The following is a 72,089-nucleotide window of genomic DNA, read 5'->3' as shown; positions in this document are numbered from 1 at the left end:
CAACCCTTTGAAAATGAAGCTATTGTTATTCCCACTCTGTGGAATACAAAACTGAGTAATGATGTTAAACTCACATAAGTGAGCACATTAAGCATGAAGTAGACCTGGGATCTGATTACGGGAACTCTGACAGGTTTCCCATCAAGACTGATATTTCTTCCTATTTATGGTAAAAGGGGATTTTTTTATTGCAAGTCTTTGATATTGGTGATATTAAAATATTTTGAGATGCAAAAAAGAGCCAAAGTGGTTAAGGGCTTAACCCATATCATCTATGAGATTCCACTTTAGTCTTTAACCTTCAGTATAGGGCAAGGCAGTAAATTGCAAAACAACTATTGAAGGAAGAATGGCTCAGATCCAGTTTCAAAACTACACCTCCATCCAATTATCATTAGTGCAACAAATGCAATCCTGGGTGGGGCCACATATGTTTGACTTCCTACTCTTTGAAAACAGAAAGTCATGGTAGCCTTGTTAAGTACCAGGCTAATGAATATATGATTAACCTTTCCATTAAGCAATTTCTACTTACCAGAATACAAGAACAGTATTTGTTTGACCTTCAGTATCAACCTTGTAGGAGGAATTAAGGAACAATTTAAGTTCAATTTCCAGGAAACCTACTCCCAATCCAGGAATGATGCCTCTCCCTTCCACTGGACTTATTCAAAGCCCAGGTCCCAAACCTGGCCACGCCTTTAATGCCAGAATTTGGGAGATAGAGGCAGGTGGATCTCTGTTAGTTTAAAGCCAGCCTGGTCTACAGAGACAGTTCCAGGGCAGGCTCCAAAGCTACACAGAGAAACCCTGTCTCCAAAAACAAAAACAAATCCCATGCCCCAAAGAGCTACAAGCAGCTGCCTGTTCTTATGCCTGCCTCTCTCCATGTCTCCGGCCTTCACTTTTCCTTTGTTTTAATAAGCCTCAACTCTTCTCAATAAACCCCTTGCATTTTTCTTCCAACAAGACCGGGACACTTTTCATAGAAGGAAATGAAGAGAGTCAGAAGTAGACGTGAGAAAATCTGTTCATTGCTTCCACAGTCACCTAAATACGTGGACAGAAAATCATGCATTTTTACTTCAATTTATTTTCACTTTAACTGCCCATCTCAAAATACTGTGTCAAATTCTTGAACACAAAGTTTCAGAGATCACAGACATCCTAAACATGTTCTTTAAACACACACACACACACACACACACACACACACACACACACACACACACACTTTATATTATGGAAGAATGTTATAAAGAAAAGTACTGTGACAAAGCTTGATTTTGGTTTGCACTGTTTTTCCTGTGAGTTCAGAGATCCCTGTTTTCTTCTCTGGATGACCTGAGTCTCTGGAAGAAGATGAGGTGCTCATACATGCTCCTGATTTCTGCAGAGTTGTCAGTGACACATGTGACATTTCCAAGATCCAGTTCCTATTTATACCAGATCTCTGAATTTTCTCTCTCTTTGGTACCTTTTCTCTTTTGCTTGTATATATATAAAAAAAATCCAACTTCCCAAATCCTTCTTTCTTTTGCTTCTGAAGATACTCTTGTGATGCTTTGAAGCTGCCTTTGATGTTCTGGTTTGGAAACAACACAGCAGAGACATGGCGCTTAGCCCTCCTGGCCCTCTCATATATAGGTAGCAAACTCTGGATGTGGGCAGTGCATTCCTGTGACTTAGAAGCTTTAAAGTAGAGTGCTAGCTTTTTATGTAGGCTCCAGGAAAAACCCGAACTTTTATTGCTCATTTTTTTGTTCATGTTTATTTTGGTGGGGGGGGGGGGTTAAGATATCTTTTCCTCCCAATTTTCAATTTTATATTTGTAGTTTCCTTCAACTTCAGCACTCAATATGATGATGTAATACTAAATAGAAAAATGTGGCAGAAAAGCAAAGCAAGACTGAGTAGGGTATACATAGAAATTGGTTTTTAAGTGGATTTGAATGGTAGAACTCACTGGAAAAGTGGTATGTGAGCATAAACCAAATAATGGTGCTAGGGTCCTATATGGGGATGAAGAGAGCACCCCTCCCACCTCGAAAGTCAAGGTAAGCTAGTCTGTTGTGATAAATTGACAGAATTATCTCTGTGTATGGGAACATCACAGGAAACAAGGTGAGCACTCCAACATCCAACAAGACAGCAAAGCCTGTATGCACTGTTTATGGAGAAGAAAGAAGTATGGTCCAAGAGAATTTTAAAGAAATAATTTTATAGAGATGAAGGGACCCAAAGAGCAGATAACAGCTTGGGACAGTTTGTTCTGGTTCTGGATGTCATCTCCTTTTTACTTCAAGTTTATCACCCTTGATGGCTTACAGAAATGGTTCATGATCATTGCCTTCCTTCTGGAGAAACTCTGATAAAGGAATCTCAGGTAAAGTACTTCCATGGGTTTTGGAAAAGGGAAATATGGAGACAGGGGCAAAGTGGGTGAGTAGATTAGAGAGACCCAGAAGATGCCCAACACTGACAACAAGGAGTACAATCGAGGGCATAGGAAAAGCAAGTGTCTTGACAGCGGTTCTACTGGGGAGGGAGTATCAGAGAGGGACACAGGAGTGACAGAAAGCCCATGCAGAAGCATTTCACAGTTACCTGCCTACTGCTGTGATACGACAGAAAAGCCCACCAACAGAATAGCCTCTGCTGTGATTAGAGAAGTGTTTATGTCCTACCATGACTAAACCATCTTACTGGTTCTATGCCAGCATCAGAATACTTTTTTTTTTTTCTCCTCCTCCTTATTTTATTCTTCTCTTATATACTGCAGCTCAATGGCAGTTTCCCCTCCCTCCACTACCCCCATTCTCGCCCACACCTCTCCATTCTTCTTCCATTTCTCTTTACAAAAAGAGTAGAACTATCAGGGATATCAACCAAACACTGCATAACAAGCTACAGTAAGACTAGATAAGAACCCTCATATCACTGCTGGACAAACCAACCAAATAGGATGAAGAGGGCCTCAAGAGCAGGCAAAAGAATCAGACACATACCCCCTCTCCCACTTTTGGGAACCTCACAATACACCAAGCTATACAACCATAACATACATATAGAGATGCATGCAGGCTCCATGATTGCTGTTATGGTCTTTGTGAGCTCCAGTGAGCCCTGATTGGTTGATTCTGTGGGCTGCATTTGATCCAAAGGCTTGGTGCAAACATTGAATAAAGATGTTGAAATACAAAGTTGTAAGTGATGATGTGACAGGACAAGGCTGTTGGAAACTGATTCACTTCCTAGTGTGAGGAGATTATAAATGAAATCGTTATCAAGTCCCTGTCTTTCCACCACTTAAGCATAAAGTTCAGTGACTATGTCATTAGTGTGGACCACCAGATATCAAATCTACCAGCATCTAGGACTCATATTTCTCAGCCTTCAGATATATAAGAAGTAAATCTATGGCATATTTTCATAGCAATCTGGGCAGATGTGTGAGTCTCAGGTTCCTTTTTCTGTGTTCATTGGTTTCCTGGGATGAGCTACACAGTGAATTTATATGTGATTTTCTACACAGTAAGAGATATCTCCTTCTGATTATATACAGAATGAGGATGGTGACAATGGGCTGATGGTATCCTTCACTGATCTAATTGTGCATTTTGAAAGAACAAGCTAATGTTCCTGAAAATGCTGTTAAGTACAAAATATTATGGCAATATTAATATGATTTTTCTCCTTGCCAGGAAGATGTCTAAAGATATGCAAATGCTGTTCAGAATTGCCAACACATGCAGGTAAACTATGGTTTATCAGGTTGTAGAGCTATTTATCATGCTGGGGCCTTAAGGTATATTACTCAAGCAATTTAGCTTCATTGAGGTACAGTGAGAAATTTATGTAAAATGCATGCTGTGTATGCTCAGAAAACATCATACTGGATGCTCTACCTTCTTGCTACTACTATAAGAAATTACTAAAAAGAAGGAGCCCCATAGAAACCCAAAGTTATTCCCTACCAGTCACACAAGCCAGAAATCCAAAATCAAAGGTTTTCCAGATCCCTTGTGTCTCTAATGCTCCAGTGGAAAAATCTCTCCTTTCTCTTCTGGTGCTGCCTGCTTAAGTAGTGCATGAAGGTTTCACAATGTTGGCCTCTGTCTTCTCTTGAGTGTTTCTTCTTTTCTGAAGACACATATTATTCAGAGCCCACCACGTTTCCTAACTTAATTATACCTGGAAAGGCCCTTTCCTAGGTAAAGTTATATTTGCAAGTTCTTGGAATGGGGAATATCAGTTTATCATCGGAGGGGCCGCCATTCAGTCCCTGTCGTGGCAGGCAGCTTGTGGACAAGAGCCACTCCCAACAGAAGAGCTATGAGGTGTAGCTGAAACAGAACTGAATAAGAAGGATGGAAGGCACAAATTTGTATTGGTACTGCCCATTCAAAACAGAAGAGCTTCATATCTCAGAGCCATATTTTTTTCTTGAAAACTTAAATTCTCACCCTTGCATATTTTCTGTTGCTTCCTTCCCTTCTGTGTCCTCTCATCCTCTGATTTAGGTCACCTTTTGTAACCAACTGTTTCTCTTCTCTAAATTCGATTGAACTTGTTAGTCACTGAAATGCCATTAATAGATATTGTCCTCTGGACCTCTAATGGCATTTGCATGCAGTAAAGAAGAGAGAGCCTGCTGTGTAGAGTTTACAGCTGTATGCATGTTTTCTTGCCCATAGGCCTTTCTCACACCATTCACCCTCTCCGCCCCATCTTTTAAGGGGGCACAGATGAGTTTACATTATCTGCCACTTACTACCTGCCCCTTCTTAGGGTGTTTCTTTCAGCTTCTTCTCAATTTCTTTTTGTCTTTAATACAGGTGATAGCATTATATAAAGGTTTTCATCAACTACCTTGTAAAAGTTTTCTGCATTCTCCAGAAATGTTACTTCTCTTTTCCTTTGCTCTCTGCTTTCAAGACTTGCAGTTTTGTATCCTCAATTCTATTATATACCTGCATCTGGCACACATACATAGACCTGGCCTGCGACTACTCATGCTTGAGTACACACACACACACACACACACACACACACACACACACACACACACACAGGATGTTATGTTTTGCTATTGATGAACATAAAGGAAAGCATATCTTAGCTTCATTGGCTTCAGGGAGAAGTGGATTTTGCCAGGAGTTTTTTAAGCAGAGTTCTAAGTGCTGTTTCCTCCTCAGCATTTAGGACTCTGTAGTAAATTCTTCTTCTGATAAGTTATCAGTGAGAGTGTGGACATTTCTATGTATGAGGAATGCAGTGAGAGAATGTTGAGACTATGACCCCTACTGCATTCTTTGAGCCACATTTAAAGAAAGGTTTAATTAAATACTAGCCAGGAAGATGGAATCTGGCCAGGTCCATTGCTAGATTACCAGAAAATGGTTATGAGTCACATTGTGAAGAGGCTTAAAAAGGTAAACCCACAAGGCCAGAGTATTTACCATTAGATCTAATCAGGAGAAAGCGTATTTCCTGATGTACTTCCCACCTACATAACTCTCATCTACACCCAATTGGGGCAAGCATACATCCTTGTCTATTTCTTGCCTCCATACCTTCCACCTACATGTGATCAAGTATATCTGGGTCAATCAAACTTGGTTAGGGGAATGAAAACATGAACAACAGCCTCTAGCATTTCAGCCTTGGGCAAGAGGCTTACAGGTTAGAGGCATTTTTGTTTCATGGATCTCTTAGGCACAGTAATTAAAACTTAAAGCACAACTTTAGTTTTCACAACAGGAAGGCCAGTGTTTCAGGTAGATCAAAATACACAAAACAGGGAAGCAGCTGTTAACATGACTCTATGACCTTAATTTCTTAATTGACAGACATATTAGGGTTTCTTGTTGTTGTTTTGTTTGTTTGTTTTATCAGCTTAACAAACCAGAGTCTCCTGGGAAGAGGGAATCTCAACTGCAGAATTGCCTCCATCAGATTGGTCTGTGTGCATGTGTGTGGGACACTGTATTGAGTGATGATATGAGAAGGTCCACCCACAGTGTTACACTATCCCTACGGCAGGTGGATCAGGGTTATATAAGAAATCAAGCTGAGCAAGTCAGAGAGAGGAAGCCAGTGCACTGTTCCTCTAGAACCTCTGCTTTGGTTCTACTTCCTGGTACTACTTTGGCTTCCCGTGATATGAACTGGAAAAGTGATATAATCGCTTTCCTTCTCAAATTGCTTTTGGTTATGGTGTTTAACACAGCAAGAGAAACCAAACCAGAGCAACAGCATTTGGAGTCGCTGAGGGTGACACTCTGGAGATGTCAATATTTTTCCAGAGGGGATTAACTGAAGAGGAAAGAGGCTTCCTGAATGTGGTCAACACTGTTCGGGCTGTGGTCCCAGACTGATTAAAATGGAAAAAAAGTAGAAAACCAATCATGTCCAAGCATTCCCCTGAACTCTATGAAGATGTGTGGGATCCCAGCTGCATGTTCCCACTGTGGATCCCACAGTGTCTTCTCAGCACAATGGACTGTACCCTCTTAAACTCTGAGCTAACATACAGTTTTATTCCTTCCTTCTCCTTCCATCAGTCACTTAGTAAGAGCAAGTATTAAAGCGAAGTATTAAAACTGCAACTTTAATGGGCAGTTAGGCGGAGCGATGAAGTTTGAGTTTAACCTGAAATCAGTGGGAAACTTTTGAGTGACAGGTCAGATTCACATTCTAGAAAAGATTCTCTGAGAGGACCTGAGGGTAAGATGAACAGAAGATGTTAGTCTCTCTCTCTGTCTCTGTCTCTGTCTCTGTGTCTCTTTCTCTCTCTCTCTCTCTCTCTGTGTGTGTGTGTGTGTGTCTGTCTTTCTCAGTTTTGTTGGGTTTTGTTTGTTTTTTATCTTGTTGGCAACTATATAATAGAAATAATGTAAAAATGAAAGAGATTTATTTGGCTTATGGTTCCTGAAGTTTCACTCCAATGTTGGGTGCACTTGCAGCTTGGGCCTGCGGGAAGGCAGACTATCATAGCAGCAGAAACACAGGCAGCTGGCTAACTTCCTGGTGGTCAGAAAGCAGAGAGGATAGAGAGAGGGGCATGGTGAGATACAGGTGAGTACAGGAGGGTCTCATGAACTACCCCCTCCATCCATCAGGGCCTTAGCTCCTAAAGTTACAGTTCTGCACCAAACAGTGCTACAAGCTGAGGACAAAGTCTTCAACCAAAGAACATGTGTACGTGTGTGAGAGGGTGCAGGGACATTCCATACTCAGATAAATGGAAAGATTGCTAATCTAATGTTTAATGTGGGTGACAAGTAAGATTATGTCAAACACCACCTTATTGATTGACTCCTACTGTTGTGTAGTTCTCATGAGAACCTTACAGGCTGGTCACACTACAGATGAGGAAAGTAGAAGAAATGGTCATGATACCTTTAAATACTGGTGGGCACAGGTAAAGGCAGGCGGATCAGTCAAGAGGATTGGATCTAGAATGTGGAACACATTTGGGAGATTTTAAAACCAACAGGGAATCAATGATGGGCCAAGTTTCAGAAATAGAAGAATCAGGGGTTATTCCTAGGGCTCTGTAGTAGATGATATGGGATTGGCTTCTATAGTCATCAATAGTCGTGAAGAACAGGTTGTAACCTAAGAAAATTAGTGCTTGTAGATTATACCAATATATGGCATTTTTCTATGAACAATAAATAACCAATTTTTAAATGTTTTTTTTTCTGGTTTTACATTATGATAATGGAGACATACCTCACCACTACCTGGCATGATATGAGGAGAGTTTTCAAGGAATTACTAGAAATAGATTTTCATTTATTAATCCTTACGAAAAGAATAGAAATTAATCTCCTTCTCTTTGTCCATTAGTCTTTCTCCCCCTTTCTTCTGTACCCGTTCCTTTACCTACATCTATATCAAATACCATGCAAACCATTAATAAGATAAACAATTGTGGCAGCAAACTTCCACCTATGTATTTAGAGACTGAAGATGAATAGGGTTCCTTAGGGTCTATGTGGCCTCAAGTAACTTAATCTATATGTAATTTGAAGAGGTCTATTTTTTAAAATGTTTTCTGTCAGGCCATTGTTATCATAGATGTTTATTGAGATTCTGGTATGTATCTCTGGGATATACTAATCTGTCTGACCCACTCTCAAACAGTAAGTTCTTTGTCAGCCAAACTCAGCAGGCTTTTAGAAGAATCAGACTAAAGTAATTAAAAACATGCAGCCAAGTGTGGCTACCTCCAGCTGCTCCCTTTGATCCTACAATTTGTTTCTATCTCAGTCCATCCCCAGCTTGTTGTCACCCAGTGACCTACTTACTTAAAAAAAAAAAAAAAAAAAAAAAAAAAAAAAGTGGACTAAGTGGAATTGGAAGAAAAGTCACCCATTCCGTTTTTCTCCCTAACCAATTAAAAGGACAATGTAGCTACAAATTTAATGAGAACCTATGAAGGGTTGGGTGTTCCTTGCATTTGGGTCATTGAGTAGAAAAATAAATGAATAGTTAGAAGTTAAAATCATGTTGGTCAGTTAAAATTACAGGTTGCCATGACTGCACATGACTGTAATCCCAGCACTTGGGAGGCAGAGGTAGGAGGGCAGCTTCAAAGTCAGTCTGGGCTAACTGACAAGACTCTAAGTCAAAGAATAACAATAATATATATACAGAAAGAAAGGAAGGAAAGAACGAAGAAAGGAAGGATGCAAGGAGGGGAGGAAACAAGAAAGGAAGAAAGAAAGATGAGGGGAAATCATGTGTCTCTTGACTCAACTTCTGCATATTCTGAGTTTAGGATACACATATATGACTGGCCACTTTTATCTCCACTAGGTTGGAGAGAGATGTCTCAGACTTAACAGCCTAAACAGACTTGCAATCATCCTGCTACCAACACTATTTCCTCTTCGTATGGGAAAAACAAACAAACAAACAAACAAAACACACTAACACCCACAATTACTCACAAGTAATTTTTGATTCTTCTCATTTCTTTACATACCAACCTGACAGTAACATGTAGACTAATGGGTGTGGCTACAGAAACTCTGTAGGTGTGATGGTTGATCTTGATTCCTATCTTTATTGGTTCTGAAATCAATTGAGAGTTATGCCTCAGGGAATTTCTCTAAGAGCATTTTTAGAAGGATTAATTTATATGCATCTCTCCCCCAGAAGAGGCAGTGCCCCTAGGAGGTGTCCCAAATGAAGGGGTCAGAGGGAAAAACAGTGCTTCCTGCATGCTTTTGCTTCTCCATGGTAAGGACAGCAGATTGGTGCCTCTTCTGATGACATTCCTCGCTGACATCCAAATCCATCTTCTTTGCGTTTCAATGTGAACTGAAAACCAACAGCTATCCAGGAGTCTTCCAGGCCTTTAGCACCAGACTGGCACTGCTGACCCATCCAGGTTCATGGACTGAATAACTATAGAGTTCTTGGCTTCTCCAGTGTGAAATGTCTATTGTACTACTCACCCCCTATTGATGTAAGCCATTCTAGCAAATTCTCTTTATAGTACATATTCATTCTATTGTCCTATTGAGTACTGCATTACTAAGCATAATAAGTATTTGCCATTTGCTTGTCTTCAACTATGAATTCAGTTTCCAGGATCCCTGTCCTGCTTCCTATCTAGTCTTTCTGTCTCCTTTCTTTCTCTTTTCCTTTCGGTCCTCTATCCTCCATCCTACATATGCTTGCCTTTCAATATAGCTTTCAGTAGGTCATGCTACCTATTTCAACCACTCAGTGATTTCCCATTGCAACTGGAATAAAAATGAGTTCCATTCTCATAGCCTACTAGGCTCCTTATGATGTAGCCTCTACACATCTGATCTCCTCTTATTCCTTTCACTTCCTATTTCACTGACTAGGATCCTCTTTTCATATCTTCTAGAACTTCATCCTTACCATCCATATCCTGAGGTGCAGGCCTCTTTGCATTTGCTACTCCTTCTAGTTGAGGTCCTAATCAAAGCGTTACCTCATCTGGCTGGCACTTACTGATCCACTGAGTTAGATGCTCAACCCAGTTACTTGTTACATTATCAGATTTTATCTTCTTTAAAGCACTGTAATGTATCTGACATTATTCATTATTACTATTTTTATTGTAGATATTGTCTCACAGTGCAGCCTAGGTATTCTGGAACCTTCTATTGTAGCCAAGGATGATCTCAAACTCATGATCCTTCTGCCCCTATCTTCCAAGAGCTAGGATTAGAGGAATGCTCTAACATGCCTGGTCTGACATTTTCTTTCATATCTATTTGTTAGTGAGTTTGACATCTCTTTTCAGCACAGAAATTAAAGTTTCTAGAAGGCAGGACCCTTCTTAACTCAGTCATAGTTATATACTCATATCTACAAGAAAAAATCAATAAATCAATATTAATGAGTGGCAGACCAAATAACAGATGGACTGACTATTCTTTAATCCTAGTAGATACTTAAATGAAGTAATTAGAATGATAAAACACATTTGGAGAGATGAAAGGAAACAATGCAAAACTCTGGCTCCATTGTTCAGGAGAGGCACCTTACAAATATGGGATAAGTAACAGAGATAAGTATTAGTCGGGGTTTTCTAGAGTCACAGAACATACATAATGCATATATATAGACTTTATTGGAATGACTCAAAGGCTGCAGTACAACAAATCCAACAATGGCAAGCTAAGAATGGGAAGTCCAAGAATCTAGTAGTTTCTCAGTCCCACAAGATTGGGTATCTCAGCTGGTCTTTTGTATATGCTAGAATACTGAAGAAGTAAACTCCAACGCCAGTGAAGGAATGGATGCTGTGGCAAGCAGGCAAAGAGCAAAACCTTACTTCTTCCATGTCCAGCAGAAATTGTGGCCCAGAGCAAAGAAAAGTTGTCTTCTTGCCTCAAGATCCAGTTCACAGATGTGCCCTTCATTTCTCGTTTGTAGTTCACTCCAGATATAGTCAAGATGACAAGCAAGAATAGCCATCCCAGGAACTAATGTTTAATTTTTATGTGCAAATCACATGTCTAGATAGATGACAGTTACTTAACAGCCAGCTTAGTGGGGAGGTTTTAAGAACTTTGGCTTGGGAGAGGCAATATTTGTGCTGAACTATGAATTTTACATTGAACTTCTGATGTCACTGATCATCAGTATTAATTCTGTTGAAACACCTTGAGCTTTCCTTTATAGTAACCCTCTCCTGCTTTATAATGTACCTATAGAAATAAAGCCTTAATCCCCTCAATGAGAAATATTTTTACAGAGGATGCTGAGAATTTTTTGTCACTGAACAAAAAAAATTTTTTTATGATAAAATATGAAGACAGTTACACTCTCCTAAGACACAGGCTAGGATCATGGGTGGTCTTAAAAGAAGCACTCTTGAAAGGGTCTTTAATTTATTTGTGAACTTCAGAAAAATTCTCCTATTCAGCCTCAAGTGATGCAGTTAAACTCAGAAGGCAGAGTATGAAGGTATGGGAGAAAATGAACAAGGCATTAAGAAATGAAGCCTTCTCTATTTTGGGTTTTCTACTGAGTCTCATGCTCAGGGCAGTATTTAATGGAGGGAATTGTGTTGATGTATTCAAGATGATATCAACCAGGAAAAATAGATACTAGTCTAAGTCCAGACTATGTATTACTAGGAGGAAGTTGTGATGGTGATGAGGAGCCCCCAAGAATCTATGACAGGAAGGAAGTATCTGCAAGCATCAGATTGGCAATGTGCCTTAAAGCAAATGGAATACTCCAGAAAGCACAAGGCCTACATTAGATCCTCTCTACTCTTGTGTCAGTTTATAGCTTCAAATTTCCTCTTCAAGCTGATAAGTATACAAATAGTTATCCTTGTCTTTAGTAGGGCCTCCTTCATGACTCATATGAGCAAGGCAAATAGAAATTTCAGAGCACCCAGTATGCAAATGATAAAGGACAGAAAATCATTAAACTTTGGAATACTTCTAAGCATGAGTAATATGTGACTCAAGCATTCCTGCTTCTTTTCTTAGTACTCTGAGCATTAAGAACACCAGTAACTCGAACTCACTCTTTTAGATATATTTTGAAGACTTCATGACGAGTTTCTTAAGAGTCCCTATTGTTTTGGTTCATTAAAATTGCACTTATATTTATCTTTACTTGTGTTATTTTACTGATAACTAAAAGCATATTTAGATAAATTTCAAGTACATGCTGAAATTACATATTAGTTGGTTCCACTAAATGCCCTAAGGTAGGAAACAAAAAAGCACAAAGATTCAGCTTATTACCCCTCCCCCCTTTCAACAAGCTGTGTTTCAGAAATAATCAACCAAGAAGTAAGATTTTCAAGTGACTTCTCTAGCATGCATCCCCTTCTAGGGCTCTGTTCCAGTCGTAGTTGTTGATGTGAAATGGTCTAGCATGATTATTGGTGGATGATTTGTAGAGGTATGGGGAATCTTAAAGGTAGTCTTAGTGGTCCAGTAGCATTTCTTCCCTGACAATATGCTGATGCTCTCTTTAAAACACTTCTTTTAGTGAACTTGAAACAGATCTCAGATTAGTGGCATAGAATGTTCCAGAGGATAAGAAAGATCCACAGCTAGGGCTATTGTTCTTTTCTACAGGTAAGCATATTGATGCACTCTATCTACTTAGCCCCATTTGAAATTTCTTGAGATAGGAACTTTAAAAATCTCATTCATAGATTTATGATTGATCAAAAAGACAGAGTGTCTGGCTGAAGGTATTTTTAGAAAGTCCCCTCAGACCTCCACCTACTGACAACTAGTGTTTGTGTGAGGCTTTTTGCTTGTGGCAAGACCACCTTACCCGAGTGTGAGAATGCTTCCTCCCTGTCTCTCTCCTCCTTGTGTGTGTTCCAATCTACCCCTGGGCATTAAGGCAACATGACATAAGAATATATTTTCTAAATTTGCATAAAATGAGAACTTCACAGATGGGCAGCACATGCTTCCCATAAGTCCAGTGTGAAAATGGCTCGATAGCACTTGTCGCTACACACATTCTTTCCACATTTCTGGCACACATACATCTTAAACAAACAGGAATTGCGACAAGCAAAACAGATGGGCAACAAAAAAAAAGTTTCCAAGGCACGCTTCCCAAAATTCTCCCTTGAACATGGGACTGTATCACTTGTCACAATAAATCAGAAAGTAGTTTGGGTATTAACAGACAGTCTTTGCTGAAGGGGAAAGCTTGAGATATTCATTTCCATAACTCAGGGGAAAATGTTGGGAACACCTTTGCCTCCCCTGATTATGGAGAAACAAGCTCCTGTCCTTTCACACATCGGTGGCTTGCTAATTATGTAGGAAGCTTTCTCTGGTATCCTTTTTTTTTTTTCCTCTTCACTATTACCAAAATAGGAGTGGTATAACTAGAGAGCAGGAGGGTGCTAAAACATATTTCCTATTCTCCACACTGTCAAGAGTGATTCTTGACTTGCTTATTTGAGAACTATTATGAATCAGGTAGCGCCTACCAAGTTTCCACACACCCATGTTGAAAAATAAGACATCATTATAGCTCTGACCCGGTTTCTAAAGTTTTAAAATTTCTTGGAATGAGATTAAAGGAACAGTGGATGGAAAAATTATGATGCAAAGATTCATATCAACTTTGCAAGTCCTTCAAGAACTCTGGACTTTCATCGCACCTACTTAATTGGTCCATCAATGGGTTCCATCACCACTGCTATTGCTGACAAGTATTAACTATAGACCCAAGTCTTCATGGAAACCAGCTGTCTCTGTAATCTCTACTGTTATTCTAGATCTGATTTCCCTAGGTTCCAGGCCATAGCCACATTGCCTCAGTGCCACACCTCACTGCTTATATTCTGCCAGTCACAGCTGCATCTATTCTTCAAGTCAATCCTCCAGCTATGGAAGCCTGCAGAGTTCTAAAGAAGGCAAGAAAACTATTGGGCACATCCTCCAGAGCAAGTACATTTTAACTTGTGTGGTACCGGAGTTATTATCTAAGTCTTCAACTTTTAGTAGCAATCATTTCTTCTGGTGTGAAACTCCATGTATCAATTACCTGAATTCACAAAACATATCAACAAAACCACAGCACAGCAGTGTTCTTCACAAAGCCTGTATTTGTTCAAGCAAGGTTTTACACATTTCTTCTTATATTGTGTTATTTTCTGGATGGTTAAAAACCTAGAAACCAATGTTAGTAATTTCTTAAATGTGTCACTCCTTTAAGAATTTCTTTTTAATGGAAATTACCTTACACTGGGCCACTTGTTACATATGTATGCTTACAACTTCAATAAATGAAATGACAGAGCCAGTGATACAATCCATGTTGTTCCAGGCCCTGTCCCATGAACTCTACCCTTTACATAGTCCACATAACAAATCCATTGTTATTGCCACCTCCATTTTACACAGCAAAGTATTCAAACAGAAGAAATAAGTCATTCCCTTCAGCGGCACAGAGAGAGGCAAAGGTTTGTCTGCGAAAATTAATAGTCTAGTGTTTTCTTTTGATTTTATTCTTATTCCTAGCATTTTCTGTTTTCCTACTTTATGTCATAAAGATGCTTTAACGGTGAAATGTGTTTTCATTTGTTCTAACTGTGCAACTCCTAACACATCATGGCAGCCAATGACGGAAACTGATGCCGACAGTGAACCCTCTGGATCTACCCATGTTGTTATCAAAGAAGAAAACACGCATCACTTTACTTCTAGGAATGGGAGATTCATTGGAATTGTTGTTGTGTGTGGTTATTATTATGGGTGCACATGCTTTGATTCCCATATGGAGTCAGAGGATAACTTGGTGAAGGCAATTCCCTCCTCCTACCATGTGATTTCTGGGGGTGGAACTTGGGCCACAGACTTGGTTGGCAGCAAGCTCCTTTACACTCTAAGATATCGTGCTGGCTCCATTTGGTATTTTGAGATAGGAGCTCATATAAGTCAAACTGGCCTCCAACTCATTACATAGACAAGGAGACAATAATCTTGAGTACCTGTGCCTTCTTCCTGTGCCACCACATCGGCCTAAAATGTATTGTTACTTAACTATTATTATTTTGTTTTGTTTTACACAAAGATTCTCTATGGAGCCCAGGCTAACTCAGAACTCTTGTCACTTCTCATGCTTCATCCCCAAAGCTGGGATTATAAACATCGCACACCCTTGAATTATATATGTGCATGCGTGTGTTTGAATGATCTGAAGTAATAACAAAGGTAAATAATGCCTTTAATTAACTCTTACATAAAATTTATTTTATATATATATATATATATATGTGTGTGTGTGTGTGTGTGTGTGTGATATTTTGGCCCAAACTCTCCCTTCTCAGAAGGCAGTTTGTTTTTATAGAGTTAAGCAAGTTTAATATGCTGGTTTAATATGCTGGGCCCTGATGTGTCTAGGAATAAAAAGTTTCAAGGGTGACAAAAGAAGCCAATCTGAGCAAAGCATTTGCCATGGGCGAAAGCTACCCAGTGACTGTAGGCAGTTAATCATGGAGATCATCACATACAGTCTGGGAAAGAAAAACCCACTTTCTCTCTTTTTTTTTTTTTTTTAAACAAGGCGGAGCTCATGGACCGCCCCCCCCCCCCCCAGAGTGATAGCTGGGAAACCAGCACTGGACTAACTCAGACCCCCTGAGAATGGGTCTCAGTTAGAAGGCCTGGGAAGTCTAAGGGACCTCTTACAGTGGAACTAGGATATATCCCTGGTGCACAAAAGACTTTGGGAACACATTCCCATGGAGGGATACTCCCTTAAGCTAGAGGTAGGAGGGAGGGCCTAGGCCCTACTTCAAATGACTTGACAGATTTGGTGATCCCTCCTGGAGGGCATCACCCTCCCAGTGCAGTTGTGGGGGATGGGAAGGGTGTCTGGGGGGGCATGGGAGAGAGGGAGAGGGAACTGTAAAATAAAAATTAATAAAATTTAAAAAAAGAAAAAGAAAAATCCACTTTCTAAAACAAGGATTTCTAAAGTCATGAAAATCCTAACATTCAGACTTGTGGTTCTTTCAATCTCAAGTCATTTTTTTCAGCCTTCCTGGTTAATTCTCTAAATTTGAATTTACCTTCAAAGTTACTTGTGATTAAGTATGAGTGTGAAATCATGGTAGGCCTTCAGAAGCAAATTCCAATAATTCAGAACTATGGTGGAATCTTTCCTTCCTGTTTGCAGGAAAAGGCAAGCTCAGGGAGCCAAGTCCCTCATCCAGATAATTAGCAACTCTCCAATCTGTTAATTGAGGACATGTGTGCCAAACTTTCTTGGCAACCACAGTCAGACAGTTGTAGGTGGTCAGTCCTTTAGTCACAGTTGCAGAGCCAGAGTGTGTTTGTCCCCACAGTAAAAACCCTGCATTAAAGACAGATCTGATGTGTTCTTTGACTTGAAAAAGCATTAATGTGCTATTTTTTTTTTGGGGGGACGGGGAGATTGGCTGTTCTCAATCCTAAATTTAGAGAGGCTAAGAAGAAAATTATTTTATTAACCCTATCTCTTTCCATGATCTTCCGTGGAAAAATGACTTCCTTTTCTATTTTCACTGTAATTGCAAGAGGAGAAAATTGCAAGAAGGAGGTACTGTTCCATGTAAATGCAGGTGACTAAGCAGAGAAGAGGCATCGATTCTAATGTGAAAAACATATCGTGGCAAGGGGCCATTCACAACTGGAGTTATTCAGAGAGTTCCTCACAGGTTCTAGTGTATTTTTATAGATCTAAATGTAGTTGCACAGTCTCTTCCCAGTGCTCATGCACAGAACCACAGAACTACACAAGAAACACAAATATGCCCAGTTAAAGAACTCAGTAATACTAAGAAGTGACTTTATACTAGGTGAAGTGGAACAAATACTACCAGAGGCACATCAAAAATTCCAGTGCAGAGGAAATACAATTATCTAATTTGGGGAGTCCCAAAAGAAATGAGCTATTAACAAGCACATAATTTGTGGCTGAGTCCTACTCACTTCTCACATGTTGTACAAACATGGTCTTCCAAGCAAGATGCAACTCATATCTTGACCCAAATAAAAATTCTCACACGTGTCTGTGAGTGTTTGAGGGTAGTGTGCAAACTCCTTGGAGCCAGAGGCAGATCCTAATATTCTGCTCTGTTCCTCTCCACTGTATTCCACTGAGATGGGATCCCCATTAAACTTGGAGCTAGACTATCATCCATTAATCCTGAGCAATCCACCTGTCTTTGCTTGTGATAGTACTAGGGTCACAGGTGTATGTATGCATCTACACCTGCTTTTAACATGGCTGCTCAGGTTATCATGCTTGCACAGCAAGTGCTTTTATCTCCTGAACTGTCTCCCAGCTCCAAGGAGAAAATACATTTTGTGAGAATAATATTGTTCTCATAGTGTGCATTTCTTGATTTTAAACTGCTGTCTAAGGTTTAAAAACTTACCTGCTCAGTTAGAGGTAAACTCACAATAGAAAAAAAGAAACTTTGAGCATGAAAGACTGTGAAGTCAAGTTCAGGGTTTAAAAACTTCCTGAGCAATCACAGAATTCCTGCCTGCCAAATACATGTACTGCAAATACTGGACAATGCCCATTGTGAGTACTGCGCATTTAAGGTTTTCAAAATGAAGGTCAGTTTTAATGAGTTGCAACTTGCTAGCAGAACCATGTTTGTAAAGCATGTGAGAAGTGAGTAGGGTTCAGCCACAACTTGTGTGCATGTGGATACCTCAGCTGTAACACATTTGAAGGATTTTTAGTGTGTTGTTAGCTGCTTTACAGTTAAAAAAATAGTACTTGACATTTGAAAGTGAAATGATATGTGCAAAACATTAGTCAGATGGAGCGTCTCGCTTTGTGAATGAACTGTGTGTAGTCTGAACAAACTAGATCTAAGGCTTGGTAGCATCAGCCCTTCAGTCTGTGGCCATAAACCAACTGCCTTTAGCTCCTAATATTTTACTTCATTAATCTGCCCAAATCAGAAATGCATTGTTAATGAGAGCAGCTTACCGAGGGAGAGGAAGGAAAAATTCAGAGGAGGTAATACTGACTTATACTATAATAGTTACATTTCAATAATAGATGCTCTCACCCTACATGTGTTCCCTGCATACAGTAAGTGCACAATAAATGTCCACAGGCTTTGAAGTCTAAATTTCTGATCCTGTGCATTTAAATCCTTTGTTAGAAAGAATTCTAATGCTTTCATGTCTAAAACATTTCCAGTAAGGAAAAAGTGAGTTTTATGTCTCTGTACATCATAGAGTCAAGGACATAATTATTTTCTTCTCTGGTTAAGATTTCACAATTTGGAGGTCAGACAATATGGCTTGGGAGACCATTACACCAATACACTGAAACTAATAGGCACAATGACTTGGTAAAATAATGCAGCAGCCAGAATAGTAATTTCTAGACTCTTAAAATGATGATGAATCCATATACATAAATTCCATCTGATAGCTAATTCTATGCAGTGAGATATGTATTGTAATGAATGAATATAATCTCTTCCAATGTTTGGGATGAGTTTTTGAAATGTGGTTATTGCAGTAACCCCAGTCTTTCCTTCTCCTCTCCCTCTTCCTTCTCCTTCTCTTCACCTTCCCTTCTCATTCTTTTAAGCTGTATCAAGTGTTTTTTTTAGCCAAAATACTTTCAAAGTACTGAGTAATTATAGGATAAATTCATTACAAAATTTATATATTACTTCAGTAAGATATTTTTCTGACTTCTTTTTAAATTGCATTAAACAGAAACAGACCTTTCTAAATTGAAACCTCGGCTGAGATATTGCAAACTGCATGCAATCCCAGTATAGCATTTGTGAAGGCTCTTCTTATAGGCATTAGTTTTCAAAATAGGCTGTTTGAGGCCATCAGATCATGGGATATCTTCGGACATAGGTCATCACATAGGTAGAAAAACCTAGACACCAAATGGAAAACCCACCATCTGTGGGCTCACTGTAAGACTACTGACTCCCTGTCCATTAAATACACCATGGTGCTATGCCATGGTGAGACAGATTCACAAACAGTGGGAATGCTGACTTTTCTGTACCATTATGGAGACAGTTGGCCATCTGAACCCACAGATTTCCTATCAGTGATTTCAACCAATTGTGGATGAAAGTCATGAAAAGTGCTGGGGAGATGGATCACTGGGAAAAGCAATTGCTGTACAAGTATGAAAACTAGAGTTAGGGGACAAAGCATCCTTGTAAATGCTAGCTTGGTGTGTGTGGTAGCCCACCTATAATCTCAGCACAAGGAACACAGAAACAGGGAATTCTCAGAGCAAACTAGCTAGCTAGACAGCCATCTTGGAGAGTTGCAGATTTATCAAGAGGCCGCAATATAAGTAAACAATGTGGGAAGACAATGCCTGTCAACTCTTGGCCTCTGCACACATGCACACACTTCACACAGTACACCCCCCAAAGCATATACAAAATATTCTATCTATGCATCTTTGTTGTCATAATGTATAAATTATGCAGTAGTATAAGAGTCTTCAAAGCAATAACATGGTAGTAGATGGGATAAGTGATTTGTAAATGACTTAGTGTATATGAAAGTGTTGTGTAGGTTGCATGTAAAACTACATCATTTCACATAAATAATTTGAGCATCTGAAGATTTGGTGCCTGTGCGTGTCTTGTGGCCAAGTACCCACAGACATCAGGGGACGTGTATACTTCTAAGTAGTATGTCTCTGAACAGTTTAATGTGATGTTAGTTTCTCAAGGCTGTCATAGTAAAGGAACACAATGCTACATCATTTAAAAAAAAACACACACACAAGGATTTATTGTTTTAAAGTCCCACAGCCTAGAAACCTAAACCAGGAATGCATCATGACCATGTTCCCTCTGAAACATGTTCAGGAAGTCTTCCTTGCTTCTGTCTATCTTCTAACGACTTCCTGTCAGTCTTTTGTATTCGCTTGCCTGCAGTATATAATTCTTACCTCTGTTTTCATCTTCACTTGCATTCTTCTTCATATTGTTCTGTCTATACATAGCTGACTTCTTCTAGTGATACAAGTTATTCTTGAGTTTGGGTCCCCACTCTTCCGGGAAGCCTTTTACATTTTGTATCTATAGATCCTAACAACTGAATTTAAAAGAGTCAAATAAAAAGACTGTTACACACAGAATTTTTCTCTTTAAAATATTTTTATTTAAATTAGAAATAATCTTACTTTACATACCAATCCCAGTTGTGTCTTCCTCCCATCCTTCCATGGCCTCCACTGACATACCTCCACCCCCCCATATCCACTTCCCAGTGAAAGTAAGGCCTTCCATGGAGGATCATCAGTCTGTCACATCATTTAGGGCAGAGCCTAGGCCCTCTCCCATGTATTCATGGGAAAATGGGCTCCCAAAGTCCATTTGTGCACTAGAAAAATTTTTGGTTTCACTACAAGAGGCCCTGTAAACTGCCCAGGCATCCTTAACTGTCACCCACATTCATGGGGCCTGGCTCAGTCCAATAGTGGGTCCCTAGTCAATCCGGGGTCCATGAGCTCCTACTTGTTCAAGTAAGCTGTTTCTGTGCGTTTCCTCATCATAACTTTTACCCCTTTGCTCATCATTCCTGCCTCTCTACAACTGGATTCCAGCAGTTTAGCTCAGTGCTTAGGTGTGGATCTCTGCTTCTGCTTCCGTCAGCTACTGAATGAATGGCATTTAAGGTCATAAATCTCATTATAGGGGAAGGACATTTAAGGGAGCCTCTCCAGTATGGCTTATGTTCTTAGGGTAATCCTTGTGAATCTCTGGACATTCCACTAGTGTTAGATTTCTCTTTAAACCTATAATGACTCCCTTTATTAAGGTATCTCTTTTCTTGCTCTCCTCTAGTCATCTCCTTACTTAATTTTCATGATCCTTCATGTTCTTCTGTCCCTCCTCTTCCTCCCTTCTCTTTTTCCTATGTCCCTCCCTCATCATCCCTCCCCCATGCTCTCAATTTGTTCAGGAGTTCTTGTCCCTTTCCCCTTCTCCAGGGACCATGTATGTCTCACTTTTAGGGTCCTCCTTGTTTCTTGGCTTCTCTGGAGGTGTGGATTGTAGGCTCATAGTCCTTTGCTCTATGTCTAATATCCATATATGAGTGAGTACATACCAAGTGTGTCTTTCTGTGACTGGGTTACCTTACTCAGGATGGTTTCTTCTAGTTCCATCCATTTGCCTGCAAATTTCAAGATTTCATTGTTTTCAGTACTACTGCTGAGTAGTACTCCATTGTGTAAATGGACCACATTTTCTTTATTTGAGGAGCATCCAGGTTGCTTCCACATTCTGGCTATTACAAATAATGCTGCAATGAACACAATTGAACAGATGTCCTTGTTGTATGAATGTGCATATTTTGGGTATATGCCCAAGAGTGGAATTGCTAGATCTTGAAGTAGAATAATTCCCATTTTTCTAAGAAACTGCCATACTGATTCGAAAGAGGCACTCCCATCAACAATGCAGGAGTGTTCCCCTTTCTCCACATCCTCTCTAGCATAAACTGTCATTGGTGTTTTTTATTTTAGCCATTCTGATAGCTTTGAGATGGTATCTCAGAGTTATTTTGATTTGCATTTCCCTGATGGCTAAAGATGTTGAGTTATTCCTTAAGTGTCTTTCATTCATTTTAGATTCCTCTATTGAGAGTTCTCTATTTAGCTCTGTACCCCACTTTTTAACAACACAGTGTGACTCTTTTACATAGTTAAGTAATATAAGTAATACAGAAGTGACGTGCTAGTGGTTGTGTATATACTACTTGCAAACAAACATAAGGGACATAAGGATATGTTGGTTTTTGTCTATAGCTGAAGTTCAGTGCATATTTCTTTGTAGACAGTTTACTTTGCAATCTGGGGTGTTTAGGTTTTGATTGCATTAATCCAAGTATCTCTTATGGTGCTGTTTGTTGGAAATATAAAAGTCACAATGAAGATATAACTGAAAAGTGGTTAAATGCTAAGTGACTGATCAAGAAGAAAAATGCATAAAAATGTCATTTTTGTAAATGAAAACAGTATCTTTTAACTTTGGAACGGAAAATAGCAGATCAGTTTTCACATCGGCATAAAAGGAAAATGGAACTGGGCATGGCCTGGGGATTTCTTCATTGACTCTCTCACTGAACCTTTGCCCACACAAAAGGCTTGAAGTCTGGGCTTTTTGAGAAAAGGAAAACAGCCAAAGCATGTGTGCTATAGACTATTCCCTGCCTGACACTCAGTGGTGACTGTGGAGTACTGCAGCTTTTGACCTGTGCGATTACTAATGCAGAACTTAGTGATGGAAAAGCAAACCTGTAGGAGTTACTGCTCTTCACATTCACAGAGTACTTACCTTATTTAAGACCTGAATGGCTTACCGAGAACTGAGCACAGAGGGGTCAAAAAAAACGGGCCATCGAAGTATGGCCCCATTAGTACAGGTTGACTGTTACAGGAAAAGGAAAGCACATTCTCCAGTCCAGGCATGAAGTATCACATTACTTCTCTCATCTGAATCTTCCATGGATAGTATAATGAAAATCACTGCAAGGAAGTAGAATTGTTGGCAGGAACTTAACAAAAACCAGCAATCCAAAAAGGTCCATTAACTAATATATTTGAGGAACCTGTTTGATAATCCAAATGAAAAAAAAATTTAAATTACCTCTTAGTTCAGAAATCCCACTTTAATATATCTATTCTCATTAAGAAATTATTTTCTCCTCTAAAATAAATCCAGGATTTGTTTAGAAAAATGAATATTACATAAAGTTTAGCAGAATTTGGGGCAGGGCAAAGACTTTCCAGAAAAGTATCTTTCCAGTTAAATTTTACTGAAATAATATGTAAGAACATTTGTATCAGACCCCCATCGCCAGGGCCCCTACTAGAGGCGAGTCTGGGATCAGTTCAGGTTGAATACACCCTCCCCTTCCCTGGGAACTCCCTGCATTGTGTCCTGTCCCCAGGGAGAATTCTCCTGGTGCCCTGATACACACCTACTCCCACCCCCTTAAAGAGCCTGCCCTTCCCCCACCTCATGCCATACCCTACCTTCTGTCCCACCTCTCTGGTTGAGCACTGGTACAAAGGCTGATCCAACAATCCCGCCACCTTCAGTGAACTTCCTGGAGCTACTGTGAGCACTCTAGACCCACCTATACATGAGGGACCACCCTGAATTCCCTACTGCCTCATCTCTGACCCCTACCACCGGTCCTCTGCAAGACTTCCCTGCCACCAGCAGAGATCCACCTATCCCCAAGGGATCATACTGAGTCCCAGCCTGCTGAATCTTTGACCCCCTTTTCAAAGGGCTTCTGCTGGAGCCTGATCTTTGACCCCTATTGTAGGGCCCCTGCCTGAGGAGAGACCTTCTAGAGAGCTTGGACCACGCAGAGCTACAGACATGGAACTTCTGACCCACCTAAGCCCACCAGGGGAGTACCATATATATAGAGAGATGCCACCTGATCCTACTGGAAGAAGCAATGGGAAGACATCAATACAAGAAAATACCTAACAATAGAAAGACAAGCATGACACCACCAGAATCTAGGGACTTTACACCAACTTGACCTGAACACCCCAAAGCAGATGAAGCAGAAAAGAACAACTTAAAAAATATGTCCATAAAAATGATAGAGTCCTTCAAAGATGATATGAGAAAATCCTTTAAAGAGATGGAAGAAACAACAAACAAAAATTTAGAAGAAATGAACAAATCTCTTAAAGTACAGAAAGCCAAGAAAAAACAAACAGGTGAAGGAAATGGTTCAAGACTTGAAAACTGAAATAGAGACAAGAAGAAAACACAAACCAAAGGAATTCTGGAAATAGATAAACTGAGCAAACAATCAGGAACTACAGCAGCAAGCATAAACAACAGAATTTAAGAGATGGAAGAGAGAATCTCAAGTGCTGAAGATAAACTAGAGGAAATAGATTCATCGACCAAAGAAAATCTTAAATCCAACAAATCCTTAACACAAAATATCCAAGAAATGTCTAACATTGTGAAAAGGCCAAACCTAAGAATAATAGGTATAGAAGAAGGCAAACAATCCCAGCTCAAAGGTGCAGCAAACATATTCCACAAAATTATTGAAGAAAACTTTCCCAATCTGAAAAAGGACATGCCCATGAAAGTACAAGAAGTATACAGAACAGAAAATAGACTGGACCAAAGGGGAAAAACACTGACACATAATAATCAAAGCATCTAACATACAGAATAAAGAAAGAATATTAAGAGCTGCAAAGGAAAAAGGACAGGTAACATATAAAGGCAGATCTATCAAAATTTTACCTGACTTCTCCATGGAAACTCTCAAGGCCAGAAGGTCCTGGATAGATGTTTTACAAGTACTAAGAGTTCACAGATGCCAGCCCAGGTTACTATACCCAGCAAAATTATCAATCACTATAGACGGAGAAAACATGGTATTTAATGACAAAGCCAGATTTTCACAAGTACAAATCCAGCCCTTTAAGTTCTGGAAGGAAAACTCCAACCCAAGGAAGTTAAATACACTCACAAAGACATAGGCAATAGATAATCCCACTTCACCAGAACCCAAGGGTAAAGCAGGGCAAACATATTCACAATACCACCAGCAACAACAAATCTAAAACAAACAAGCATTAGCAATCAATGGTCATTACTTTTCCTCAACATTAATGGTTTTAACTCACATATAAAAAGACACAGGCTAACAGAATGGGTACTAAGATAGAATCCATCCTTCTGTAATACACCATTTAAACAAACTGAAAAAGAAAAACCACATGATCTTCTTCTTAGATGCTGAAAAAGCCTTCTACAAAATTCAACACCCTTTTATGATTAAAGGTCTTGGAAAGATCAGGGATAACAGGAACATACCTAAACATAATAAAAACAATATACAGTTAAACCAACAGCCAACATCAAACTGAATGGAGAGGAGGTTAAGGCAATTCCTCTAAAATCAGGAACAAGACAAGGCTGCCCTCTCTCTCTCTCTCTCTCTCTCTCTCTATATATATATATATATATATATATATATATATATATATATATCTTCAACTTGAAGTTCTAGCTAATGCAATAAGACAACAAAAGGAGATAAAGGGGATACAAATTGGAAAGGAAGAAGTCAAAACATCACTATTGGCAAATGATACAATTAGTTACATAAGCGACCCAAAAAACTCTACCAGGGAACTCCTGCAGCTGATAAACACCTTCAGCAAACTAGCAGGATACAAGATAAACTTTAAAAAAAAATCAGTAGACCTACTATATACAGATGACAATGGGGCTGAGAAAGAAATCAGAGAACATCACCCTTTATAATAGCCAGAAAAACATAAAGTATCTTGGGCTAACTCTTACCAAACAAGTGAAAGACCTATATAGCAAAAACTTTGTGTCTTTAAAGAATGAAATTAAAGGAGATACCAGAAAATTGAAAGATCTCCCATGTTCTTGGATAGGTAGGATAAACACAGTATAAAAAGGAAATCTTACCAAAAGAAATCTACAGATTCAATTCAATCACCTTCAAAATCCCAGCACAATTCTTCACTGACCTTGACAGCAATATTCAACTTTATATGGAAAAACAAAAGACCCAGGGTAGCCAAAACAACCCTGTTCAATAAAGAAACTTCAGGAGGCATCACTATCCTGGACTTCAAGCTCTGCTATAGAGCTATACTCCTGAAAACAGCCTGGTATTGGCACAAAACTAGACAGGTAGACCAATGGAATCAAATCTAAAATCCTAATATTAACCCACACACCTACAGACACCTGATTTTTGACAAAACAGCTATGAGTATACAATGGGAGGAGGAAAGCATCTTCAAAGATGGTGCTGGCACACTGGATGATGGTGTGTATAAGACTGCAGATAGACACATCGCCATGCACAAAACTCAAGTCCAAATGGATCAAAGACCTCAACATAAATATAGCCACACTGAACCTCTTAGAAGAGAAAGTGGGAGATACTCTTGAACAAATTGGTCCAGAGGACTGCTTCCTGAACATAACTTCAGTAGCACAGACACTGAGATTGACAATTAACGAATGGGACCTCCTCAAACTGAGAATCTTCTGTAAGGTAAAGGACACAGTTGACAAGACCAAACTGCAGCCCACATACTGGGTAAAGATCTTCACCAATTCTACATCTGACAAAGGGCTGATCTCCAAAATATACAAAAAAACTCAAGAAACTAGTTATCAAAACATCAAATAACCCTATTAAAGACTGGGGTACAGAACTGAAGAGAGAATTCTCAAAAGAGTAAATGAAAAAGGCTGAAATACACTTAAGAAAGTGCTCAACATCTGTAAGTAGTAAGGTTTTTCTGCACCCTGCTTGTCTTGTCCCACTGCTGCACCAACCCCAAATAATACACATAGACTCTGTATTTGATATAATGCTGTGGCCAGTTACTTGTTTCTTATCGGCTAGCTCTGTCTTAAGTATTAACCCATTTCTGTTAATCTATGTATTTCCACGTGGATTCATCTTACTGGGGAATGGACTGGCATTGCGCCCTCCCCGGTCTCTCCATGTTGACTACTCCTTTCTACTTCCTCTTTCCTCCTAGTCCTGCCCATCTTGCTTTCCTATTGGCCAACAGTGCTTCATTCATTAACTAGTATGAGAAACATATTTACAGAATGACATCTCCCATCAAACATCCTTAGCTATCAGGGAAATGCAAATCAAAACAACTTTGAGATACCATCTTACCACTGCCAGAAACACCAATGATGACTCATGCTGGAGAGGATGTGGAGAAAGTGGAACACTCCTCCACTGCTGGTGGGAGTGCAAACTCGTACAGCCATTTTGGAGATCAGTATGGTGGTTCCTCAGGAAAATGGGAATTAGTTTACCACAGGACCCGGCAATCCAACTCTTAGGCATATACCCAAATGATCCACATCCATGCAACAAAGACATCTGTTCAACTGTGTTCATAGCAGCGTTATTTGTAATAGCAAGAACCTGGAAGCAACCTAGACGCTGCTCAACAGAAAAATGGATAAAGAAGATGTGACACATTTACACAATGGAGTACTACTCAGTAGAAAAACAAAACAAAGCAAACAAACAAAAAAAACAATGGAATCTTGAAATTCGCAGGCAAATGGATGGAACTTTAAGAACCTGTCCTGAATGAGGTAACCCATTCACAAAGAGAGGAACATGGTATGTACTCACTCATATATGGATTTTAGACATATAGCAAAGGATCATCAGCCTATAATTCCCATTGCTAGAGAAACTAGGAAACAAGGAGGTCTCTAATAGATTCATACAAAGCCCCTCACAGAAGGTGAAAGTAACAAGATCTCCTGAGCATATTGGGAGTGGGGCTGTGGTAAGTGGAGAGGGAGATAGGAGAAAGAGAAGGGGATGAGAGGAAAATGTGTGAGACTAGAAAGATTGAGTCAGAGGGGGAACAGACAAGAAAGAGAGAGAGAGAGAGATAGAGAGAGAGATAGAGAGAGATAGAGAGAGGTACCATAAAAGAGGAGGGAGTCATTATAGGTTTGAAGGTAAAACTGACTCTAGAGAAATTTCCAGGGACCTACTAGACTGGCCTCAACTAACATTTTGAGCAATAGTGCAAAGAATATATATAAATTCCCTTCCTTGGTAATGAGATTGATGACTAACTTTTCCACCATCACAGAGCTCTCATCTAGTATCTGATGGAAACAGAAGCAGACACCCACAGCTAAACATGGAGCTGAGCTGGAATCCAGATACAGAGAGATAGGACAAGACCAGGCTACAGAAATCCAAAGAGATAGCTGACCTGTACAAGGAGGAGCTAATGGGCCACTGGACTGGTACCTGGGAAACCAGCATTGGACCAACTCAGACCCTGAACATGGGTCTCAGTTAGAATGCCTGGGAAGTCTAAGTGACCTCTGACAGTGGAACCATGATGTATCCTTGGTGCACAAAAGGACTTGGGAGTACATTCCCCATTGAGGGATACTCCCTTAACCTGGAGGCAGGAAGGAGGACCTAGACCCTACTCAAAATGACTTGATAGATTTTGATGACCCTTCCTGGAAGGCATCACCCCACCTGTGAAGTGTGTGTGGGGGGGGTGATGGGATAGGAGTGTGTTCTGGGGCATGGGAGGGTAGGAGAGGGGGAGGGAGAGTTGGAGGGAGGTAACTGGGATTGATATGTAAAATTTTAAAAACTGTGAGTCACCGACAAAGCTCAGTGGCTAAATGGAGAGGAGAAACTGAGTATTGAGACTGGAAGCACAAACTTCATCAGAGTCTTTAGTTCAAATGTATGAGAAAGATACATGAATCTTGATCTGGGAATGAAGAAGCAGAGAGGAGATAGAAACTACAGGGCGTTTGATGAAAACATGTGGGAATTGATCCTGCTCAACTTATTTAGATTTTTCTTCCTGTATAATCTTTAATACAGACTCCCAACTGGGCATAAGCATGTCCCCATGTTCTATATCTATGTGCCAGGATATTTCATGAAATGTGTCAGGAAACACTCCTAATTCTTCTGAAACTTACTGGTGCAATCTGAAATACAGGAAGTATGATAAGTTTTCTGAGGATTTTAAGGTTATGGTGAGGAATACTGGACAAGCATTTCAAGTCACAGAAGGTCACAAATTAGACTTGAACTTCCACCATTTTACATAATGCAGACAAGCAGCAGAGACATTCCAGGAGATTGGCTGTGTTCTTGAGGACCAACATGAATATGCTGAATGAGAAAATAAACATCCTTAGTTGTTCTTTACTCTATGTGTAGGTGGGACTTGGAAGTACATGGTACTTTTCTTAGTCTTAAAAGGGGAGATTCAGTCAACTATGTGATGCTGGTCCATCAGTGATGGAACCAGTGTTCCTCCCCAAAAGACAAGAGTTACCGATGATTGGCAAGGTGACATATTTGGAAGGAACCCAGGGCTCCATGCCAACATCTGGCTAGTGGGTGGAGAATATGACCAGCTTTCAAGATTATGTCAGAGAAATGTGATAGATGCTGCTGTGGTGGGGGACAGCTAAGACCTATCTACCTCTCCCTGAGAATGTTGATGCTGAGGTTGTTCACAGCTATCCTTGACTGCTGATCAAGAAAAGAAGTACACAGTCTCAGCTAGAAGGGCATATGTTGATGACTGGGGATAGAGAGAAAATGTTGGCTCACTGAAAGGCTTCATAATTGGTAGCAGTGGCTACATTCATTGCTGAGCAGAAGTGAAGCCAAAGTCTCCACTAAAGGTGGGGACCTGCTACAAGGTTCTACACTGAAGATGGGCAGAAATAAATTAAATCTGAACAAGAAAGAACAAGGGGCATCTGAGTAGCAGGACAGAAAGAAAGATAATAAGGGAATGCTGAGCAGCATGTTTCAGGATATGCAGGAGATTGGCGTCAAAACCCACAGATGCTCAGATCCCCTGTGTTAAATGTCATGTTGTTTGTATCTAACCTATACATACCCTCACATATACTTTAAACCATCTTTAGATTGCTTGTAATGTAGAAACAATGTACACACTACATAAATAGTTATAATGTACCTTATATAAAACAATCACAAGAAAATGTCCCTACATGATTAGGGAAGGCACAATATTTTTCTGAGTATTTTTTGATACACCCTTGGTTGAATCTTTGGATGGAGACTTTGCTGCCTAGTTTTTGTCAACTTGACACATGCTAGAGTCATCTGAGAGGTCTCAATTAAGAAATTGCTTCTGGAAGATCAGCCTGTAGGCAGAGCCTGTGCTGCACAATGGGCCCAGCCCATTGTGGGTGGTGCCACTCCTTGGCGGGTAGGTGGTTATGAAATGTATGGAAAAGCAAGATGCAAGCCAGAAGGAGCAAGCAAGTGAGCAGCACTCCTTACACCCAGGTTTCTGTCTTGAGTTTTGGACGTGACTTCCCTGTATGATGGACTATAATGTAGAAGCAAAAATGAAATAAACCCTTTCCTCCCCTAGACACTTTTGGTCATAGTGTTTTATTGCAGCCAGAGAAACCCTAACTAAGACAGGACCATAGACACAGAAGTCAACAACATAGCTGCAATGTAGGAGGAGAAAGGGCCGCCATGCTTCCTAGAGAGAAGATAGGGTTTGTCAAAAACAGTTGGGGTTGTGTTTCAAGTTTAGTACTTTGGAGAGCAAGTAGCAAAACTAAATATTTATTCAATGTCAAGGTAAACTTAAAATTATTTAAAAATAGAAACAAATAGTTTGATGTTGATAGAAGGCAAAGTAGCTCATGTGTGTGTGTATACTTAGATACTTATGTGTTTGTGTGAGGCTGTACATATGTGTATCTGTGTGTGCGTGTATGGGAATACATATATGTATATGTATGTGTGCATGTACGTTTATATGTATGCATGAGTGTCTATGTATATATGTAATTGTATAAATATGTTATGAGTATATAAGTGTGTATGTATATATGCATGTTTGTGTGTATATGAGTGTGGATATACATTTATGTATATGTGTGTATGTGTATATGAGTATGCACATGTGTATGTGTATATGTGCACTGAATATAACTATGTATATGTGTATGGTTATACATATGTTTATGTGTGTATACATGTGTATGAGTGAGACTTAGAGGTCACTTCCTCTTCCTGTGCTGGATTTTCTCTGGCTTAAGTTTGTATATGTATATATGTATTTATACATCTTCAATTCTGGATACCTTTCAGAGATAACTACAAACATTTAGTTCTAAATTTCACAACAATACATTCAGAACTAGCCTCGGTTACCTGGTTCTTAGTTTTGTTTGGTTATTCTTGTTTTATTTTATTTTGGTAGAGTTTAACTTTTTTATTTTGGATTGTTTGTTTTAGTTTTTCCTTTAATTCATTTATGTTTATATTTATTTGTCCTTTGAGAATTCATATATGTATGCAATGTATTTTTATTTTCAATTTAATATAGTATGTTTTGATCATATTCTTTCATTTTCCCCAACTTTTCTTAGGTCCTCTCTTCCCACTCACCCAATGTCATGCTCTTTCTCTCTCTTAAAAACAAAACAAACAACAACAAAGCCACACACAAAATTATGGAGTCCTTTTTGTGTTGGCCAATTACTACTGAACATGGGCCCTGATCTGGAATGCAGCTGGCTGAAATACCTTATATTATTCCATTGTAGCAAACTAACTTTCCTTCTTACAGCAGCTAGTAATTGCAAATAGCTTCTTGGTTAGGGGTGGGATTTTGTGTCCCCTTCTCTGTTTGGGGGTTTTGTCTGGGTTGAGTTTCTTCAGGTCTTGTGCATGTTGTGATGTCGAAGTCTCTGAGTTTATATGTGCATCAGTCCTGTTATGTCTAGAAAAATATGAATTCCTTGGAATTGTTCACCTTAAGGTAAGGAATTGCATACAGAATTTATATTTAGGGACGAGTGTTCCAAAGTCTTTCACTCTCTGTATATTGTCCAGTTCTGGGTCTCTGCTTTAATTACCATTAAGGTCTATCACCTGAAATGGTTATGCCTTTACGATTGAATTTACAGTGAGCTTCTGAACAATCCTGAGAGACTGAGGCGAAATAGGAGGTTTAGGATTTATAAACAACTTACTACATAAGTGAATAATCTATTAGATCTAGAGTAAATACTAGAAAACCTACCCATCCATTTCAACAAGCATTTACTGAGTCCTAGCTATGAGCTAGACTCTACTAGAGGCTAAAGCTAAAGATGTGAAGACTGAGTAGCTGTCTTCACAGAACTTACAGTGTCTGAGAAGACATAGGGCTCTTGTGTCAGGGTTTTTTGCCCAATCTGGCTGTTTTGTCCAATGTATCAATAAAGATTCCTGTCTCTTCCTACCCAATGTATGATGTAGTCTCACATTTAGAAGCCTCACTCTCTGCACACATATCCTCCCAGCTGACAATAACAGCAGTCAAAATTTAATTTACTCTATTGTGTGATAAGTATTTTGCTTTACATATGCAAATGTATCAATTTTCCTCAGAAACCTTAAGATAAGAGAACTATTATATCTAATTTATGAATGAAGAAAATTATTGCTGGATGTTTTTGTTCCTAATTATAGGTTCTGTCAGAATCCAATAGAGTATTATTCCTAGGAATGATCCTACTCTACTTTGCAGAAATATCTGTGACTTTGCCCTAACTAAAAAATCACACATCAGTGGTCAATAGCCATTTTCTGGAGTTCAGTTGTCACTATTAAATATCCCTGTACTTTCAGTAAATTTTTGAGAAGATTCCATATGTAGCTAAATTATCTATGAAAGGTCTCAAGCTTTCCAGGATTATAGAATCACCTACCTTAAGGAAAAATCAGACTTTGTTTTGCAAACCAAACAAATGTCCAAGAATTTCTCAGAACTAATGTTATAGTTCTGAGTCTTTGTTGTCAGTCATCACAACTTTTCTCAGTTACTGTCCTCCTGCTGCTCCTATTACTAATTTGAGGCAGAGAGGCCAAGACTTGGCCTGTGTGGGCTTTTGGGACCTCAAGACCCACCACCAGTAATTCACCTTATCCAGCAAAGCCATGCTTCTTAGTCCTCAAATCATTCCGCCAACTTGGTAACAGGTGTTCAAATACACAAGCCTGTGGAGACAGTGCCACTCAAACTACCACAACTGTGTTCTGAATTAATCCTGAAGACATACTCCCATCTCATTTCTTACAGCTCTTCTGTTCAGATGCTCATTTAAACAAGCATTTGATAGAAGTGTATTCTGACTTGAGGAAAGTGGAAACACAACAAAGGCAAGCCTGAAGTTTAATTTCAGTCATCAGTTGTTTCATTGCCTTTGTCTGTCTGTGCCCTATCAGGTCAGGAGGTCGGGTAGCTATATAGTTGCAGAATTTTTCCTTAATTGGTAAGGACTCTTTACATATTTACTTTTCATATCCCAGATGCAGCATCTCCACTCTTCTCTCCTCTCAGTCCCTCCCCGCAATCTCTTTGGTGCCCACACTTCCATTCTACTCCTCCTCAATTTCTCTTTAGCAAAGGGCAGGTCTCCCATGAGTATCAACAAAACATGGAATATCAAGTTACAGGAAGACTAAGCCCCTCCCCAAGAATTAAGCCTGGGCAAGGTGACACAATATAAGGAATAGGGTTCTAAAAGCCAATAAAAGAGTCAAAGACAGCCCATGTTCGCACTGTTAGGAGTCCCACAAGAGGATCAAGCTATACAACTGTGACCTATATGCAGTGTCCATTCCACGCAAGCTTCCTGGTTGTTAGTTCAGTCTCTGTGAGCCCCTATGAGGTCAGGTTAGTTGATTCTGTGAGTTTTCTTGTGGTGTCTTTGATCTCTCTAGCTCCTACAATCCTTTCTCCCCTTCTTCAGGAGTCCCCAAATTCTAGCTAATCTTTGATTCCAGGTCTGTGTCTGTTTCCATCAGCTGCTAGATGAAGCCTCAAATGACAGTTGGGCTAGGCACCATCATGGTCACAGGAGATGGCCAGTTCAGGCTATGCATCTGCTATTGCTAGGAGTCTAGCCAGAATAACACTTATAGATTCCTGGGAGATTTCCTTGTGCCAGGTTTTTTACCTGACTGCAAAATGCTTACTGCCCTTTACACTAATCTCTTTCAGTACTCTTCCGCCTCCCTGCTTCCCCAACCTGATGGTTCATGTTCCCATCCCCACCCACCCTCAGTCCACACATGAAAACTATTCTATTTCCTCTTTCCCTCAAAGCTCTGAGTGTCCCCCATTAACCTTCCTTGTTACCTAGTCTCTCTGGGTCTGTGAATAGTTGCACAGTTATCTTTTGTCATCTAATATCCACTTTTTTAGTGATTACATACCATGTTTGTCTTTCTGGGGCTAGTTACCACACCCAGGAAGATATTTTTTCTAGTTCTGTCTATTTGCCTTCAAATATTTTATTGTATAAATGCACCACATTCTTAGTCCATCCCTCACTTGAGGGACATCTCTACTGTTCTGGCTATTACAAATAAAGCTGCTATGAACATAGTTGAGCAAGTGTCTTTGTGGAATGATTGAGCATCCTTTGGGTACATGCCCAAGAGTGGTATAGCTGAGTCTTGTGATAGATCAGTTCTAGTTTTCAACTAAATTATCACACTGACTTCCAAAGTGGCTGTAGACGTTTGCACTCCCACCAGCAATGGAAGAATATTGCTTCACATCCTTTCCAGCATGATGAGCTGTTGCTTGTGTTTTTTATCTTAGCCATTCTAATAGATGTAGTATGGAATCTCAGAGTCATTTTGATTTGCATTTCCCTGATGGCTAAGGGTATTGAACTTCTTAAGTGTTTCTTGGCCATTTGAAATTCTTCTGTTGAGAATCTCTGTTTGATGTGTACCCCATTTTAATTGGGTTATTTGATTTGTTGAGTTCTTTATATATTTTAGATGAAGCCTCTCTAATGACAGTTGGGCTAGGCACCATCGTGGTCACAGGAGATGTCCAGTTCAGGCTATGCATGATGTGGAGTTGATGAAGACCCTTTCTCATTCTGTAGGCATCCATTTGGTTCTATTGAAATGTCCTTTGCCTTATACAAAATTTTCAACTTTGTAAAGTCCCATTAATTAAATGTCAATCTTGGTGTCTGTGCTATTGGTGTTCTGTTCAGGAAGTTGTCTCCTGTGCCAATGTGTTTGAGATTATTCCTCCATTTCACTTCTATCAGGTTTAGTGTATCTGGATTTATGTTGATATTTTTGATCCACTTGTACTAGAGTTTTGTGCAGGGTGACAGATGTGAACATATTTTCATGTTTCTTCATGCTGGCATCCAGTTAGACTAGCACTATTTGTTGAAGATGCTTTCATTTTTCCATTGTATAATTTTGACTTCTTTGTCAAAAATCAGTTGTCCATAGATGTGTGAATCTAAGTCTGGGTCTTTGCTTCAATTTGATAGATCCACCTGTCTGTATTTAATGCCAATATCATGTGACTTTTATTATTATAGTTCTGTAGCAGAGCTTGAAATCAGGGATGTTGATACACCCAGAGGTTCTTTTATTCTACAGGATTGTTTTAGCTATCCTGGTTTGTTTTTGTTTTTTGTTTTTTGCTTTTGTTTGCTTGTTTCTTTGTTTTTTTCATATGAAGTTGAATATTGCCCTGGCAAGGTCTGTAAAGACTCTTGTTGGGATTTTAATGGGGATTACATGGAATCAGTAGATTGATTTGGTAAAATGGCCATTTTTATTATGTTACTCCTACCAATCCATGAGCACAGGAAATCTTTTCATCTTCTAATATATTCTTCAATTTCTTTCAATGACTTGAAGTTCTTTGTCATACAGATTTTTCATTTGCTTGATTAGAATTATACCAAGATATTTTACATTATTTGATATTGTTATAAAGGATGCTTATTATCTGCTGTCTTTATGAGTCCACTTTTAGTTTGTGTATAGGAGGGATACTGGATTTTTTCTTTAGTTAATCTTGTATCAAGACACTTAAATAAATGTGTTTATCAGCTGTAGGAGTTCCTAGTAGAATTTTGGGGGTGGCTTATATAAACTATCATATCACCTGTGAATAAGGATACTTTGACTTATTCCTTTCCAAATTGTGTCCCCTTGATTTCATTTAGTGGTCTTGTCTTATTGCTCTAGATAGAACTTCAGGTGTTATAATGAATAGGTATGGAGAGAATGGACATCCTTGTCTTGTTCCTGGATTTAGTGGAATTACTTTGAGTTTTTTCCATTTATTTCAATGTTGAAAATCACCTTGCTGTATATTGCTTTTATTAAATTTATGTATATCCATTGTATCCTTGATGTCTCCAAGACTTTCATCATAAAAAGGTGATGGATTTTGTCAAAGGCATTTTCAGCATCTAACCGTGTGTGTGTGTGTGTGTGTGTGTGTGTGTGTGTGTTTCATTTTGTTTATGTGGTGGATTGCACTGACTGATTTCTGTATGTTGAACAATCCTTGCATCTCTAGGATGAAGCCTACTTGGTCATTGTGGATAATCTTTTTGAGGTGTTCTTGGATTTGGTTTGGGAGTATTTCATTAAGTATGTTTTCATCAATGTTCATGGTGAAATACATTTGTAATTCTCTTTCTTTGTTGACTCTGTGTGGTATGGATATCAGGGTGACTCTGACCTCATAGAAAGAATTTGGCAATGTTCTATATTATGAAATAATTTTAAGAGTATTGCTGTTATCACTTCCTTGGAAATCTGATAGAATTCTATGATAAAACCATCTGACAATCTGTCCCTGGGTTTTTTGTTTTTTGTTTTGTTTTGTTTTGTTTTCTGGCTGTGCAACTTTAAATGACTGCTTCTATTTCCTCAGGAGTTATAGGCCTATTTATTCATCTGATCTTCATTTAACTTTGGTAAATGGTCCATATAAAGAAAATTGCTTCTTTGGATATTCCAATTTTGTGGAGTTCAGGTTTTTGAAGTACGACCTAATGATTTCTTGGATTTCCTTGGCATCTGTTGCTATGTTCCTCTTTTCTGATTTTGTTGACTTGGATGTTCTCTCTCTGCCTTTTAGCTAGTTTGGATAGAGGTTTATCTGGTTAATTTTCTCTTTGTTTCATTGATTCTTTGTATTGCTCTCTTTGTGTCTGTTTTATTGATTTCAGCCATCATTTTGATTGTTTTCTGCCATCTACTCCTCTTAGGTGTGTCTGCTTCTTTTTGTTCTAGAGCTTACAGGTATGCTGTTAAGTTGCTAATATGAGATATCTCCAAATTAGTCATGAAGGCACTTGTCATATGAACTTTCCTCATAGCATCACTTTGACTGAACATCATATTTTGGATCTGTTGTGCATTCATTTCCACTGAATTCTGGGAAATCATTAACTTCATTATTTCTTCCTTGACCTGGTGGTAGCTCAGTAGACAACTGTTCAGTTTCCATGAGTTTGTAAGTTTTCTTTTGTTGAAATTCAATTTCAATTCATGGTGGTATGATAACATTCAGTAAGTTATTTCAACATTTTTGTATCTGTTGAGACTTGCTTTGTGTCAAGAGTAATAGGGCCAATTGTGGAGAAGGTTCCATGGGGTGCTGAGAAGAAGGTATACTTTTGTGTTCAGGGTGAAATATTCTGTAGATACCTGTTAGGCCCATTTGAATAGTAAAATCTGTTAGTTCTATTATTTCTCTGTTTAATTTCTGTATAGATGACCTGTCAATTGGTGAGAGTGGGGCATTAAAGTCTCCCAGTGTTATTATATTGAGTTCCATGTATGATTTAATCTTTAATAATGGCTCCTTTACAAATGTAGGTACCTTCACATTTGGGGAATAGATGTTCAGAATTGAGACATCATCTCTATGCATTTTTTCTTTGATGGATATGAAATACCCTTCTCCATCTCTTTGATTAATTTTGGTTGGAAGTCAGTTATTTTAGATATTAGGATAGCTACACCAGCTTGCTTCTTTGGTACATTTGACTGGAAAATCCTTTTCTAATCCCTTACTCTGAGGAAATGTCTGTTTGATATTAAGGTATGTTTCTTGTATGCAGCAGAAGGATAGATGCTGTTTTCAAATTCATTCAATTAGCCTTTGTCTTTTTATTTGCAAATTGAGTCCTTTGAGATTAAGGGATACTAATGACCATGGATTCTTAATTCCTGTTTCTGTTATTTTGTTGTTGGTGGTAGTACTGTGTTTGTGAGTGTGTATGTGTATGTGTGTCTCTGTGTTTCTCTTGTTTGGGTCTGCTGGTGTGAGATTATCTATTGCCTGTGGTTTTGTGGGTGTAATGAGCTTTCTGAGGTTGAAGTTTTCAACCTTCAGTACCTCCTGAAGGGCTGAGTTTGTGGATAGATATTGTTTAAATTTGAATTTGTTATGTAATATCAAGTTTTCTTCATCTATTGCGATTGAAAGTTTTTCTGGGTAAAGTAGTCTGGCCAGGTTTCAGTGGTCTCTTAGAGTCTTCAAGACATCAGTTCAGTCCCTACACCTTAGGGTCTCCCTTGAGAAGTTAGGTGTGGTTCTAAATGTCTCCCTTTTGTATTTTACTTGGTCTTTTCCCATTATGCTTTTAAAATTCTTTCTTTCTGTTTATTTAGTGTTTTGATTTTTGTGTGATGAGGACATTTTCTTTCAGATCCCATCTATTTTGGGTATGGTAAGTTTCTTGTACCTTTATAGGCACGTCCTCCTTTGCATTCTAAAAGTTGTCTGTGATTTTGTTAAATATATTCTGAGTTTTTGAATTGGGCTTCTTCTCCTTCTATTTCTATTATTCTTATGTTTGGTTATTTCATAGTGTTCCAGATTTTGTAGGTGTTTTGAGTTAGGAAGATTTTAGATTTAACAATTTCTTTGACTGATGAATCTGTTTCCTCTTCAATACTTGCACAGTTCTTTCTTCAATCTCTTGCATTCTGTTGGTGATGCTTGCATCTGTAGTTCCTGTTCCTTTGCCTAGATATTCCATTCCTAGCATTCTCAGGATTCTCTCTATTTGTGTTTTCTTTATTGTTTCTATTTTCATTTTCAGGTCTTGAGGTCTTGAACCGTTTCCTTCATTTCTTTTATTTTTCTTTCTTTTCTTTTTTTTTCTTGGTTTTCTTTTAGGGATATATTGATTGCTTCCTAGTTTTTTGTTTGTCTTTACCTTAATTACTTTTTTTTTTGAGTTTACAATGAGATTTTATTGGTTTTCTTGCTTAAAGGATACAATTACAAGTGTAATAGAAATAATCAAAATAAAGGTAACAAACACCTTTTGACTCAGGCAGCAAAAGTAACAAATCAATGTCGAAAGCTATGAAATAACACAGACCAAAATATTGATTTTTTTCATCATGTTAAATTCTTTCAAAAAAGAAAGTACTATTCATGTTAAGCGGAGAGGAAATGCAGAGTGATCTTTTGGGGAAAACAACAAAAACACAAAACAAACAAAAAAAATCAAAACCACTAATGACATATGTCATTGAAATCAAAGAATATACACAATAGCCCACTGATTTCATGACTTCAAAATCCCATTTAGAAGCAAACAAATCAACACCCAGGAAAACGAGACTGCATTTTCCTTATATTCTTTTTAAAGTATAGTCTGTGGACAGTTCATAATTCTAAGAAGTTTCATTTTTACTTTATAAAAATTGACATTTAAATCAACATGAGAGGACAATAATATAAAATATGTAAAAATTATTCTAGACTCATAATTCCTAGATATGCTAAAACCCACATAGCTAGTATAAATTTGATGATTAAATCTATTTTTGTTTCCCTAAAAACATGTAGTTCATTTACCATTTAATATTAGACAGACACTGGCTACCCTAATGTACCAAAACAGTCCCAGGTAAAATGGAAATGTCTAGACTTTGGGTTTCTTGTTAGCTGGATCCTGAAGATTAAACTTTGGAATTTCACTAGGAGTGTATGGAATTTAGATAGGAAATGTCATTTTGAAATATGTTTCTCTTATTGGTTATTGGTTGGCCAATAGGAAAGCAAGATAGACAGGAGTAGGAGACTAGGAAGACAGAGGGAGGAGTAGGAAGGAGATTCAAGATGGAGGACTGAGAGAGAAGAATGCTTGGGCCTCTCAGGTAAGAAGAGACCACGTGGAAATATTTAGATTAATAGAAATGGGTTAATATTTAAGACAGAGCTAGCTGATAAGAAATGCTAGTAACAGGCCAACAAAATTATATCTAATACAGTGTATGTGTATGTTATTTGCGGCTGGCACGGTGTGGGACCAGGCTGGAAGCAAAAAACATTCTCTTAGCATAATGGCACCCAATGTGCAGTGAAAAACTTTCACTTAAAACTTAACAAAAGCTTAAAGAGGGGTTTTAGAAACAAAAGAACAGAGACAAACAAGGCTTCTTCGTAACAGCATTTTTCTCGATTGGACTCTGTTTTGCTAGAGACAAGCAGAGACTTGACCCTCCTTTAAGGGAGGTTTCTTGACTCAGCACAAGCGGCAAAAATACCTCAAGGCTTTTAAAGAACTCTACTAACAACTGAATGGTGTGTATGTGAGATGGCAATGGCAGTGCTCACATCTCTAAGCTGGCAACATGCTGCTGGATGGCAGCATAGACCAAGACAGTAAGCACAGCTCTCAGTTCTGGAGGTAAATGTACCCGCAACCATCTTGGATAGGCCATGGCTAGTACAGCTGTGGCTTTCTTTTTAGCAATGTTGTTTAGCAGATAAAAGACTCATGGCCACAAAAAGATAAAGATTTACAGTAAAGACTGATTCAGATTAAGAAAACCATTTAAAGGTTTACAGTGTGATTTAAAATATACATAGGCTTGGAAGAGGGGGAAAAACATAATAAAGTGGTTAAAACATTTTTTTTTAAAAAAGAGAGAGTATCTGGGTATGGTGGCACATGCCTTTATATCCAGCACTCAGGAGACAGAGGCAAGCATATCTCTGTGATTTCAAAGTATGCCTGGCATACAGAGTTAATTCCAGGACAAATAAAAGTTACACAGAGAAACCCTGTCACAAAAGAAGTATAATAAATAAAATAATAAAAAAGCCATATAAAGATGAAAAGCACAAAAATAGTCTGGATACTATATGCTGTTCTGTTATCTTTAAATTTTTTGACTACTAAGGAAATAGCAACAACTGTTAAAAGAAATGCTGCTGGATTAATTCAATTTATATATTTTAAAAAATGCTTTGACTTCAAAATTTAAGTCTAAGGACAGATTACTAGGGAAAAGAATTTCTGTTTTTGTTTCCACAGAAAATGAAAGCTATGGATTTTTGCCAGACTAACATGGTTAGATCAAGCCAGACCCCTTGAAACAGCATCCCAGGTGATCCAACATTCAAAACAGTTGGGACAAGGCAGCCTTACAGACCACAGCTAGAATTTCTGTGTCTTTTTAAGATCCCCATGACAATGTTCCCTACCAGCAGGAAGCAGTTTAAAAAGAATGACGCCAAATTTCCCAAATATTGTTTATAAATGTTTGTTTTCATTTAAATAGGCTTGGTTATAAATGGTTAATGATCACAGCCAATCTCTTTTTAAAGATAAAAAAGGGGATTATGGTATAGATATGAATACTTTGGAATGGATTTTCATTTATTGATACAAACTTAAGGTCAATTTTGTGATATGTATCTTTCTCCTCTTGTTTAGGTATTGTGTTTATATAGCTCATTTAAAAATATAATGTATAATTTAGTACAGATTATAATTACCTATGATAGTAAAACTTAGAGTTAAGGTAGTTAGGTTTTCAAGATGTATTTGAGATGGATAGGCATTCTTCAAACCTTTCAAATACAGAATATGGCATTTAAAATGGTTTAGGGATTTTCTTAACATGAGACATAACTGCTCCTGGCAATACCACCTCCATCAGAAAGGAAGAAGGACATTGAAGAAACACGTTATGGTGTTTGCTTTCAGTATGGCAAGACTAGCCATTTGGACAAGATACTGCTCTTGTCTGGACTGTTTGACTTTATGTTGTATAAACTGGACATGCAGGACCCACAGGAAAGTGACTGCTGATACAAGGTGGACATTGCTACAGAGTTCCTGTTTCATGGAAGAAGGGTCTGCAAGACATTCTGCAGAACACAGAGAAAAATAACTGACAAACTGCCAGTACAGGTGGACCATTTAGTTTCCTGCTCTGCTGAGGAGTCTGCCAGACACAATATGGCCTATAGGCTGAAGATGGAACATTATAGAAAAACTTCGGGTGACTGACCAGGCAGTGAGTTGTCTATTATCCTTCTGTGGTCTTTGATGGAGTTGAAGACAGATAGTTAAGGTTATAGTTTTCCTAAGTAAGAATTAAAGATAAATATAAGACTTTAGACTCACAAAGATAGGATAGATGATGAAATATTTTCTTTAAATTTTGTTAAATGATATTGGACTAAATATTGCTAACTATGCTTCTTATTCGATAACTGTTTTGTTATATATTGTACTATGTTAAGGTTAAAACCCTCCTTTTTATTTTAGACAGAAAAGAGGAGATGATGGGAGATGTCATTCTATAAATATGTTTCTCTTATTGGTTAACAAATAAAGCACTGTTGGCCAGTAGGAAAGCAAAATAGGCGGGACTAGGAGACTAGGAGGAGAGAGGAAGGAGTAGGGAGGAGATTCAAGATGGAGGAAAGAGAGAGAAGAATGCCGGGGTCTCTCGGGTAAGATACGACCCACGTGGAAATATTTAGATTAATAGAAATGGATTAATATTTAAGACAGAGCTAGCTGATAAGAAATGCTAGTTACAGGCCAACAAATTTATATCTAATACAGTGTTTGTGTGTGTTATTTGCGGCTGATGCAGAGTGGGACCAGGGCAGCAGAAAAAAACACACTCTTAACAGGATTCTCTTGGAAGACAACTTTTTGCCAATTGTTTCAATCTGGAAGGCAATGGTCTACAGTTCACTGCAGAGCCCATTCAGGATGAGTCCATCGAAGACAAAGGCTGGTTTCAGCATTATTTTGTGAATCCATTTATAACCCAATCCCATTCAGTGCAGATAACAAGGGCATGGGCACCATCACATGCTTCATTTGGATCCTTGGAAATGGTCATCTGCTGAAAGCCCCTGGATGAGAAAGATCCATGATTAATCTGTTCCATGGGCACTTGGGGATCATATATATGGAGGTGTGTACCTTTGTGCTATCTTCTTATCAGTCATTGTATTAAACAGACTGGCTATGATCCTCGAAGCAAACCTCGTTCTCTGGTAGTCATTCGTGTCTATGACCTGCTGCCACTAACGAGCTACGTCCTGCAGATTCAGAGCCTCACAGAGATACACAAATTTAGAATATCTTTTTGGAAGCAGCTCTCACCAAAACCAAAGCTGCCTTTTAGGAACTTGTTTCCATTTCTTTGGTCCATCCCAATAGCCATTGCCACTTCTTCTACATCAGCACCTATGGCTTCACACAGAGCACTGATGGAGTTAATGCTGCTGATACTCTGGGCAAGAAAAGCATTTGTTGCCAGTTTGGAAAGTTCTGAGGACCAAGTGTTGGTGGTAAGGATCGTTTCCTTGGGAACCCAGTGCTCATACCCAGCACAGAGCGCCCTCACAGCTTTCTGGCCCTCTGGGGTTTCATCCCCTCCAATCAGGATTCTGTCTGGGTCCTTGATAGCTGTCCCCTCTGCCAAGAACTCAGGGTTGGACAGTACCTGCAAATTCAAGTTGGGCTTTGTGTTGACATCGAATATACGGTGGATACTCTATGCTGCCCGCACAGGGACTGGGCTTTTCTCGGTCACGATTTTGTACCCATTTGAGTTTTGCACAATGCATCTAGCACAAGCTTCAATATGGTTCAGATCTACTGCCCGGCCTTTCCCCATCCCATATGTTTTTGTTGGTGTGTTCACAGCAATAAATACTTGGTCAGCTTCTCTGATGGCATCATCAATATTGGTAGAAAAAAAAAAAAGAAAAAGATTTTTCCCTGGACAGGATTCTACCACCTTTTTTAATCCAGGCTCATAGATAGGAAGAATTGGTGAATTCCATGCATTGATTCTTGATTCATTGACATCAACAAGTGTCACCCTGATTTCAGGGCACATATGAGCAATGACTCTGCATGTGGGCCCACCAACGTAGTCTGCACCAATGCAACAGATCTTCTTAATTTCAACCATGACTGAATTTCGAGGCTGGAGCACGGCTGCTGCTTAGGTCCTGTTCACTCATACAGAGCCTTACTTGCAAGCAGCAGGCTCCACACTGATCCACCAGCGGCTGGCCGAAGCCTGGGCCTGTGGCCATTTTTAAATACTTCTGCCAGGGAAGGCAGAGGCTTCATTCCCCCTCTCTTGCCCCCTGCAGCCAGGCCTTCAGGGACTCTGGACCCAGTCACCGCCCCGCACTGCCCCGTCTCCCACCTTGCCAGCTTTCCTTAATTTCTTTAAGGGATTATTATTTTTCATATCCTTTGAAGGACCTCTGTCATCTCCATAAGTTTATTTTTAAAGTCTTTTGTGCTTTAGCTGGGTTCAGACCTTGCCTTTGCAGGATAGCTGAGCTTTGGTGATGCCATATCGACTTTTCTGTTTTAAGCATCTGGATTTGGATTGATTACAGGTCTAGATATTGACTTCTGCATTTGTCTTTATCGTGTGGGTATTTTTGTCCCTTGATTTCTCTTTCCTTTCTAGTCTCCTGGCCTCTGGTAAAACTGACATTTTCTTCCAAAGTTGTAACCAGAATATGGAATCCAGGGGAGGGGATGTGATCTGTGGGTTCTAGATCTGTTCTGGCTTATGGGATGCTTAAGACCAGCCTGGATTCCAGTATCACCACCAAGACTGAGAGGATCCTAAATCCATACTATGCTCCAGTAAAGCTGAAATCGACTTCTGAAGTTGTAGGTCTGGATATAGAGTCCAAGGAAGGGGGTGCAGTCTGGGGTTTCTAGATCCTATTTGGCTTAAGATAAACCTGCAATCTTTTTCCAAAGTAGTAGGGCAGGATATGTTGCCTAGGGGTTGGGGTACAGTCTGGAGTAAGTGGGTGGGTTTAAGGGGTATTACATGGCAGTAGGTGGTACCTTACCTAGTGCTCTTAGATCCTGCCTGGCCTCTGGTAAAGCCAAAGTTTTTCCCCAAAGTCGGAGGCTAGGATATAGGGCCCAGAGGTGGAAGTGAAGTTTGGAGTTGTTGCAGACTTAGCAGACTTAATGGGGTTTAAGCAAGTAGTTTGTGTCTTCCCTGGGATCCCTAGGACCACACTGGCCCCTAATAAATCTGGGCAATGCCTCTTCTTGTAACCTGTTTCCTGGATAGATTTTTGTCAACTTGTCACAAGCTAGTACTATCTCAGAAGTAGGAACTTCAAGTGTAAGAAAATACTACCATAACATTGTCCTGTAGGGAAGTTTATGGACATTTTATTAATTAATGATTGATGTAAGGGGACATTTTCCCATCAGAAAGATCTTCATTACTCCCACAACATTTAATGTCACTACTGTACCCATAGGCATATCTTACCACTGTGAAGATCAAACCAGCTCAGCATAGTCTCTCATCTCCAAACAAAGGAAAGAGCTCCTCTGCTCTAAGTGTCCACTCTTGAACCAGTGGATTTCCACAGTCCACTTTTCTATGGGTTCACACTGCTCTCCTGTTAGCAGAGGGATTCTTTGAAGTTAGTCACAGGATGTGTCCTTGCAAAAATCCATGTTAATAATCTGGATGCCTCATCAGAAAGTGATGCACTCAAGAGGTCTAGACAGAAAGCATTTCAAGCCACTGGAGGTCTGCATTTTGGCAGCAATACTGAGGCACAAAGAATCCCTGTCAAGACTCTGTGTTACACAGCTGGCTGTGTCACGCATCCCATCTTCACTCTCATAGCTTGCAGGTTCTGGAACTGCACTGGTGGAAATTGGGGCCCCAGGGCTTCAGGACCACGAGTCACAGACTTCTCTCCAACACTTCCTTCTTTCAAGATGAAGGAACGCTTCTGACAGTGTGGGAAGGGGGTCAAGGTTCCACTGCTTGCTCTAAGACATGCTCATGAGCTACCATGCTGTTTGCTCTCAGCCTTCCACTCACTAGTGTGCAACTTCTCTGATTCTTTCCTAAGGTTTTGACAGTACTTTAAAGCAAACTTCACCAAACATCCTGAGACTATTTCTTGATTTCTCAAAACAGAGGAAACTAATTTTTAATTCCTTCTAATACAGGAAAGGAAAGAATGTTTTCCATGAAAATAATTATGAACACTTATTCCCATCCACATAAGTATATTCCTTCTATTTTGCTGCAGAACTATAATCCATATCTTCTTGTCCTTGGCAGAGACTATTGCTTCCTTAGAAGATACTGTGTCATGATCCTAACAGTCCAGTATTACCTTGCTCCATTCTCACAATTTTCTAACTATACCTACATTTGAGGTGCTTTTCTTTTTGATGTCAAAATAGAAACACACAGTTTAGGAGATATTTAAATGTCAATGCTCTGCTTTTGTTTCCTAATTTAAAAATGAAAGAATTATATTCATAGGTCTAAAAATGATCACTTCCTGCTCATCTGCCTTGCAGGAAAGGATCTCATGCCACTTCCTAGAGAGACTTCAAGAAGACTCATTCCCACTCAGAGGACAGACACTTTACTGTACACACTCACACACACACTCACACACACACTCACACACATGCACACTCCTGCACACACACACACTCACACATGCACACACACTCACACACACTCACACACACACTCACACTCACACACTCACACACAAACACACACGCACACTCCTGCACACACGCACATACAGATGTTGAGAAAAAGAAGTATATGAGCTACTTGAGCTTCATAATTGCTATATATTTTTTTCTAATAGTTTGGTCTTGAAAATTATGAACATTTTAAACATCAATGAATGATTTCATAACCACATAGGATATTGCAGAAAGTTATTGGAAAGAAACTTTCCAATAGCTAGACAAAATCACTCCCTGTGGATGAAGTTTTGATAAAAGCATGAATGTGGGTTAATCTCTAGACAATAATTGAAATCATGCATGCCTTTTAGTTTGACTGATTTCATGTACTTATCATTGTTGGAACATTTTATAGTTCAACTCAAACATCTCCCATGACCCTGCTACCCCAAGCAAATAATTCCTGAAATGATTGTACCTTTATAACATTTCAAATGCTTCAGTAATGGCCTTTTATAACCAAGAGAGAAAATGTTCGTCTTTGTAGAATGTCATATTGAGTCATCTCTACTTAGTACACACTGTTAACTTGGTTGCTGATTTTCTTGAAACACAATATGACTTAATTATATAAATTACTGCCTAAACATCAATCTTAGAAATAAGCACTGCTGGTCATTATTTATGAATGTTGAGGTCTTAAATGATTCAGATTCAGCTTTTGCTCACATCCGCAATAATTATCTCCACCAAAAAGAGTACATTTTAGAGAACAAAATGTTAAATTAATGTTCTGAAGAATTTATACAACGTAATATGTGTTGCTCTCTCCCACAGTTTTTCAAGGAGCCATTACAGACTTCTAATAACCTCATTAGAAAATTTCTGTTTGAGGTAGGGGGTGAATTTGGGGACATATTATAGTGATATGTGTCATAATATTTGGAAATAACAGAAAACACTACTCTACTGTTTCATATTAAAGGCTTGATGAATGCCAGGAAAAGCTTAAAATTTTAATATATGTGTTTGCCTGAAAGTCAAAGGAGATGAATGCTCCCATTCTGATTACATATGTACATGAACCCCATTTTTAAATCTTGATAGACACTATATTGAATATATTGATTCATATGCTTATGTGTGTTAGCTTTAATTGGATAGCCTTGATGGTGGAACCTTAGCCAACACATGGAAAATTGGCCATATAAATGAGGTAGTAATAACTCTATAGTACCATATGCAAAAACTGAAGTAAATGGGAGACCAAGAAATTCCTAAAATGTAACTAGGGAAGACAGGGAATTTCCCTCATCTCCTGGAAGAAAAAACAATTCCCCCAGTATAGAAGAAAAGTGTTGAGTGTTCAAAAAAGTGTCCTTAGCATTAGATTAACTGAGAAGTCAGTGTCTACTCCATATCTCTTACACTTTGTCAGTGTTCTCCATGCCCCAGGTACATACACAAGGGATAGATTTTAACATGTACTGAACCATTGTAGTGAGATATTTGTCTCCTTCTGTGGCACTGACCATGCCCATTGGGGGGTGGAGCCATGGGCAGAAGTGACCTGTGGAAGGAGATCTGAGAAAGAGCCTGGGATCACTCTCTTGCTGGTGGTACTCGGACAGGAGAGCATCCGGTGGAACTTGCTGGTGTTCATCTGTCTAGGTTGTAAGTTATTTCTCCCTGAATAAACATCTATTCAGCCTATTTGTTTATCCTGATCCTTATTTAACAGCAATAAACCAGAGTCATCGTTTCAAGGGCCAAGGAGTAGGAAGACAGACTTACCACCTTGAAATACACTTAAATTTACTTCATCTACCAGACTAAAAAGTGAAAAATTGGCCTAATAAATATTAGCAAATCTATACAAAAAGTCATGTAGCTATTAAAGGCCATGTTTACAAATATTTGAATAAAATTATCATCATTGATTTTGCAATAGTCTTTCTTTTATTTTTGAGATTATAATATAATCATATCATTTCCCATTTCCTCCCCGCAAATCTTCCCACATAACCATCCTTGCTCTCTTACGAATTCATGGCCTCTTTTTAAATTAATTGTTGTTAAATCCATATATGTATACTTATATACAATCTTAAATATAAGCTGCTGAGTTGTGTCTTCAGTACATGTTATGAAGAGATACCACAACCAAGGAAACTCTTCTGGAATAAAGCATTTAAATGGGAAGTTGCTTACAAGTTAGTCCATTAACATCATGGCAAAGAGCAGACAGGCATGGCACTGGAGGAGTAGCTGAGAGCTTTATATCCTGATCCTCAAGCAGCTGGCAGGAAGGGGGGAGAGGAGAAGAGAAAGGGGAGGGACAAAAGGAGGAAAGGAGAGTTAACGAGGTTGTTTCAGAGGCCAAGTCTGGGTGTTTATTAGCTGATAAGAGGACTCAGAAGAGACATTCATATGCTCTCTCTCTCTTTCTCAGAGGAGACATTCTTATTCTCTCTCTCTCTCTCTCTCTCTCTCTCTCTCTGTGTGTGTGTGTGTGTGTGTGTGTCTGTCTGTCTGTCTGTCTGTCTGTCTGCAGACTAGGATGTAGCTCTCAGCTATTGCTCCAGCACCATGAACACCATCCTGATCCCTGCCGTGGTGGACAAAGCCTCTGAAAGGCAAGTCCCACATTAAATGTTCCCCTTCGTTCCAGTTGTCTTAGTCATGTTGTCATTTCACAGCAATGGAACAGTGACCAGGACACTCTCCTTTATTTTTTACTTCTTTTTGGAGGTTCATTTCTACAAGGGAGTCATTGCTACTGAGAATGGAAACAAAAGAAAGATCAAGTCACTGCTCAGTGACAAGAATTAGAAATACCAATAGTGATCTGGGACGCACTCATACAAACATGTTGGCCCCAAAACACAAGAACACTCAGTAAGTACTGCAGGTATATACTCCTGTGTGTTCTCCAAGTGGGTCATCTATGGCACAGGCACCAGAGGAAGCTGTGCTTGCTGAACAGTTATCTTTAGCACTTACCCCCAAGAACACTGGTAAGTCCCACTGACAGGACCAAGAAGGACACAAATTATGCTCATGGGGTCCCACAGAGGTCCAAGAAATTTGAGTTCCAGATGGAAGTATAAGAGGGCTGTAACAGAGCAGTCTGAGGCTTGTGCCACCTATTTCTCCCTAGTGGGAAGCCTGCATGAAGCTAACACTCGGGTGCTATCTGCTGCAGCTGCCATCAAGACTAGCAGTATGATCTAAGAAAACATATGGAGGCTCACTAAAGTCCAAAGTCCATTAAAGGTACAGATCTGAAGAAGGGAGAAGCTACTAGAGGACAATGAGTTGAGGAATTGGTGTAGTCTGTGTTGGAGAAGTGGTCAATGACAAAGCATTCTACCACTGAGCTAGAGGAGTTAGAGATTGAAGCTCAGGGTGAAATCTAGCTAGATAAAAAAAAATAGTCTATTAACATATCAATCTAGCAAATTTATTTATTGGAGGATGTATCTGAACATGAAAATAGTCTGTTTGCAAGAGCTTCATGGGAATGAAATGCCTGGCATTTTCTATATTTATTCTTTTTGTCGTTCTTCATTTTTTAATTTGTTCTACATACCAACCACAGTTTCTCCTCCCTCCTCTTCTCCCAACCAGTCCCCTGAACTCCCTTCTACCATCCCCCATCCACTCCTCCTCAGTCTCCATTGAGAAAGAGTAAGTTCTCCCATGGGAATAAACAAAGCATGGCATATCAAGTTGATACAGGACCAGTCTGCCCACCCCCCACCCCCAGCATCAAGGCTGAACAAGGCATCTCACCATAAAAATAGGTTTCAAAGAACCAACTTATACATCAGGGACAGATAATGGCCCCACTGCTAGAGGCCCCACAAAGATCAAGCTATACAACTGTCACCCAGATTCAGAGGTAATAGGACTGTCACATGCCAGATCCCTGGCTGTCTGTCCAGAGTATTGGAGCTCCCACAAGCTCAGTCAGATGTCTCTGGATTTTCCTGTCATGATCTTGATGCCCCACCCCCTTTACTCATATAATTCCTCCCCCATCTCTTCAACTGACCTTCCAGAACTTGGCCCAGTGCTTGGCTGTAGGTCTGCATCCACTTCCATCAGGCACTGGATGAAGGCTCTATAATGACAGTTAAGGTGGTCACCAATCTGATTACAGGGGAAGGCCAGTTCAGGTACCCTCTCCACTATTGCTAGGAGTCTTAGCTGGAGTCATCATTGTGGGTTCCTGGGAGTTTCCCTGGCACCAGATTTTTCTCTAACCCAATAATTGCCCCTCCATCAAGATATCTCTTTCACTGCTCTCCCTCTCTATCCTGTCCCCAAGTAGACCATCATGATCCCTTATATTCCCATCCCCTCATCTCCTCCCAGTCTTTTAAAATATGGGATATTCTTGGCTTTTTCCTGAATGGTATAGACACATCAACACAAGGAGCATTACAGAAAAGTGTCAGCATAACTGGGTCCAACTAAAACTATCCTTTACATCAGAAACAATTCTAATGAGACATATTTGTCATATAGGGGACAGAATCCCCTAGTTTTTGCTATGCTGAGTTTCATTCTATCCATCTCCAGAACCTAACAAGTGTGTTCTGTCCAGTAAGCTGGGAAGAATAGATAAAATCTTTTGGTCACCTTTCAAAGGTGTTCTACAGAGAACATGTTCATTTCTCTTCAAGTGGTTTGGAACGAATTTTCCATGTCCTGAAAAAACGCAATGTGAAATCCATGTTGTCAGTCTTTCTATTTTCTGAAAGTGCTCTATTGCAAAGGACATTCCCATGATTTATTAGCTGGTCCTTCACCTAAGAGTGATAAGTTGTTTTCCTCCATATTTATAAATGATTAAAAAAGCCAGAACTACAGATCCCTTAAGTATTTTCTGTAAGGTCATGCCACAAGTTTGAAGGACAGAGTTTTGGTTACAGTGTGTGATCCCTTACTGGCCCTGCCTGAGCCCCTGCACTGGGCTGTATTGCCTCTCTGCAGGACAACATAACATGCCATCAGGGGCAGATGTTGCCTGTCACCCTGACTATCCATCATGTACATAAGAAAGTGCAATTATGAAGAACAATTGAAAACTAACTCTCATCCAGGTGGCTAAATCACTTTCACAAATAAAGGCTTGGAAATGAGTGTCTCAGTAGTGACCAGCTTGTGATCATCACCTTGCTTCTTCCTGCTAGACATTCAGCATGACTCTGAGCCTTGCTTTCTGGCAGTAATAATAGCTATGTAAAGGATAAATAGTAAGACTTTGTTACCATTTGTCCAAAAAATTAGGATAGGGAAAGATGAGGAGGAGGAGGAAAGCCATCTGGCAAATGATGAAAGCAAGGCACATGGTTAGGGTTGATGCACATCCTAATATCTGTCACAACAACCCTTTACCTTGGAACTACACTTTGCCCTATTTCTTGGATAAATAACTGTTTATCATTGGTGATGAGGAGGAGATCTTTAGATAAAAAACATAAAAGTGATCTAGAAAACTTCAGAAACATACACCTTTATCATGCCACTGAGGAAACAAAGAAGTAAATTACTGAATATTACAAAACAAACAACCAGGTCTAGATCGAGTTTGCTTGTCAGCCTAAAATCATATCTGGGGCACACCATGAATACAACTATATTAGTATTATTCAGCCATTTATTCAATAAACTCTCATTATGCACTTATATAGGCATATCATAGCTTTTACCTTGAAAACACACATAGGGTTTGATAGTAATTTTATTCTCTGATTAAGTAGTATAATGCAGTTTTGAAATGCTGCTATAGCCAACAGCCTTGTAAAATAAAATCAGCTCTACCTTGCATAAAGATATCTTTTATTCATAATGGCTTCAGAATTATGAGGGAGTATATCTTGTGAGATCCCAAATAAAAAGGACCTTAGCATAGTATATAGGAAGTCTACACCTAATAAGTTGTCATTGCTACACAGATGCAAGACAAACAACAACTGAAACAGGAAGTAAAATTTATATTCACAGCCATGCTAGCACAACAAAGCAATACCATAAGCAAACACATTGATTATCCATAGAAAAATATAAAGGTATTCTTCAGTAATTGAAGGAAGAAATGCACTTAGGTTAGTTTTATCTACATTTTAGTTATGAACATTAAAAATATGCAGGAAAGATGTGAAGGATGGAGTGTAGAATGTAAAATCTATATCATTATATAGGTAGAACAAGGGCATGTACGTGTGTGTGTGTGTGTGCGTGTGAGGCTTACAGGGACAGAGGAAAATTTTATATCTTAAGTCCTTAACAGTAAAGTCAAGGGGAACATAAGTGGGTGTTTGAGCATCAAATAACAAACAGTGCATGAGATTTGCCCAAAGTTTAAACATTGTGGAATATAAGATAAAGATTAAGACATCCATCTCTTTATTGCATCCTCCTGAGATGGCTGTTTTAGAAAACATAACCTGTTCAACAAAAAAGTGAATAGAAGAAAACAGAGTATATGAAGAGACAAGAAGAAAACCATTTGATATGATACTACATCAGAAGTTATCATGAAATTGAGTATTTGCAATCAAGTTAAGCAATAGAAATGTCTAAATGTAGCAACTGAAAATAAAAACAGTAGAATAATCAGATTTAATTACAAATGTAAGATTATTTTATTTTCTTCAACCAGCCAAAGAATAGAAGGACTTACAATGCTAAAAAAAAAAATGACTCTAACAAGTATGCATAATTTAAATCAGTGAATGTAATAAATGGTTTAGGTAAAAACAATTGAAATATGGAATCTTTTCTAGCTCACTGAAGACACCTAGCTTCTATAGCAATGAAACCTACAAAACTGTGATAGTTACTGTTTACTTTCAACTTTATGGCATTGAGAGTTTCCAAGAAAAAAATCCAGAAGGATAAGTCTATAGGGGTATTTCAGAAAGGCTTAGCTAAGATGGGGACACTTACTGCAAGTGTGGGATGAGGTATTTTATGAGAGGTAGTTCCAGACTGCACGGAAAAGACCACCCAGCTGAGCAAAGTGTATTCATTCATTTTCCTCCCTGTTTCTTTACTGCAGATGCAATGTGACCAGGTGTTTCAGGTACCTAACTCCTCCATGATGAACTACACCCTATAACTGCACATCAGAAAAAGCCCTTCCTTCCTTGAGCTACTTTAGTCAAATATTTCATTCAGGAATATAACAGGAATATTCAGGAAAATAACGAATATTCTTCCAATTTCATACATATCATATCATATTACATCCTAAGGGTCCCAACAAGATACACAGAAGAATTAGGTTCCTCCACAACATCATTTGGTGTCGCCTTTTGAGAAACTCTGACAAGGATCTAGATTTTTGTTCAGGTCTTCTTATTTTTATTTTATTTGAAAAATATTTCAAGAATTTAGGAAAGAAACACAGGGTTCTATTAAATGAAAAAAATGAGTTAGCTAGAAAGAGAGCATTATTAACACTGAAAATGATTTGTACAGATATAAAGGAAAATAAAATGTAGAACAGAGTATTCAAAAAAAGATGACCATTTCATTTTAATCCCATCCACAATTAAAAAATTAATTAATTAATTAATTAATTATATTCAACAAGCATTACAAACAAACCCAAGAACCTTAATCTGGACATAGATTAAAGATCATCCATTCCAACTTCCTACCAAATACAGAAAGTATTTTTCTGGGTGAAAACTCAATAAACACAATTGCAGTAACTTATTACTTCATCATCAATAAATGCTATTTAAGGATAAGTGTTTAAAGTTATACTTTTTTATTAACTTTTTATTTAAATTAAAAACAATCTTATTTTACATACACATTCCAGTTCCCTCTCCCTCCCGTCCTACCATTAACCCCACCAACCACCCATCCCATCCCCCATCTACTCCTCAGAGAGGGTGAGGCCTCCCATGGGGATCATCAAAGTCTGTCACATAATTTGTGCAGGGCCTAGGCTCTACCCCCTGTATCTAGGATGAGAGAGTATCCATCCATAGGGAATGGGCTCCCAAAGTCCATTCATGCACTAGGGATAAATACTGGTTCCACTATCAGAGTTCCCATAGACTTCCCAGGCCTCCTAACTGACACCCATATCCAGGGGACCTAGTTTGGTATTATGCAGGTTCCCCAGCTGTCAGTCCAGACTCCATGAGCTCCCATTTGCTCAGGTCAGCTGTTTCTGTGGGTTTTCCCAACATGGTCTTGAACCAACCAAATATTTCCTTGTAACTTTAACTTAAGTTGAACAAGTATGGATGATAGATTTTAAATCACTTGAAAATGCCTAAGCTGAGGCCTCCTCACTAGGTGATGATCTTTATGAATGTTGATATTTCTCCTGGTTTCCTACATTTGATCCATTTTATGGGGGACATTGTGAGTGAGATGGCAAGTTCCTAGTTAAACATGGTGCACCTGTATTTAACTCATACCAGCTCCATATGTCTAACATGTCTCAAGATTCATAGCTCAAACAAAAGTTTTGCCTGCTGAGGTCCCCAGGACCTCAGGTAGCCATCTTCACATTCTTAGAACTAGCTACAGTATCACAGCTTATGTACCAAGACAGTCCAAAGTAGACTAGGCTTTCACATGAGACATAGGACAAAAACAAAAATTACAAACCAATATTTCTGATCAACATAGATGTAAAAATCCTCAATAACACACTTGCAAACTAAGTGCTGGTATATGTCACATAGATCATCCACCACAATCAAGTTGGTTTTATTCCAGAGATACAGTGATGATTCAACATATGTAAGTTAATATGTATAATAAATCATAAAGACAAAATGACATGATCTTTTCAAGAGATACAGAAAAAATGTATTTAAAAAAATCTAGCATGTCTTCATAATGAAAGTTCTAGTAGGTCTGGAGGACACATTCCTCAATGTATTAATAACTCTATAACACACCCTTCAATATCATCCAAATAGAGAAAACATTCCCATTAAAATCATGAATGGAGAGAGGCTATCTACCATTTTTAGCATAGTACTTGAAACACTAGCTGGAGTAATAAGACAGGAGAGGGAAATTTAAGGGATATATCAAGAAGTTAAAAAAAAAAAAAACCAAAGTGTCCCTAGTTGCAGATTATGTACACTACACATAAGTGAGCTCAAAAATTTCACCAAAATATTTGTAGAAATGATGACTAGTTATTGCAAGTGTCAGGATACAAAATCAATTTACAAAAATCAGTAGCAATTCTACATACCAATAGTAAATGTGCCAATGAAGAATCCATGGAAATGCATCCATTTACAATGACTTCAAATATATAACTAAAATATATGTAAGAATAACTCAAAACATACCTAGGAATAACTCAACCAAGGAAATGAAAAGGCTCTACAATGAAAATTTTTTATGTCTGAAGAAAGGGATAGAAGAAAACACTAGAAGATAGAAATACTTCCCATATACATGGGTTATTACAATAAATACTGTGAAAATTACAATCCTACAAATAGCATATATAGTTTCCATGACATTCTTTATAGATATTGGGGAAAAATCCTGAAATTTGTATGGAACCACAAAAGACCTTGGGTTGTCAAAGCAATCCTGAGCAAAAATAGTATTGATGGAGCAATTATCCTATGATAGTTCAAGCTATATTATAGCAGGATATTAATAAAAACAACATGGTAGTGGCACAAAAATGGAGATCAACAGAACCAAATAAAAGATTCATGCTTAAGAACATATAAATACATCTATATAATATTTAACAAAAGAATCAAAAAATCACATGAGATGAAAGGCAACATCTTCAACAAATGGTGCTGGAAAAACTGGTTGTCTCCATGTAGAATGTAATTAGACCTCAATCTATCACCCTGCACATAAAACAACTCCAAACAGATCAACAGATACAGTTTGAACCCTGAAAATGCTAGAAGAAACATAGGCAGTGCCCTGCAAGTTATAGGTGTGAGAAAGGACTTTCTGAATACAATTCTGTTTACTTAAGAAATAAGGGCAGTGACCTGAAAACCCAAAAATGTTTCTGTAAAGTAAAGGAAACAATGAATTAAATAAAGAATAGAAAAGCCACACATGGGAGAGAATCTCTGACAGCTAGACATCTGATAAATTAATATCCAAAATATATAAATAACTCAAAGATCAATAATCAAGAAAAGGAATGGCCCAACAGCTGACTCAGGAGTACCTAGGCTCAGCAGACACATCTATAATATAATCATACACTTAATGCTCAGAAGACAGTATGGAACGGGGAAATGGAAAAATTATAAGAGTCAGGGAACCAAAAAGCATACTGTGAGACACTGTCTTCTATATGTGACAGGAAGCTGCATTTATAAAATCTCAACAGTATAATTTTTTAAAACATAAACTGAACAAATCCAATACCTGTCAGTATCCCTACTTGGAAGAGAAAACTCTTAATGGGGCCCCCAACTCTACTTGAAGAAAGACGAGCAATTAACTATAGTTAAGAGAGAGAGGATTATAATTCCCAGGGATGACCAGTTGACTGAGTTTAAGAGAGCAAGAAATATACTTCCCAGGGATGACTCTCATAATGAGTTAGCCAATACCAAGTAAGCATCCCTAAAAACAAGTGCATATAAGTCATGCTAATAGACTCAGCAAGTTGTATTTATACATGTATTTGTTTATATTAGCACACATATACATATGTAATTATAGTAACTAATGAAATAGAGGCCTTGGATATAAAGGGGAGTTGGAGGAGTGACAAGAGAAGGGTAGACTGAATGAGAGGAAGTGGGGGAAAGATGTGGTATTTCAATTAAAAATAAAAATTTAAAAATCATAATAGAAAAAACAGACTATGGTTATGAACAAAGAATTATTTGATAAAGAAATAAAACTGGCTAAGAACTGGCTAAAAGAATAAGGCAACATCCCTAGCAACCAGCTAATTGAAAAAAAGAAAAAAGAAAAAACAACTTAGACATTTCACCTTGCTCCAGTAAGAATGGCTAAGATCAAAACAATGAACAACAAATATTAGTAAGGATACAAGAAAAAAAGTTGTTACAATTGCAACCTGATAAGGGATAAACATTCTGAAAATTGGTGTGGAGAGTTTTCAGAAAGCTAAAATTAGACCTACCATATTACTTAGCTATACCAGACATACATCCAAAGATCTCTACATCCTACCCCACAGATACTTGTTTAGCAATGTTCATTACAAGTCTATTCACAACAGCTAGTAAATGGAAGCAACTTAATGGGATTTTACTGATGAATAGATAATAAAATTGGGGTACATACATACAAGAGAATACTATTCAACTATAAGAAAAATGAAACATTAAAATTTTCAGGTGAATTGAAGGAACTAAGAAAATATGCTGAGTGAAGTATTGTAGGCCCAGAAAGAAAATTGCCAAATGTTCACTCTTATTTGTGAATCCTAGCTCCAAAGCCTTAGATGTAACTGTATGACCTGAAATAACCACAGAAACTAGGAACGTAAAGAGGGATCACGTTGGGATGGGAGGAGCTCTAGAACAGGATTAGCTGGACACCTTGCTAGGGAAGGGTAAATGTGAAAAACAGCAGTAATTTAACTAGGAAGGTAAGAAGGATAGGATAGCAGTACAGACAAGGTAAGTATTGATGTCCTACCACACCCAGGGTCTGTATTGGTGTTCTTGGCCCATGTTGCCACAAAAGGCTACATAGATGTCTGGGTCTGGGTCACTGCCTTTGGCCCTGAGGCCACCATGAGCATCCCAATCTCAACGGCCTGTTCATTCACTCAGGGCCATGGTGTTGTCCAGGCTAAGGCTGCTGCAGAAATCCATGTCTGGGTCTATGGCCCTATGACATCCAGGATCTGAGTTGATGTCCAGGGCTCCTCTTGTCATTGAGGTTCTTGTGGATGATTAGAGTCTGGCTGAACCCTCAGACCATGCCCATGTCCAAAGATCATGTCATACCCAGTGTCATGCTGATCTGAGAAGGTAGAGCTACTACCTGGAGCCATGGAGACCTCCTGGTATGGGCTACTGTTTAGGGCCATGTCTGGATCCATGGCTCTGATGAGGCTGGGATTTCAGGTGGTGTCTGTGGCTCCAGGTGCCACCAAGGGCTCTACAGATTCCCAGGGTCTAGCCAGTCACCTGAGATTATACTGATATCTTAGAGACCATGCTGGTACTAGCCCATGCTGATATGAGTGGCCTGTGCTACTGCTGGGGCTGTGGTGGCATCCAGGCTCAAGATGCTGGCAAGGGCCATGTCTGGGACCATGGTCCTGCTACCGCTGGGGTCTGTGGTGATGTCCATGGTTTGTGTTAACATGGGGGTTATTGGAACCATGCTTTTCTGAGCTGGTACAGCCCTTCACTGGTGCTGGGATGGCTGGTTCTGCTCCTCAGTGGGTATTGCAATAGACAAACTGGTCCTACCCCTCAGAGGAGATGTTGCCTCTGTACTCGGGAATGATGATGTCATTACTGACCATACAAGTATACCTATGCCTAGTCTCCTCTGCTGTGTAGTGTCACGGTTAAGGGAAAGATGTCCTCACCCCTTTGCCATTTGCTGCCTATGGCAGGTGAGAGAGCTGGCCTCAGGTTCATAAGAGAGAACTAGCCCTGCCCCATACCAGCTATAGCACAGGACAGTAAGCCCTGCACTCTGCCTGGGCAGCACATTAGTACTAACCCTATAGTTGGGTTCGTAGGTGAGCCAAGTCAGCCTTGACAGCTTAAGAGTGGAAGAGCTAACCCTTTCACCCTCTTATGCATGCCCTACAGCAATGGGATAGAGGGCTCTGTACCTTGCCTGGGTAAAACACTAGAGCTAACCCTGGGGATATGAATGAGGTAGCCCCAGATCAGAGATCCTAAGATCATGTGAACTGGCTCTGCTCCTTGTTTTGTGTATATATTGGATTAGCTAGCAGTGGTAGTGCTGGAGAGCTCACCTGGGTAGTAACAATAAGGGAAAGCCAAGAACCAATGCTGTGACTTGGCCCACCCAAACATGCATTGTATCTATAACTGTTGGAACATGTGAAGGTCACAAACCTACAGACCCAAACAGCAGAAACTTCATGACACAGGACAACCGCAGTATATCTAAGTTGAGCCCCAGTGAGAGCTCATTATCAGTGGTCTCAGGCCAGACCAATAACTCCTGGCAATGAACACTTGCAAGTAAAGATAAATGGACTAAAAAGTCAACTTTGTGACTCAACAGGCCACACAACAGATTCCATGACAAGGTTCTTTCTTTTGTTTTAGTTTTGTTTCTTTATTTTGTTAGGGTTTTGGTTTTTCCTTTTAATTTGGTTTTCATTGGGGGCTTGAAAGAGCAGAGGACAGATGTGATGGGGAGGTAAGTGGAAACAGAATGCATGATATGGAATTCACAGAGAATTAATAAAAGATTTAAAAAAAACAGCAGCAATTTAACTGGGGAGACCAGTACAGAAGAATAAGTCATTGTAAAGATTTTTGAAAAAAAAAAGAGAAATATATTATTGCTTTATATATATATATACATATATATAATATACATATATATGAATATATAGATACATATTAACTAAAGTTATAATATTTGGGCTAACAATGGTTCCTCTAAGAGCCATAGACAATGTAATAAAAAACTCAGTGCCAGGCATGGAAGATCTTCCTTCACGTTTTTCATTGGGGAGTCCACGAGACTCCACATACAATATAGACTATTGATGGCATTGACCTTAATTGTCTCCCAGAACTTGAAGGTAAGACACATACCATAAGCTTTGGAAACAGGACATGGAGAAATAGATCTAAAACTCATCTATAAACCCTCTTTACTATAAGAAAGTGCTGAACAAGCTGCCAATGGGGGAAAAGAGCAATCAGTGATCTTACCCTACTGTAAAGCCCAAGAACAACAATGACCAGCATAGCAAGATATTCACAGGCATTCATAATGCCCACTCATTAGCAGAGCATCTGTGCTTTGTACTGTAAACCCAGCTAACTACCCCTGGCTGACGAGCCCTTGGATCTTAGAGGAGAATCTACTACTGTCTTAAACCAGTATCATTCCTAGATACATTCTGAAAATGATCCATATTCCCACAGGAAAGTGTAGCTTTCACCACCCATTGAAGAAGCTGCTTCTTGTAGCAGAGACCATCACAGAAATCCACAAGTGGTAAAAATACAGAAGGCAATTGGCTGTGGCTTGCCTGACTTTACTTGGTATATCTGCAACACAATCTCTATTCATAAAGCTCAGGGAATGTTATGGAAGAGGAGCCAGAATTATAGTAAGAGCCAGAAGACCACAATTTCTATTACAAAACAGTGCCTTTAATGTATGACAGAGAAGCTGGGCACATGACACATCAACATCATTGTTGCCTGAACAAGGTCTTCCTAATGACTACACCAGTTGACATGGCAACATGGATTGGGGACATCTTACATCCACCACTAGATGAAGAGTTAAAGACAAGTAATGTCTACTGAAACAGGGTGTATCATTCTTTTCCAAGGATTAGAACCAAATTCAGCAGATTATGTTTTTATATATCTATGTATGCACATAGCACAATTAACAAAGCAAGAGGTCAGTGGTTTGAAGAGGGGTTGGGGGTAAAGAAGAGTAGAGTCAAAAAAAGAGGGGGTGTTATAAATAGTACTCCCCCTTTTTTAAATTAAATTTTTTAAAAATTAAATTTAAAATATCAGTATATCATCCTTTGTTCTGCTGGGCCTGCTCCTCCAAGGTAAGCATTGGGCCAGAATGTGGGTCCACAAACCCCTCCATCTCCATGGAACTCCTGGGTCAGCTCTGAGCACAATGGACTCACTTGAACAAGGGGGCGCTCATGGACCTCCTTGACTGATAGCTGGGAATACAGCATTGGACCTACTCAGACCCCTTCAGTTAGAAGGCCTGGGCAGTTTAAGGGCCCTCTGACAGTGGAACCAGTGTGTATCCCTGGGGAACGAAAGGACTTTGGGAGCACATTCCTCATGGAGGGACACTCCCTTAGCCTAGAGTCAGGAGGAAGAGCCTAGTCCCTACTCCAAATGACTTGACAGATTTTGACGATTCCACCTGGAAGGCCTCACTCTCCTTGTGCAGTGGGAGTAGTAGGATGGGAGAGGTGTAGGCAGGCATGGGAGGGAGGGAGGGAGAGGGAACTGGGAAGGATACGTACCTCATGTCAAGGATGACATTCCACAGAAGGATCTATCTACAAATTCCACTCTAGAGATAAATGATAGTGACTTAGCATTTCTTATTTTTCAGCTCTTAATGATAGTTTTGAACAATTGTCATTTCTTTCATTAATGTCCATAATTACTCTTCATAAGCTTGACTCTGGCATGTTGTTAGTGATAGTATGAAATTTCACCCATAAGTCTCTTTCTCGCTCTCTCTCTCATACATACACATACATGAATACTGTAGATGCAAAATATATTTGCTTTGCTTAGTATCATTTTTTCCTCACATCTGTAGTGATTTTGTTTGATTTTAAATATTTTTTTTCTTGAGTTTAAGCCCTTCAACATTTTCAAGATCTCTTTTTCCAGGTTTCTCAGCAAAAGACTATACATTGCTTCATGTTGGATTGAATTAACTACTCAGATCATGTTGATAATAATAAATGACATAGTAGTCAAGTAATCTGTTGCCCATTCATAATTCCTGTGAGTTCTCTGTTTTTAAATCTGTAACAAGAGCTAACAAGTGCTGCCATACATATCTTAAATGAGATTTTGGATGCATACCACCGGGCATGATGTCATTCCTCAACTGCATAACAGTGAGAGGCCTCTCAAGCTCATGTGTTGGTAGGCATTAAAAGCTTCATGGAAATGGCAGTGTCATCTCTTGGAGACATAATGGATTGCAGCACAGAAGAGGAAGAAGAAAACAAGTAGTTAAAAATGTCATTTGTGTGTTTAAATCTCTGTTGGAATGGAACCATTTAAGGAAGTTATAGCCACCTTAAAAAATGCTGCTTTCCCAATCATCTCCAAGAGGAAGCAGGTCCTGCAAAATGTGCAGGATTTGCCTTCTAACCCAGCCTACCCAATTCCTGAACATCATCACCTCTTACAAAGTAAATAAACCTAAATGATTCAGGTGTTCCTTATAATTTTTTTTAGCCTCAGAATTATGATGCTGTCTGACCTAAAAGACAATTTTATCTGACTAAGTTATAGATCATTAAGCTGAAAAAAAAGAAGTTTGCCTGTTACTGCTGTTTTTCCATCTTGCCCCATCTTGTCTCATTAGCAGGAACTGATTGAGCATGAAGGTGTTCTCTGGCTGTCAGTAGATAAAGTAGGTGCTCTTGGCTTTCATCTGTTCTGAATTCTCCTTGTCTCATTATCTTCCCAAGGTCAGATTCTCTGACACAGAGGCTGCTTGCTTAGCACTTCATCCTGGCAATTACCTGCCAGGCAACCTTAACCACAATAAGGTTTCTCATCAGCAGCATCACAGTAGTCTGGGCATCAGAGCCCCCTGGTCTGTTCAGTGTACCTCCATAGTCTTCTCAAATATTAAAGAATCAAAGATCAGTGTGGCTTAGTAAGGGTTGTACCCCATCCTATTGGGATACACCAGTGAAGCCACAGCTTCGTGCTGATCTCTGAGTCATGACACTTAGTTTATTTTAGTAACTATCATAGACATCACACCTGGGGGGGCTCATCCTTAAAAGCATTTGGCGTTTCATTGAAAGGAATGTAACTCCAAAGCTACACGGTCTTGATTCATAAATCTGTCTTCCATTCTCCATTAGCAATCACTGCAAAATTACTCCTGCCTGCCTTTGTGAGGCTGTCAGTTTCGGCTGAGTATGGTAAGAATGTGTCTGGCACACACCCTCTGAGCATGCTTTCAACAAAGAGCCCTTGATGAAGGTGAATTTTGTTATAGCCACTGTCTGACAAAGTTCTTTTAGGTTTGTATTACTTGTAAAATATTTTAGTAAGAAAGGAAAGAAACATACTTCTACCCCAAACTACTTAGAGATGGGTCTGGTTAGAAACAAGAGTTGCCTTTGTGTATGGGAACGTGAACCTCAGCCATTTATTACAGGCTCAGAATCATTATGGTTGCTAGTTAGACAACTTTATACTTAAAGTTCCACTTAATGCAAATGCATTAAAACTTTGCATGTCCTTTTCCATACTGGAAAGATATGTGTAAATGTACACTTCTCTTTGTAGAGGAGGAATGACCAATTCATCTGGGAGGTGTCCAGACCACCAGGCAGCAGGATACAAGGTGTGAGCCTTCTGCAAGTTAAATAATCTGCTTGCCAGAAAACATCACACCATCTGTCCTCTTTTGAACACAGCCCTATAACTTTTCTATGCAAACGGAACACCCCTTGGTTCAAGAAGGGCTAAACGTCATTACATTACCTATACTCTATACACTCACAGTGTATAGAGTTCAAAAGTTACTGGGTCCTATACTAACATCTATTTTGATCTCATCATGAAATAATCAAGACAAGAGAATTTGAGCTATTACTTGCTCTTTATCTAACAGTATATCCATAAGCCTTAGACCAAAAAGAAATACACATCAATACCTCTTCTCTGGTAAGCACACCTGGTAAATACAGAACGACCCCAATGGCATAGATAGACATGTAACAGTAGTTAAGAAGTCACAGTCCTGTAGTCCTCTAAACATCTGCAAAGTTATAAATGATATATAGCTTAAATTTCTTTTCAGTATTTTGCACCTTCAATATTTGGCTTATGAAAGCAAGGCTATTTCAAGCCATTAACTAATAAAGCCAGCACTCTAACTTTAGGATTGAATATCATTATAGTTATTCTCTTCTCCAAAGCCCTGAATTAGTCAATAATCCAATGCATTCTCTACCTTATTCATAGAATCATCTGGAAGATCTTAGATGTTTCTCTACAACATACTTTTGCATGATTAGCACAGAACAGTATTTAGAAAGAAATAGCATAAAACTGTTTTGTAGGGAGAAGGGATATCTTCCAGTTCCTGTTGCTGAAATAAAACACTATGACCAAAAACAACTTGGGGGAGAAAGTGTTTATTTCAACATTCAATTTGTATGCCATCATCTGGGGATGTCAGGGCAGGAAGGCAAGCAGGACAGGAAAATGAAGGAGGAACTGAAGTAGAAGCCATGAGGGAATGGTGTTTATTGACTTGGTCCCCACGGCTTGCTCAGTCTGCTTTCTTCTATACTCCAGGACTGCCTCCCCAAGTGGCATCACCGGCACCTAAAGTAGGATGAACCCTCCTCATACATCAACGACTATTTGTGAAAATGTCCCCATAGTCTTACAGAGTCTTAGAGAGTACATTTTCTGTAGTGTGATGATCTCTTCACAGATAACCCAAGCCTGTGTCAAGCTGACAGAAAAACTAGCCAGTACAGACAAGTTAATCACTTTTTGAAGTTTGATCAAACTTTTGGTTTCTTTGAAGATTAGGCCCACATGTAAGGCACATCTATCATGGCATAAGAAGGTAGAAGCCTCAAATGATAGTTCAATTCATTGTCTGCATCACTAAAATATGACAAAATGGAGAACACTCTTACTAAAACCAAAGTTAAATATTCTGGTCCTAGAGTATTGAAAATCTGGATTTCTCCTTGCTTTTTATTTGTTTTGTTTTGTTTGCACATGTGGGAATGGATTGTATTCTTTAAAACTGTTTTTATCTATGAAGATAAATAATACTTAATTAATCCTATGATAGAAAATATTCTAAACACTTAAGTGTGTCTCCTTGTATTCTCCCAACAATCCAATGAGATGGACACTTTTATCATTGCCACTTGCCATAATAAATAAATACAGTTTTATATTTCATTACTCCTAGCACAGATTCAAAATGAGACCTGGCCTGAGAGCTGCATTGAGAAAGGTCTTTGTGAGGAACCAACAAAAGTGTGTCCTGTCCACCTGGGCAGTTCACACATGCTTTATACTTATTATTATTCCTTGCACATTGACTTCTTTTTCACTATTGTCCATCCTAAATTAAGTAAGAGAAATCAATGAAGGTGATAAAATACACATTTATATCATTTCTGTTCTAAGAATTTAGAACAGGGAGCTCTAGTTAATGTAACCACCATAACCTTGATAGACAGCCTCACAGGAAAGACTGTTTGGAGGGACAAAATAGGGTTTGTTTGTTGTAAGTCTCCTTTCACTACCAAGAGCTCTTCTTTATTTATAAACCTCGTCTGCATCCTGTTTTAACAGAATTTCCACCAGGTTGGGAATGAAGGTACACTGGAAGCCTAGCATGCCATGGATTTCCCTCTTCAGCACCTTTCATTCTTCATGTTTGCCCTTTAAGAGGTGAGAGACCATTTCCTGGTCTTAGAAAGGAAGCCCAAAGAGAATCTATTACCATAAAATATCATGAGGAGTCTTATCACATTGCTTGACAGTATCACTTTAGTTAATGTTGACTTAGTGTTTCTATTATAAACCCAATTTTCTGAAGGGGAGGAGGGCAGGGAGGAGAGATAGGCTATAAGTCAACCCTGTGAAATGACAGGAGGCTGAAAGCAGGTGGTCAACCAGGGTAGAACTTTTAAGCCATCACACTTAAGGGAACTATAACTCATCTATCCTCTGTCCTTACATTATTCAAATAAGGTGACACAAACATCTGAAAGATTAATAGAGAACCAATGGTTTTGCCTGCTAAAGTACCCCCTCCCTGTCATTGATCAGACTGTACAATTCAAGAAAGAGGGAGCAAAATGATGTAATAAGAAAGGAAATAAACCAGGAAACAAGATCAAGTTCAAGTGCTCTTGTTGCTTTTTAAGCATGTCCTGATGAAGCCATTACAGTTTAAGTCACATAAGGAGTGTATGAACGATAACTTCGCAGATGTGGCCTGAGTAGGCCCCTGTAAGGACAGGAGACCAGTCTGAGAGTGTGCGCTGAAGCTCAGCAGCCACAGCTCAACTGAGGAAGAGTGACACAGCTTTGACCACCCAAAAGTAATCCCAAATCATTTAGGCTGGGGTCCTCCCCCTTCACACTTTCACACCTCTAATAATTCCATTGTAATTTCCACACTCCTCAGAAATCCAGCATATGAAACAAACACGCGATATGTGATGTGTAAGTCTGGCTTACCTAGCTTAATCTAATGATCTCTTTACTCTCATGCAGTTACTGAAAATGTCATGAATCTCTTTGTTTTGTGGCTAAAATGGCACAAATGTTTAAACCAAGCACTTAGGAGAAACAGGTGGACCTCCAGGTTTAAGATCAGCCTGGTTTATAGAGTGAGTTCCAGGACAGTCAGAGCTACACAGAGAAACTCTGTCTTAGAAAACAAAAACAGACCCAAACAAACAAAAAAGAAAAATGTTATTGTATTTTTGATTCATCTTTGTCAGATACATGTCTAGTTAAAGGTTTCTCTGATCCTATGAGCAGTCTCCTCACTCTGGTAACTCCTTCCCTGGTTCTGAAGTAACTTCCTATTCCACGTTTATTTATCCAGATGCACACATTCTCTCATATCACAATGGGTGTATGGCGGGAGCTAGCTTCTCTCTTCCACCACCTGGGTTCTGGAAATCGAACTCAGGTCATCAGGTTTGACAGCAAGTGCTTTTACCTGCTGAGCTATTTCCTTAGCCCTTTTGGTTTTCTGCTTTTATTGTTTTTGTTTGTTTGTTTGTTTTTTGTTTTTTTGTTGTTGTTTTGCTTGTTTGTTTTTGTTTTGTTCTCTCTCTTTTTCACAGAAGGCTTTTTTGTTTAATTCTGTTTATCATTACTTTTTGTTATTTAACTTATCAAAATTTCATTTAAAAGTCATTGGCTATGCCTAGATCATGAAATGATTCCCCTGTGTTCTAGTAATTTTGAAGTATCAGATTAAAGACTTCAATCAATTCTGGGTTGATCCTTGATTATGTTTATATCTATATATTTTATTATTTTTTCTTTCTGTTGTAAATGGATTTGTTTTCCAGGCTTCGTTTTCCATGTGTTTCTTCCTTGCTTCTAGGAAAGCTGCTGCATTGCATTGACTTTGTATCCTGGGACCTTACTAAATGTGTTTATCAAACCCTCTGAGTCTTCAAGGTCTCAAATATAGGGCCATAATGTCTGAAAATAAGGATAATTTGTCCCTTTCCCAGTTAGATTCCATTTATTCCTTTCTCTTGTATTGGTCTGCTTAATAATTCTTGGACTAAGACAGGTGGTGGTAGCACACACCTTTAATCCCAGCACTCAGGAGGCCGAGGCAGGTGAATCTCTGTGAGTTCAAGGCCAGCCTGGTCTACAGAGTGGGCTCCAGGACTGGCTCCATTATTAAAATAAAAAGAAAAAGGAAAAGGAAAATAATTCACGGACTGTAGAGAGCAGACATACCTGTCTCACCCTTATTTGAGTAAAAATGTTTTCAGTTTTTTGATAGATGATAGAAAGAAAGAAAGATAGATAGATAGATAGATCTGTAGAGACATAGATGATAGGTAGTTAGATGATAGAAGAGAGATTCATACAGATGATAGATGTATAGATAGATGATAGATAGATAGGTAGATACATTGATACATAGATGATGGATAATTACTGATCATGATGAAGAATGATCTTCAATATGGTAAGCAAATGTTATACCATTGAGCTATGATCTCCAGCCCCATTCAGCATAACATTAGCTGTAGATTTGTTGTGCATAGCCTTTAAATGCTAAATTGTATTTTTTCTTTTCTACCGTTTCCTAAATATTTTATTTCGAACTTTGTCAATAGCCTTTTCTAAATATATTGAGATGGTCTGTGATTTCCATTCCTATTTATAGGTATAGAGTTTACAACATTTATTAGTTTACATATGTTGAGCTATCATTGCATACCTAAAATGAAACTATTTGATATAATCTTTATGTGTATAATCTGTGAAATGTATTGTAGAATTTAATTTGCATGTATTTTACAGAAGATTTTTGTGTCTGTACATAAAGAAAATAGATTCAGTTTGGTTTTTTTTGTTTTTCATCATTTTTGTTTTGTTTTGTTTTGATCTGGATAATACTAGCTTTGTAAAGTATGTTTGGAAGTATTCCTTTCCTATTTATATGAAATATCTTGAGAAGCATTGATATTCATTACTCTTTAAGAGCATTTTTTAAATTTAGCAATGAATCTATTGGTCATGGTGCTATCTTTGTTTGGGAGACTATGGAGAACAGATGAAGTCCTGACTTAATGTGTTTAATTGACCAGTGTTGACTTGTTAAGTTTCTCAATGCCTCAGACCCTGTGGGAATGCAAGACCATCTCTGAGAGAGACTCAGAGGAATGACAAAGCCTTTTCCTTGGTCCAAGATTCTGACCAACCCTTTACCATTAGCTAAAACTATTGTGCATAGAAATTATCAATTGCAGCTTCCTCCTCTAGGATGACTGCAACCTGAGACTGTTCCCTTACAGAGATTTCCTAGTGCAATTAGCTAATCCACTTGTTCCTTGCTTGTTGTATATAACAAACACACAATAAAAACCTGTCTCAGCTTTTCTGTATGTGTGTCTGTCCTTTCTTCATTTCCTGTTATTACAATCAGATCAGTCCATAAGCTGTGAAGGTCACTGCAGAAGATTCTACATCAGTCTTACTGCTCATTGTAGATAAGTTTAGCTTTCATACACCTTTATGGTTCAATTTTGACAGGTCATCTATACCTATTTCTATATATGCAGTTCTTATAGATTATCTAATTTATTCAAATATAATGTCCATAACAGTCCCTGATATTTATCTTGACTGCAGTGTTGCTATAATATCTTATTTTTCAACTTCAACCATTACAAAAATTGTATATTTCTTCTCTCTCTCTCTCTCTCTCTCTCTCCCTCTCTCTCTCCCTTTCTCTCTCTCTCTGCTATACATTTTTCAACCTTTTCAAAAAACTAATAGCTTCCTTTTCTTGTTCATTATAGTGCCCCTTTGGTTTCTATTTCACAATTTCAATTTCATTCTTTATATTTATTTATTTATTTATTTTTTGAAACAGGGTTTCTCTGAGTAGCCCTGGCTGTCCTGAAACTCTGTAGAATAGTATGGCCCTGGACCCAGAGATCTGCCTGCCTCGGCCCAGCAAGTGATGGTTTTTATTAAAGTTGTATGCCACCACTGCTCAGCATTCTTCAATTATTATTATTATTATTATTATTATTATTATTATTATTATTATTTTACACCTGACCTTAGTTTTTTCCCTCCTCTCCTCCCAGAACCTATCTCCAATCCTTCCTTTATTTCTCCCCACCCATATTCAGAGAAAGACAAAACTCCCATGGATGTCAATAAAACATGGTATATCACGTTTAGTAAGATTACTTTATCTTGTATTAAGGCTGGGTATGAGGAGTAGGGTCCCAAAAGCCAGCAAAGAGTCAGTGACATCCCCTGGCCCACTGTTTGGAGTCCCAAAAGAAGACCAAGCTACACAACTGTCACATACTTGCAAAGGACCTAAGTCAATCTCATGCAGGCTCCCTAGTTGTTGAATCACTCTCTGAGCATTTTTGAGCCCAGATTACTTGCTTTACTTGCTTCTGTGGGCTTTCTTGTGATGTCCTTGGCACCTCTGGCTCCTACTATCCTTTTTCCCTCTCTTGAGCAGGATTCCAGAAGCCCAGCCTAATGTTTGACTGTGGATTTCTGCATCTGTTTAAACCACTTTCTGGATGAAGCCTCTCTGATGACTATTAGCCTAGGCATCAATCTGTGAGTATGGCAGAGTATCATTAACACTTTTTTTCTTCTCCAATAATGTTTGATTCTCTCCTAGGACGACTGGCCACTCAATCTCTGGGCTGTGGTGCTCCAGGCAGTGTCAGGGGTGGGCTCACTTTCCTGGAATGGGTCTCAGGCTAGACTAGTAATTGATTGACCACTCTCACAATCTTAATCCAACACATGCCTTAGGCAAGACAGACTGTAGGTTATGTAGCTGAGTTGGTGTCCCAGAACCTCCACTGGTAGCCTTGCCTGGTCACAGGAGGTGGCCCGTTCAGGCTACATATCCCCCTTTGCTAGGACTCTCGGCAAGGGTAATCCTTGTAGATTCCTGGGAATTTCCTTTCCACCAGGTTTCTACCTTACTCTGCAATGAGCCCCTTTCTACTCTTCCCTTTCAGTACTCTCCGCAACCCCACCAGATCGTGTGTGTGTGTGTGTGTGTGTGTGTGTGTGTGTGTGTGTGTGTGTGTGTGTGTGTGTTTATCTTAGCCATTCTCACAGGACTAAGCTGGAATCTCAGAGTCATTTTCATTTTTGTTTCCCTGATGTCTAAGGATGCTCATTTTCTTGTGCTTCATATGTGTTGGATTGTTTAGGTCTTGACATTGAAGGATAGCTTTGGTGATGCCATACTCTCCTTTCTGTTATTGTTTGTGTTCTTACACCAGTGTCTAGGCATCCGGATTTGGGATGATTATGGATTTAGCTGTTGATTCATGAATTTATCTTTGTTGGATGTGTCTTTTGTTCCTTAGTGTCTCTTTCTTCTCTATTCTTTGGCCTAAATATCCAAGTGTTCTGGTGACCAGCATGTCTTCAGTATCTGCTCTGTGGTTTGGGGGTGGGGGGACTAGGAGTCCTTAGATCCAGCCTGGTCTCTGGTAAAGCCAGAGACTTTGTTGGAAGTAGTGGCCTTGGATATGGATCCCAGAGGAGGGGTACAGTTGTCTCTAGATCTCTCTGGGCTTTGATGTCCCTAAGACCAGCCTAAACTCCAGTACAACTATTATGGTTGGAGTCCCTACAATTGGCCAATGCTCCAGTAAAGATGAAATCTGCTTCTGAAGTTGTAAGCCTGGGGTCCTAGATCTGGTCTGTGCTCTGGTAAAGTGGACTTCTTCTTCCAAAGTTATAGAACAGGCTTAAAGGGTTTTTGTGGATAGTGGGCAGTGTCTTCGCTGGGATCTGTAGACTACATATAGTAAAGCTACCAGGTCTATGGGCCCTAGTGGGTAAGAGATGCAGTCTGGTGCTGCTGGTTGAGCTCTAAGCTCCTTGATTTCTTTAAGTGACTTTCTGTATCTCCCCTTTAAGAACCTCTATCATCATAAAATATGTTGGTTTTAAGATAATTTATTATCAGTCTACCACAGGATCCAGCAATCCCACTCTTAGGCATATACCCAAATGATCCACATCCATGCAATAAAGACATCTATTCAACTATGTTCATTGCAGCATTATTTGTAATAGCAAGAACATGTAAGCAACCTAGATGCCCCTCAACTGAAGAATGGATAAAGAAGATGTGGCACATTTACACAGTGGAATACTACTCTGTGGGAAAAAAAAAACAATGGAATCTTGAAACTCGCAGGCAAATGAATGGAACTTGAATGAGGTAACCCAGTCATAAAAAGAGGAACATGGTATGTGCTCACTCATATATGGATTTTAGACCTAGATCAAAGGATCACCAGCCTATAATTCACACCACACACTGCCAGAGAAACTAGGGTACAAGGAAGAATCTAACAGATTCATACAAGGTTCCTCACAGAAGGGGAAAGGAGAAAGAGCTCCTGAGCATATTACAAGTGGGGGGGGGGACAGTGAGTGGAGAGAGAGCTAGAAGAAAGAGAAGGGGAGAAAGATTGAGTCACAGAATAGACAAGAGGAAAAAAAGGAGAGAGAGATACCATAAAAGAGAGAGCCATTATAGGTTTGAAGAGAAAACTGACTCTAGAGAACTGTCCAGATACTTACAAGACTGACCCCAACTAACAACCTGAGCAACAGTAGAAAGACTACTTAAATGCCCTTCCCTGATAATGAGATTGATGACTAACCTATCT

At 39.0% G+C, this 72,089-nt stretch overlaps 1 pseudogene; it reads right to left on the bottom strand.

Moving 5' to 3' along the window:
* Positions 1-39,352: 39,352 nt before the first annotated feature.
* LOC127233413 (UDP-glucose 6-dehydrogenase-like) lies at positions 39,353-43,686 on the bottom strand (annotated as a pseudogene).
* Between the last annotated feature and the right edge of the window lie 28,403 nt (positions 43,687-72,089).

This window comes from Phodopus roborovskii, unplaced genomic scaffold, assembly GCF_943737965.1.
Source record: "Phodopus roborovskii unplaced genomic scaffold, PHOROB, whole genome shotgun sequence".
Taxonomy (NCBI): Eukaryota; Metazoa; Chordata; class Mammalia; order Rodentia; family Cricetidae; genus Phodopus; species Phodopus roborovskii.
The sequence above is the reverse complement of the archived record's forward strand: the minus strand, read 5'-3'. Positions and strand labels throughout refer to the sequence as shown.